The 72,089-nt window shown below is 35.5% G+C and overlaps 4 protein-coding genes across 7 annotated transcripts in view; all 4 read left to right on the top strand.

Annotated features, from left to right (window-relative positions):
• LOC129795249 (uncharacterized) overlaps positions 1 to 897 on the top strand; it is a 5,403-nt gene extending 4,506 nt beyond the window's left edge. Inside the window, exons 2-3 of the mRNA XM_055836334.1 lie at positions 1 to 699; positions 844 to 897. The exon at positions 1 to 699 is cut by the window's left edge and continues 17 nt beyond it. Coding sequence (XP_055692309.1) covers positions 1 to 699; positions 844 to 897 — 753 coding nt within the window. The remainder of the gene's footprint in view (positions 700 to 843) is intronic.
• A 5,512-nt stretch (positions 898 to 6,409) lies between these two features.
• Positions 6,410 to 10,189, top strand: LOC129794970 (sulfotransferase 1 family member D1-like). Its single transcript, XM_055835921.1, has 4 exons — positions 6,410 to 6,767; positions 9,348 to 9,604; positions 9,666 to 9,866; positions 9,928 to 10,189. Exons 1-4 carry the CDS (start codon positions 6,436 to 6,438, stop codon positions 10,140 to 10,142), a joined length of 1,005 nt encoding a protein of 334 aa, XP_055691896.1. The 5' UTR covers positions 6,410 to 6,435; the 3' UTR covers positions 10,143 to 10,189.
• Positions 10,190 to 13,023: 2,834 nt separating this feature from the next.
• On the top strand, positions 13,024 to 18,453 carry LOC129794969 (UDP-glucosyltransferase 2-like). Its single transcript, XM_055835920.1, has 6 exons — positions 13,024 to 13,422; positions 13,498 to 13,585; positions 16,538 to 16,952; positions 17,015 to 17,183; positions 17,284 to 17,506; positions 17,571 to 18,453. Exons 1-6 carry the CDS (start codon positions 13,231 to 13,233, stop codon positions 18,083 to 18,085), a joined length of 1,602 nt encoding a protein of 533 aa, XP_055691895.1. The 5' UTR covers positions 13,024 to 13,230; the 3' UTR covers positions 18,086 to 18,453.
• A 15,120-nt stretch (positions 18,454 to 33,573) lies between these two features.
• Positions 33,574 to 48,907, top strand: LOC129794968 (trichohyalin). Of its 4 annotated transcripts, none has more exons than XM_055835916.1 (7): positions 33,574 to 33,923; positions 38,351 to 39,209; positions 43,536 to 44,392; positions 46,025 to 46,120; positions 47,784 to 48,046; positions 48,140 to 48,341; positions 48,427 to 48,907. In XM_055835916.1, exons 2-7 carry the CDS (start codon positions 38,360 to 38,362, stop codon positions 48,622 to 48,624), a joined length of 2,466 nt encoding a protein of 821 aa, XP_055691891.1. In that variant the 5' UTR covers positions 33,574 to 33,923; positions 38,351 to 38,359; the 3' UTR covers positions 48,625 to 48,907. The 4 variants fall into 4 exon arrangements, with proteins under 4 accessions (XP_055691891.1, XP_055691890.1, XP_055691893.1 ...); XM_055835915.1 differs by having other exon boundaries at positions 38,348 to 39,209; XM_055835918.1 differs by lacking the exon at positions 38,351 to 39,209.
• Positions 48,908 to 72,089: the final 23,182 nt, after the last annotated feature.

The raw sequence follows: 72,089 nt of genomic DNA, 5'->3' as shown, positions 1-72,089 counted from the left end.
GAATTGGTGACGAGTCTTTCTACTGAAGCTTTCATAGCTGCCTTTCGCCGTTTCACAAGTCGAAGATCATCTCCAGCTGAAGTTTATTCTGATAATGGGAAGAATTTCATTGGCGCTGAAAGGGAGTTGAGGAGACTTTTGTTCCAAGAGCAAGGACAACGTGAAATTGTTGATGCCACTTCCGGCGATGGCATAAAATGGCATTTCCAACCAGCAGCATCTCCACACCATGGTGGAATTTATGAAGCAAATATAAAATCCGTAAAATACCACCTGAAACGAGTAATTAAGGATGAACCTTTGAGCTATGAGGAATGGCTTACAGTGATTAATCAGGTGGAGGCAGTCCTTAATAGTCGCCCATTGACTGAACAACCAATTTCACCCGTTGACGACATTCAGCTTACACCTGGACACTTCATTGCTCATAAACCATTGAATGCACTTCCGGATCCATCACTGGAACATCTCCCTACAAATCGATTGTCTAGATGGCAATTGTGTCAACAAATGATGCAAAATTTCGCAAAGAGATGGAAGACCGAATATCTCCGACTTCTCACGAAGAGGAATAAATGGTTGAAGCTCGGAGACAATTTGAATATAGGAGATGTCGTTATCTTTCATGATGAACGATTCCCATCTCAACGTTGGCCACTAGGCCGTATTATAGCAGTTCACCCAGGCAGTGATAATTTGGTGAGAGTTGCTACTATTAGAACCACTCGTGGGGAATACACGAGATCTGTGGAGAAAATCGCTAAGCTGCCGATCCATCTTTAATTTGCTACGTTCCAAGTTCCATGTTTATTAGTCCTATTCAGAGGACGTGTTATTGTTCAGATCATCAAGAAGATCAGCCCGGGGAGTATGGAAGTGAAATTTGTGAAAATTTAAATTTGATCTTAGTGAGTGTGTGAAATAAAAAAAGTAGAACAAAAATTTAGAGTGAAAAGAGTGCAGTGAAAAGATCGAAGAAAAAGAGAATTTTAAGAAAAGGACATAAAAAAATAGATTGGGCGCCCATCTCGCGAGTGTAGTGTATTGTGACGGAAGAGGGCTTCAACAAGAACAGCAACATAAGGTAGGCTCTACCAGGGTGAGAGTGAAAATTTTGAGAAATATCACGGAGATATTAAATAAAATGCGAGTAGATGGTTTGAAATAATCGTAATAATAAATTGGAATATGTTTGCCTCACCTTTGCAGCAGCAGCAGCAGCTCAATGTGGCGCCAAAGGAGCCTTTTTGCTTCTCATACATTTGCTCTATATGCGAACGCGCGCAATGTGGTGGTGTTTTGGCGAGAAGATTTCTTCTGTGCAAGACTCTGAGGCGCTGTGTTTATTGAAATTCTCAGCACGTTCGCACATTCACCATTAAGTGTATTAGTCATTTAGTGTGTTCCTCCCCCGTTGGTTCTTTCCCAACACCCCCGCATTGTGCCAACACCCTGCACAGGGACCCAAAGTTATGAATTTTAGTCGTTAACTATATTCATCACATCCGTAAATAAACACAAAACGGCCGCATTTTGCCTTTTGTTCCACAAGAAATGCTTCACGAATGCATAATTGCCCAATAATTCCAATTTAAAGTTTCTCCTTTGCAAGAATTTCTTCTCCATGCTGCATATTACATGTTTCTCTTATCCATAAAAGGAGCATATTCAAAGTTATTTGTTTCATGAGAAGAGAAGAAAAAAATCTAAAATTCTAGACAAGACACAAATGTTTGCAAAGAAAAACCCATAAGGTTTTAAAAGATTGTTTCATCTATGTTTAAAAGCACAGATGAAACATGTGAGAGAATGTTTTACACTTTTAAATATTAAATGTTTTTGGGGAAATGTTTTCTGAATTTTTCCTCTTATTTAATGTTTCAAAATTACCAATGAAACATTACCGGGAATGTTTCACATTATTTAAATAGACAAAAAATTCTAAAACCGCAAACAAGGACGTCACTGTTGTATTTTTTGTCTATTGAAATATGTGAAACATTTCCGGTGACGTTTCATCTGTAATTTTAAAACATTAAAGAAAAGGAAAAATTCAGAAAACATTTCCGTAAAAGCATTAATTAACATTTAAAAGTGTAAAACATTCAAGCAGATGTTTCATCTATGATGTTAAACATAGACGAAACAATAGGAATATTCAGAAAATATTTGCTCAAAAACGTTAATGTTTTTATTATAATTTCCTTTTTTTATTAAACTGATCAAGTCAACTAATAAATCAAATTACAACACAAAAGCAAACATTTGCACAATATGTGGTATACCAACTCACATAACTGACGTGAAGCATTATGACATGCCTTTTTTATTTAGAATGCAACAAATGTCCCATGTAGAAGTATTTCTGCAATGATTAAATGAAGAATTTTCTCATTCATAGCAGAGAATCACTGTAAGTTGCAGCTGCAAATGAAGTTCTAAGAGAATTGAATAATTTTCCAACTCTTCGGCATTCATTTTAATCAAAGTTTCTGAGATTATTTTCAAACATTGGAATGAATTTGAACTATTTGAATACAAAATAATTATTTCATTTTCCCCTCTGGCTGTTTTATGCAATTTGTTTGTAGAGTCTTCGATGAATTCTTCCGCTTTGTAAATATATAAATTTTAATAATCTTTAATGCTTTGGCGTCCATTGGACCATATGTTGATTCAAACATTTTATTGTATCGAATTTAACCCTTTCGCGTCAGAGGACTTTTCTCTTGACTTTTCTTAGTTAGAACGTCTTCTTTGGCCTCTTTTACTTGAATTTTTTAAAATGAATTTCTAACTTGGAAAAACAATTTAATTCATATAAATTTGGAGAAATAAAATGTTCCATGTTTGGGTCAGCGTATGACCCAAAGAACGCGAAAGGATTAAATTAATTTAATAAATTTTTAGCTTGGAAAAGCATTAAGATTAGTAGGAGAGTCCAAAGAAGACATTTTAACTCCGAAATGTCTTTGAGAGCATTTACAGAGCAAATATCGCGATAAAATTATGGCATTGTTCAATGTTTCTCTCTATGTTTCAAGTGGACGCGAAAGGGTTAACGGAGATTTTTTTCATGTCTTGCATTATTATTTATTAATATTTATTATAAATTTGTTCTAAGACCTTCTTGCAAGCAAGTTTTTGGTTTCAGGAATTGTTTTTGGTGTGGTAGAGTGTGAATGATGTGACACCTTTGTCTATACCTTATGTGTTGCTTTATTTATCAAACTGGAAGGACATGTCTTGAAGTAATTTGGATTTCTATCCTTTTATGTGGAATCGGGTGAAATAAAGCACCACTCCATGCAAAGAAAATGTGTGTGTGTCTCACAATTAGAAATGGTGTTGTAAATGAAATGTGGGAGAACTTGGAGGAATAGGGAAAAGCCACAAATTGTGAGAAAGATGAGAAAGTAATCATCCACTGTGGCACTCTGTCGCATAGCTACGCGGGCATGTTTCATTTGCTGGAGTCTTATTAATTTCGTGCTGAAAGGAGGAAACAATAAATAAATAAGAAGGAAAATTTCTAAGCACACAAACAATATTCCCTTTCTCCTCCAACCCACCCCCCATATTCTGCATAATTGAATGTACTTCTGTGTCTCCATCTGTCCCCCAAGCACCCCATCCACACGCCCCCTTTGCCACCCTCTTGAGGCATTTATTATTCACACTTTAATGACTTGGTGTCTCTTGTCGTAGCCACCTCCTTCTCAAGGGGTGCGTCCCATCCGCACACACGCCACCCATTAATGGATAAAGTCAAAAAACAGCGTGAAGACTTTTCTCGTCTATAGGGATGGATTTTTCCACAACGAAGGGATGAAGAAAAGCTTTCTTTCTGCGAAAAATGTTCCTCAAACACACACGAGTTTACCATTCTCAATTCCATTTGAAGATTACACAGCCTTATATCTTCTTTATCTTTGATACGCTTGATAGCTTCGAAATGCTCCTTCCTTCGTCGTCTATCCACAACAGAGCAGAAAGTAAATAACTGTGAATTATCATTTACCTAGAAAGCAATTTGCATCAACAGAAAATATTTTTCCTCCTGAATTTTCTTTTAAAACTGAGTTTTTCTAGTCTTTGCAAGTTAAAGAAATTTTTTTCTTCTTTTGTAAGGGGTGGATTTTAAATAAAAAAAATTACATAGCTTAGATTACCTATATAACTACGGTTAACCCATTAGTTCTCGCCCTAGATTCCTCCCTAATTTTGCAAATATTTTTAGATACAGAGAGGATTTAGAGGATTTTAGAGCATTCGTTTCCTAGATCTCAGAACTATTTTCGTAGAATTTTCCGGACTTGTCGTTCTCGAGTAATTCAACTCCGACCAAAAACCTACTTTGACCTCTAACGGATGTCCTGGAAAGGATCATGCGGAGCTACAATTCTGCCCAATAAAATTTCATTGGAAACATGTTTAAAAACTTTCACAATTTTCCATAATTTCACCCCCGGAATTTACCACGAAAACTCTTGGGCAAAAAATTCAGCCAAGAAAGTGTAGAGGTTATGAAATTTTGGTAAAAACGTACCTATACTTTTAGCAAGATGTCCTATTTTTCATGATGGAATGTGAATCTAGGATAATCGGCTAGAATTTCCATAGAACTTCAGGAAGATTCAAGAACAACTATCAATTTTTTTGCTTAAAAAACTGCGCCTGTGTTCTTAATGGGTTAAATAGGAGAATAGCTTAGTACCAGGCGTCTCCATCTTGAAATAGTAATAAATTTTATTTGAATGTGAGATAATTCACTTGTTCAATTTGATGCATAAGTTTTGCAGGTTCTGAAGTCCCCTTTTTCAGGTCCAGAAATGTCTGAGACAACTTTTTCTAAATATATATCAAGTACTATGTATCATTGGATAGATAATTTAATACTTTTACTATTTCCTGACTTCCGATATTCGTCAGCATAAATTAACGTCTTCCCTTAGCAATTAAATAAAAAGAATTAAAAAAAATAGCTTCATAGGCACCTAAAGAATAGATTTGCATTACAATTTGGCGGGAAAATTATATGAGAAAAAGAAAATCAAACTAACACAGAAAGGTGTTGGAAATTATGAAATAAATAATAAAAAAAATTAAAATTAAAAAAAAAATAAATTAAAAGAAAAATATATTAAATTATCTTTCCAATGATGTATCCAAAGCATGAATCTACATTTACACGGATTAAACCCCATAAGAGAAAAAAAAAGATTTTATATCCAACTAATTCGAATCTTTAAGGGACAACCCAATGGAGACGCCATGGTACAATGCTCTTAATCCATCTTCTTTTCAAAACAAAATTTTTAATCTATACTAGTAGTATATGTAGTAGTAAAACTGAGTAATCATCCTCTGATCATCATTAATTCCAGCTATGAACTTTCAAAAGCTTCCGAATTAATTAAATTGTGTGTATATGATTTGAGAAGCAAAAGGGATGAGACTTTTGAGGAGGAAAATTAACTGAAATCTTGATTAATTGATCAAAATTAGTTTCAGAGTGTAATTCAAAGACGTAACCCGCTTTTGCTCCTCAATGGAGAGTTCATTGGCTTTAAATTAAATTCCTTATTTATTACGCTACGCGAAGGTTTTGTGTGCTGAAGTAAATGCACCTAAAGGATAAAAGATTTTATAAAAAAAAAATATTTTAAGGACATATTGATGCAATTAATACCAGGCGTCTCCATCACATTTTACAAACTATTTTTTAGTAAAAATCTGTTAAAAATTGATAGTAAAATATACGTAAAAATCATCAGAAAATTGAAGCTATTAATGCAGCTAAAAACGAAATTCTCCATTAGTTTCAAACCCCCTGATTTTAGCTGGATTAAACTGAATGCTATTCGGTGAGACACCTAATAATGTGAAAATGTTTTACAACAAAATTGATAACTATCTAACAAATTATTCCACACAAGTGAACTTTAAATTGTTGGTCAATGTCACTAAACAAGTTTCAGTGGGAAATTTTGAATATTTAGTTGAGCAATTTAGACTAGTTGTCAGTAGAATGGGACAGATTTATCTACTGAAATGCTAGCACTACACTGCGAGATATCCCATCTATAAAATTATATAAAAGCTTTTATAAAAGCTTTGAACAAACTTTAATTTTTAGTTTTTATTTATGAAAGGTTATGCTTAAATTTATGAGAATATTTTTCTATTACAAGTACCTATTTCAACATTGATAAGGTTTTGCCCATATCTCATCACACTAATCGGAAAATTTCACTTTCGTAGAATGTTCTTGACCTCAATTTATATAATTTTTGCATGAGCCATACTATTTTTTGTTTGTGGATGATATTATGGCGCGATAACACATCTCTCTAAGAGTAAACACTGTAATAAATTCGAGTGTAAGTCGGTGAATAAAATCAGTCTGTTGTATTTAACGTCTCATTGCGCATCATGTTCAGCTGTGAGAGAGTTTCTGGGGAAGATCTTCTACGGCAAGCTGAGTACTACGCCACAAAGGATTTTCTCCGTATCCAACGCTTAGATTGTGCAGACATTCCAATATCAAAGCATTGGGATACTCGGCCATTCTTCCTACCGGCCAGGCATCAATTGAGTCTTGAACTAATTGAGAACTTCAAAGTACGGTCCGATGATACGTGGGTGCTCTCGTACCCGAAGACTGGAACAACATGGACGCAAGAAATGGTTTGGCAGATATCAAACAATTTGGATTTTACACGAGGAATGAATTATTCAATCCACGATAGATTCCCTTTTTTTGAGTGAGTTTTCCTTTAAAATAATTTCTGTGTATGTGATAAAATCGATCAAGCCGTTTAGCCAATATTTCCGCTTAAATTATTGAACGAAAATCATCCTAATTTCTTGTTCTATTTGTTTAATTTCAATCAAATAAATCTCTAAAGAAAACCTCTAAAAAAGCTCTGTGACTGTTTCTAAAGTATTGAAAGTTCGACTGATGACCACAAGGGGCGCTTAAGTAAAACAAAAACCTATTTCTTAAATATCTCGAGAATTGTTTCATCGATTTGAATGAAATTTTAATATATAATGAGTGAAATTCACTAATCAGACAGTCCTAAATTTTCTTAAGATTTCTTTAGTTTTCTTGAGAAAAACTTAAGATTTCTTATGAAAAACTAAAGAAAACTTAAGAAAAGTTAAGAAATCTTAAGATTTCTCAAGCTTTTTTTTAAAGAAAACTTAAGATTTCTTAAGTTAGGCTGAATTAGGCTGAATATATGAGTAGTTAAGTAGGCATTCAGACCTCCCCATGACTCATCGCATTAATTACGTCACAGGTCAGTGATTTGTTGTGACGTCATAGTGACGGGGAAATTGAGCGAGGTCAGTGCCGTGACGTTTTTGAGGAAGGTCAGTGATTTGTGGTGACGTCATGTGGTGGACGCCATCTTGAAAATTTTATTTTGTCGGCCATTTTGAATTACGTCATGTTTTTGTCTGCCATTTTGTATGAACGGCAATTGTACTTAAACGTGTAAGTGAAGTGCACTGTGTAAAAAATTATTGGAAAATGGATCATCCCTCTGGCAACCAAACAATGAGAGTCGATCAGGAAGCCTCCGTTCCATCGGACGTCGGTCCGTCAGATTCCGAAAACCTGCGCACACTGTATCAACAGGCATTAGAGACGATATACACCTACGAGGGCCTGGGGGTTTCTGCCCTCTGACATAGAGGGTGCAGGCATTCCAATGGAGCAGATCAACCAGAGTGGTTAAGGGGATCCACGTTTAAAACTAAATTTATTCGTGGAACCCCTTTCATTACAACCGCAAATACATTATTTGGCACGTAGTACATTGACAGAAATCCTCTTTAGTGATTCTGTCGATGTGACCAATGCCAACATTAATGGGTATACAACCATAAAAGTAGAATTAATTTTATAATTTTATATTTTTTAAGGGTTTAGGGGGTACATAACCATATAATTATTATAAGATAAAATAAATAAATATAAGTTTTAAGATGAAATTCATCTTTTTTCTTGGGTGGTTTTTTTTCGTTACAGAAAATTACAAAAATTTCAATATTCAGACATTTAAAACAATTAAAAGGCGCGAAATCAATGATGATGATCAAAACGATCAAATCAAATATTCAAAATTAAAAAAAAAACCGTTAATAAGCAAGCCCAATATGGCGGAAAACAATTTCATAATTCAGACATTCAAAATGATGGACAAAAACTGAACAGAGAAGTTCATAGATTTGAATTCATTGAGAGGATACCAGTACCCAGTAGCGCAAGGCGCCGCAGATGGTTCTGGATGTTGGCAGGGAAACTCGGGCGTTCTTTATGGCCGCCCAATGAATTCCCTACTTGAATAAAAACACAATTCTTTTCTCACCTGCGGATATGTTCGCAGCGATTCCAGAATGTATTTTGAAAAATTTATTGAACCTCCATCGATTTTATACATTTTCATATAATGCTTAATCAGCTAAATGTTTGGGAGAGGCTTGCGCCGGGAATATTGGAGCGGGTGTGGGATTTGGGAACAGTGGGGAATCGGCGGGAAACTTAAATATAATTATTCACCTGTTTAATCATTAAACAAAAACAAAGAGGGAGGGCAAAAACGAAGATGGCGGACTATAACAAAGATGGCGGACTAAAACAAAGATGGCGGTAAAAACAAAGATGGCGGATAAAATTATATTTTCACCTCACGGCACTGACCTTCCACAAACAACACTGTGACGTCACGGGCTCTGCTCCCACTCGACACTGACCTTACACAACAACACAAAATTGTGACGTCACGTGCTCTGTTCCTACATAACTACTTATATGTCTGTTTTTGATGATTTTTAAGAATTTCGATGTCTTAAGACGATCACAATTTTCTTAATTTTGAAAGAAATGCTCTGGATCGTCTTAAAACACCGAAATTCTTAAAAATTATCAAAAAATATACTTCATTTAGCCTAATTCAGCCAGGCTTAAGAAATTTTAGGTTTTCTTTAAAAAAAATTAAGAAATCTTCATTTTTCTTAAGTTTTTTTTTAAAATTTTTCTTAAAAAATAAATTATTTCTTAAGTTTTTCTCAAGAAAATTAAACAAATTTTAAAGATTCTTAAGAAAACTCAAGAGTGACTGACTATGTGAATTTCACGCAATATCTGAAGCCAAGAACTTTGAAATGCTCTTGGAATATTTTTAACATTAAGAATATCTTGATTTTTCCCGCCTCTTTTTATAATTTGAATTTATTTTTACTCCAATTTGCCATACTTATAAATTTTAAATACTTTGAAGGAAATCTATACCCGTGAGGTTGGTCGCATTAGTCAATTATTTTTCTCTCAATAGAGTTGGAAGTGTTGCTGCTATTAACTCCAATGAGGAATCTCTGAAATTTCTCCAAAACATGCCATCACCACGCTTCATTCAGAGCCATTTGCCTGCACCTCTCTTGCCCAAAGAAATCTGGACAATGAAACCCAAAATTGTCTACGTGGCTAGGAATGCCAAGGATACCATTCTATCCTTCTACCACTTCTATCGGAACGTTCAGGATTATCGAGGAACTCTCAAGGATCTCGTGGAGGCTTTTCTTGCAGATTCTAGTAAGGATTAATATTTAACATAAAGGTTCTTTCATGCTCAAAAAAATCCTCTTTTTTGTAGCAAATTACGCGCCATTTGATGCCCATGTGATTGATTTCTGGAATATGAGGAATGAGAGGAATATTCTCTTCCTAACCTACGAGGACATGAAAAGGAATCTTCCATTTGTGATTCAAAAGACTGCAAAATTCCTCGAGAAGTCTCTAACAAATGAACAAATAGACATCTTGGCAGATCATCTGTCCTTCGATAAAATGTCCCGTAAGATTAAGATTATTTTAGAGAATTTCTTTTGATTGATTTTTAATGTTCTTTTGAATAGAAAATAATTCAGTGAACTTCAAGCAACGCATCGAGGATATCCCAAAGTGTGTCAATCCGAGGAAGGATAAAGATTTTGCATTTATGAGAAAGGGAAAAATTGGTTCGTACCGCGAAGAAATGTCTCCTGATATGATTGACACGATCAACGAATGGATTAGACGAAGACTAGTGGAGAATAAAGCTGATCCTGAGCTACTAAATATCCTTTTGTAGAGCTTTCCTTGTCTAAAGAAATGAATAAATGAATAAGTTGAATATTATTTTTAAAATTAATTTATAAAGTAATGGTGGAGCCTGGTTTTTGTTTTGATTCGCTCAAAATTATTTAGAAAACAAAATTAATTATTTAGATGGAGGCGCCCAAGGGGAGTTTATCTGGCAAATATTTGGAATATTTTAGCGAATCGTCCGAATCTTGACGAATAATCAGGCTGTTGACAAATAATCCGAATCTTGACAAAGATTTCGAAAATTCTTGAAGAAAAATCAGAATATTAACGAATTGTCTGAAAATTCATGACGAATAATTCTAATCACGACGAATAATCCGAACTTTAATGAAAAGTATGAATCTTGACGGGTAATCCTAATCTCGACGAAAAATTCTAATTTTGACGAATAGCTACTTAGAATCTTTTTGAAAAATTGTCCGACACTTGACAAATAATCCAAATCTCGACGAATAATTTGAAGATTTTTGTTCAGATAAATACCCCTTGTAGGCGCCGGTGTTACGCATTGGGTTAATTTTAGCTACCTATTTCCTTTTATTTTAGAAAACAAAATTTTCTTTGTTTAACTTACATTTCTATAATTTATTTTAAAATAATTTAAAAGATATATGGAGACGCCTTGTTGATCGTTTTTTTTTTACATTTTTCTAGCACAAAATCGTCTGCAAAACTAAATGGAGGCGCCTAGATTTTTTTTTACTTTACTTCTAATTAAGCTCAATAGGCCTATTGAGGTACGTCTTTTGATTTAATATAGAAGTAAAGCAAAAAACAAGGCGTCTCCATCTTGTTTTGAAGGCCATTTTGTGCTAAAAAAAAAGGGGCAAATCGATCAACCAGGCGTCTCCATCTTTGTTTCTAAATAATTTTGATCTATGCCTCACCCAACTCAAAAAGAAAACTTAAGCCTAGATTGAGAAACTTGACCTAACTCTGAAACCAACCAAGAAATCCTTGAAATCTTTGAAATTTTAGAAGAAATTCTTGATATTTGAAAGATTTCTTGGTCGCATGGTAGGACCCATTACGTAATTTATTCAATTCAATTTATTGCCTGGTCCAGATGAATTAAACTCATATGCTGAAGCATACATCATAGCTCACAGAGACATATATAATTTCAAATGAATATAGCGCGTATGCATACATAGTGTGGATGTAGGAAAGTTTAACAAAGAAAGAAAAGCTTCCAAATGGAAATTGCACGCCTTTGCAATTTGACTTATGTTACATTGTATGCGCGGTGCGTAGTGTATGCATTAAGTATATGGTGGGAACAATGAAAGGAAAGAGCCCCTAAAAGTCAAACATTACATACCAAGTCCTTTGGAATTTCCGTCAAAAGGAGCTGGAAAATAATCCCAATTCAATCGTACCTCCTCCACGAATTCGCAAAGTGAAATGCAATATTATTGGCCTTTTATCCCATCCCGCATGGGTAGATTATTCTCTTATACATATTATTATTTGACGATGGGTTGAGTGAAATGAGAAGCGGAAAGAAAAGCTCTTTTGGTATGTAAACACAAGCAAATTGGGGTGAGTAGGTGAGGTTTGCTTTATGGGAGTTTGTAACCTCCTTTTTTTTTTTATTTTGTTCACTCGTGGAAAGAACAAAAACGACCCAGCTATAAGGCACAAGAGGAGGAAATCTAATTGCGTGGTGAGTGCATTTGAAATCGAGCACAAGTAAAAGGTGAATCACACACAGAGACCGAGGGAAAATATGAAAATTTTCCAGTCTGTGAAATATTATTGCACCACAACTGCAATGAATAATTCACAGAGAGCAAAGGGTGTGGGTGCGAATGCCTGCCGTGAAAGCACAACACAAAGCAAAAAGCTACATTTGGGGCCCATTTTGACAATATGGAAAATTGATTGATCTCCCCACGAAATGTCACTCACTTGCCACACAGCAGAATTTTGCATACAATCCAATCCCTTTTGTCCTAACTCTTACCCAATTTTTTGGTTTATTTCTCATAGAGGTGTAACCGGATAGCGAAATATCCTAAAAGTCCAGGTAGTTTTAGGCCAAGAATTACGAGAAATAAAATTTTAAAAGAAAAATTACAAACGTTTAAAAAAATGTTAAACTTCAAAAATTTAAAAGTATTTAAAAAAAAAACGTCAAAATGTAAACGTAATACGTTAAAAGGAACACTTTAGAGGTTAGGAAATAAACGTCAAAATTTAAGAACAGAACATTAAACGTAAAAAAAATGTCAAACAAAGAAAGGAATCATCAAATGAGAATAAGAAATGAGAATTTATTAAAAAACCTGTCAAAATAGAAAATGTCAATTTGACAAAAGAAACGTCAAATTAAAAACAGAAATGTCTCTGACAAAAAAATTCAAATAAAGAGAAGAAACCAATACAATTATAGAAATTGTCAAAAATTACTAATTAAAACTGTGAAAAGCCAGGTGAGAAGCGTTGAAATAAAAATCAAATGTTAAAATCAACGTCAAACATTGAAGGAAAATGTCAAACGTTAGAATAGAAATGTCAAACGACAGAAATGTACATTCAGGAAATATTTTTAGTTAATTTTTAGTGCATAATAATTTGTAGAAAATTTTTATTGTCCTAAACATTATAGGAAGAGTTTTAGTAGTTCTTGTGCTGAATTTAAAGAATTTTTATTCAAAATTAACTTTTCTAGATATTTTTAAAGTCATTTTTCACGACAATTTTCCCACAAAGAACAAAAAGTTTAAGCGGAACACTACTGTATATTCCACTACTTTCCAAAAGTTCTATTACATTAGTTTTTGTTGCTAACTAATTAACTTTGAAAAAAAAAACTCGAAACATCTCAATAAAGTCTCAACGATAAGACCTATCATTTCTTAGAAGAACGCGCTGCAATGAAGTTAAAAAAAAAACAAAGACTTGCATGTTGAGTAAAACTCACTCAGTCTGTATTTTGTCTTCTGTTTACAACGTTCTTGACCATTTTAGTGGCAGTTGAAATACAACCGGCGTCGAAGCAAAAGTATTGTAAATTCGTGCAGCTTTAGAGGAGAATATTCTGTGTGTTATTTTGTGTGTAGAAGTGAATGTTATTTTCTCATTTTCTTCTGAGAAAATCCAAGAAAATGTCTCGTATTGCATTGCTGAGTGTGCTCGTAATTGTTGGTCTCTCTCCGTGTTTTGGCGCAAGAATTCTCGGTGTCTTCCCAACACCAATTCGATCACATTTCATTTTTGCCTCAGCCCTGTTGAGAGGTTTGGCAGAGAAGGGACATCATGTAATAAGAAAATTCATTTAATGAATTCAAAAGAATTTTTTCTTAATGATTTAGGTGTTTTCTTTAAATGATTAGGTGACTGTTTTGAGTAGTTTTCCACCTGAGGGGGCATTGGAAAATTATCGACACATTCAAATTGCAACAGAATCTTCCTCAGACAGAGGTAAATTCATGATTTAATTTAATCTCTTAATTTAAGAGTAAACAACTAATGCTTTGAAGAAATTAATTCTTATCATTTCCTGTCTAATAGAAGAAATTTATTGAACTCTGTTTGTGATAAAAATAAATTATTTTGTAGGAAGTTCTGGTTGTCACAACACTATGAAAAAGAGTTGAATCAGTTGCACTTGATTAAACAAAATTATGTATTAAGAACATATGTTTATTTGTATAATATATTTTTTGTCTTTATCTCTGTCTGCTTTTCCCCACAGTGTGGCCCATTAAATAAAGCAAAGCCAAATACATATAAATAAAGTAGAATTCACGCAGATTAAGATATTTTCTTTGTGAGTTGTATAAATTTTGCTGAGCCATGAAAAAATGACTCGCAAATTGCATTGGTGTGCAAAAATACCGCGGTTGTCCCTCACAGTGCAGTGGCTCAAACTTTTTTCTCATTTCCATTCCAATTCTTGAAAGGTCAGGCAGCAAACAGACGCAACAGAGGAGCAACTAAAAGTGTTGCATTTTGCCTAAAGAACATAAACTATTTTATGGATTTTTTAATGCCTGAATATTCGTGATTTTATAATGTTGATTTTTTTTCTTTCTTTCGTCTGTTTGATATTTTATCTTAGAATTAATTTGGAAAATGTCTTTTATTCAGCGAAGAAGAAATTATTAAAATCTTTACTTTGAAAAAATCAAGAAAAATCAAGATTTGGTATTTTAGGGATTTGAAATTTTTCCTTGGTTTAGGGGATAATGCGGATAATTGGGATAATTTAAGGCAAGATTAAGCGTAAAGAATATCTTAATTTTATTTTATGTACTTTCCTTATTCGTAAAAGCCATCAAAAAAATCTTTCATAAAAAAAATATTTTACACAGAATACCGTTTCTTTTAGTAATAAAAGTAATAAAAGAAAATACATCTATAAAGGAATTGATGGCGGAATGTATGAAGGATGATCCTCTATCGCAGAACAATTTTAACCCATTCCATCTTGTAGAGGATCAAAAAACATTGAAGAATCGCGAGAGAAACTCCCCAAAATCCACTGGGATCACATCGAAAAGTGCAAATAAAAATTGCAAAAAAATTCAAATATTGCGACGCCATTCGACGTTTTTTTCCCTATAAAAAATGTTTCAAAAGTTTTCTGTAGACTTGTCGCTCATTTTCTGTAGAGTTTTTTTCTAGTCAAAATAAATGTTTATTTTTTCGTTTCTGGAGTGATTTCTACATCTGAATCTGTGAAATCTTCTGCTCCTTGGAAGTCTGTGCATCTAATGATACTCTCAAAGCACTGAGAAAACAAACTAATTGCGAGTTTATTGCTGTGAATAATTTCATGAGACTTCCGGATGTCTTGACATTGCAGCCTCCTCGAGAGTGGATGCAACAAGGAGGAGGACATGGAATTTCTGTTCACTACCCATTGATTCAATTTCAATGTGCCGGAGCAAATCTTTCGCTTCCGGAAGTCCCAATTTCTACAGCAAAACCTCGTGGGCATTCTGCAGAAAAGAACTCTGAGAGGCAAAATGAGAGTTGAGAATCACTTTTGTCAGCTCCAGGAAGTCATTGCTCTTGGGAAAGATGTATGGGAAGACGGTGATGAAGATTTTGTGGACTTCCTCAGTGTTACAATCCGCGGAAGGAGACTTTCCGGAGGAATCCCAGAATAGCTTTGAGGGCAGTTAGTTCTGCGACTCTCAGAAATGTCTTCCGTGCTGGTCATGATTTGCTTGATGACTCCGTCGAATGTTTCCGGATACTGACTACTAAACTGATTTCTACATCTGAATCAGGTATATTGCGCTGGATGGGATTCAACTCGGTAAGATTTGCTTAAATTCTCACTGCCAAAAAGGCCCAAAAAAATGTAAAAATATTTGTTTTGATTTGCAAGGGGCTGGTTCTATCAACCTCCCTCAGCTTCATTTCGCTGTGCATCACCTGATTTAGATGTAGAAATCACTCCAGAAACGAAAAAATAAACATTTATTTTGACTAGAAAAAAACTCTACAGAAAATGAGCGACAAGTCTACAGAAAACTTTTGAAACATTTTTTATAGGGAAAAAAACGTCGAATGGCGTCGCAATATTTGAATTTTTTTGCAATTTTTATTTGCACTTTTCGATGTGATCCCAGTGGATTTTGGGGAGTTTCTCTCGCGATTCTTCAATGTTTTTTGATCCTCTACAAGATGGAATGGGTTAAAATTGTTCTGCGATAGAGGATCATCCTTCATACATTCCGCCATCAATTCCTTTGTCATCGTATCATTCTATCTTTGATTTATTTAATTAAGTATTTTATCTTAAGTAGATATTCTTGCGTGTAACATTTTATCCATGATTCTAATAGATTGATTTTTGTGAATATTCTTCAAAATTTTGACCTTTGAATTTTAAATTTCTAACGAATGGCAATCTATCCATTTTCTAGTTAGTATATTTTTTTTTATTTCAAAATTTATGAATGATATTTTACCCTTTCTTATGTTTATTTTTTTACCTATGACACCAATGTTCGTTATATTATCGAAAAATTTAATTGTTTTTTTTATTCTTTTACAGATTTTTAATGTTTAATATTTTATCCATAAATTTTTAACGCTTGTTTATTCTGTCTAATTTGCTAACTTCTATTATATTTTCTATAAAATTCTACTTTTTTTTACATTTTATCTTATAATTTTTAAGGTTAAAAAATTATCCCATAATTTCTAACGTTTAATATTATTTTATTTCTGATTCTTACGTTTGAAAATTAACTCACTTTAATACGTTTGATTATTAACTCTTCAATTTATAATGCCAAATACATTTTTTTCTAGGGTTTTTTAACGTTTTTATAATTAATCACATTTTTAACGATATCATTTATTCTCAATTCAAAAGTCGCTAAAAAAACTTGTTTTTCTTTTTTTTTTTATAAGGAACTTATGAAAGACTTTCCACAGAAGGATGGTCCTACTTTGGAACGCTACGCCTCCTTATAAACGGTCTCCATCAAACTCTTCACACCGCCCACAGTACACTCCACTCGTTTGAATTCAAACAAATCGCCCAAGAAGAATTTGACTTGATTTTCCTGGAAATGTTCCTCAACACCTTCCTCATTGGTCTAGGTGATCACTTCAAATGTCCCGTAGTTATGATCTTCTCAGCACCTTCATCGGAATTTATAAATCACCTGAGCGGGAATCCCTCAACTGTGGCCACTTTGCCGCATTTTCTACTTGGAAAGTCTCAGGAAATGTCTTTTATTATGAGATTTTTGAATTTTGGATTTACAACAGTTGAGAGGACAGTTTGGTCTGTTATTGATTGGAGAGAAAGAATCTACTATGAGTAAGGAGTTAGACAATGAAGGACGAAATTGATCATTATAAAGCCTTCTTTTCGTTTTTCAGAGAAAACTTTCCCAGTCCTAAATACAGATCGTACGAAGAAATGAAGAAAAACGTGAGTTTGTACTTTGTAAATGATCACTTCAGTATAACTCTTCCAAGAGCGTATCTTCCAAGTGTAGTCCCAGTTGGAGGACTTAACATTGATTCTAATCCTGATGCATTACCTAAGGTAAGTTAGCTTTACTGGTAGACCATTAAACCTTCAATTAAAGGTCCAAGTCAAACTGTTAAGTAAGATCAATGAAGATTCATTACACCATCCTTGACAGGACATTAAACAATTCCTTGATAGTGCAGAACATGGAGCCATCCTTTTAAGCCTCGGCAGTTGCTTTAAGGCATCTTTCCTTCCGCAAAAAACACTCGATATCTTCATTAAAGTTTTCTCAAAACTCCGACAAAGGATCCTTTTTAAATGGGAACAGGATACCCTGCCTAACAAGCCTGAGAACGTAATGATCAGTAAATGGTTGCCTCAAGCAGATGTTCTAGGTAAGTGAACTCTAGCTTTCCAGTCAAGCCTCTTGAGTCCCTCAGTTAACGATCCTTTTGACAGGCCACAGAAACATTAAACTCTTCATTACTCACGGCGGAATTGGTGCAATGAATGAAGCTAAATACAACGGAGTTCCAATCATAGGGACTCCCTTGTTTGCTGATCAGAAGACAAACCTAGCTTCAGCTGAACGAGAAGGCTGGGCCATTGTACTCAATATTAAAGATCTAACAGAAGAACTGCTAACAACTGCAATTGATAGAGTTCTCAATGATTCCAAGTACAGAAATGAAATTCAAAGAATGTCTTCCCTGTTCAGGGATCGACCTATGTCAGCCCTTGACACAGCCATCTACTGGACAGAGTACGTCATCAGGCACAAAGGAGCTAATCACTTGCAATCATCACTAATTCACTTGAATTGGTTCCAGAGAAATTCTCTGGATGTTCTTCTTGCTTACATAGTGCTATTTTACATTCTAATGACCTTTATTGCTTACTTAAGACATCTGAGGAGGATGAAAAGAAGGAGTTTAGGAAGGAAGCTTAAAAATGAAAAATCAAAGGATGAGTAGAGAAGAATAAATTAAAAAACTAACCTAATAAAAACTTTAACAAAAAAAAGTTTTTAATCCTAGAATATCAAACAGTTTTTTTGTATGAAATTTCAGTACAAAATTCAAATATTTCAAGAGTTTCTTGGTCGCTGAATAAGGCCCTTTATCCGACAATTTTAAATAACATTTATTTCAACAACTTTGATGGACATTTAATCTTTAATATTTTTAAAGTTTTACATGTTTTCTAATTAATGAAATAAAATTTATCCCATAATTTTAAAAAGATAATAAATTTTTTTAAAGAAATTCTTACGCTTTACGTATTATCGTACAAATTATAATTTAATATTCTGTCCCTGATTTTCTTAAACGTTAACATTAACCATTTTATTCCGTTTCAGTGTTAAATTTCAATCAAGAATATTTAAATTTTTGATATTTTTAGCATTATGAATAATTAAATGATTAATTGTAGCCCATCGAAAGCGTAGTTTTATTTTTTTTGTCTTTTCTATCTTCTAGCCTAACAATTCTTTCTCTTTTTACAATTACCCGAAAGTTTACAAATAGACTAACTTCCAGTCTAACAAGTAAATATCCACCTAATTAAATTACATTTCCATTAAGTAAAGTTACTTGTCAATAGACAAACTTGAGGTCTCTGCATGTGCTTATAGATATGACCCTATTATATCAATTTGAGCAAGATGTTTGGAATATTCTCATAATACGAATGCATTCTGGTGCCGGGGATGTTTACTTAATTGGCTACCAAAATGCCTTAGAAGGGAAATGGGGGGATGTCGGTGAATTGGGGTGTTGTGTCAAGTGACCAATCTTGTCCACATCATCTTCCCTCTCTAAATCGACCCACCCACTACCCAAGGAAGGCCCATTGTTAGAGAGATGGGAGTCAAACAAGATGGGTCCAACTGAGCGGAGATAACAATGCAACATATAAGGAAGATGAAGGAGAAATAAGTCGGATGGTTGAATGGCAATATCTCGATCAATTTATGACTCGACAATACGTATCAACTGTCCATGGAACTTATGTAAAAGCATCTTCATCCTCTTCTCATCACGTACACGAGGAAGTTCTTCACAGGGTGTGCATTGAATGGCATTTTGTGGGAGTATTTCCTTTACACTCTCAGCTGCTTTTCTCTTTGCACATTTCCAGTGTGTTTGAGGGGGAGGGAATTAGTAGCTATGAAAAGCTCTTTTGAGTATGAAAGTTCATAGGGGAAGAAGGTTAAGATAATCAAAAGCTACACATTGCAACATCATCCAAATATGCTTTCAATGGGAGTTTCATTGTTATGAGAGGTTACAAGAAATGTTATTAACAAGAAATTCATCAAAGATTCCAAGAAGATTTACATCTAAAACAGCAGCAGGAGAAGCACATAAATTAATTAATTGATACGTCCAATGAAGACTTCTTTGACTTCTTCAGACGTTCAACTACTTCTTCAACGGCCCCGGAAATTATTATAACGTCCACTGAGACAATTTCTTTGATGTTGAATAAAAACAAAACAAAAAAAGAGACCCTCTGCAGGTGAGTCTGCGTCGCAAGTCATCATAAGGCGGTTCACCTTTACCGCCATCCATCTCACATTTCATCTCATGTCTTTTTTTCACCCTCTATCAGTACGTTATCACAGCAATGTTCTCCAAACCTTAATTCATCCCAATTAATACGCTCAACAACGAAGAAGAACAAGGAAGAAGAGATCACGAAGAAGCGAGCAGAGTTCTCCTTCTTTTTTTTTTTCTTATTTTACCTTCACCAAAATATTCATTCAATCAAACCTCAACGTGTGTCTTGCAGAGGTGAGTTTTTGGGAGCGGGTGGACAAGAAGCGAGGAAAGACGAAAGTTGGAGAATGAGAAAATACAAACCAGAGGAGAATAACAATTAAATAATGATCTCTATCTGAAGGCGGCTTCCTCCACGTCTTTCAACCCCTTATTGAATTTTTGTTAGCTGCCAGTGGAACAAGTTTTGCATCGCTTTTATTGAGTTTATTAATGAGAAAGCAATATAGCTTCTGTTTGTTTGTTTTTTTATTGAGAAAAATTCAATTACAGAGTGTGGGGCAAAAATACTTTTCTTGCATTTCAGTTGAATTTTAAATTTGTTTGAGAATTCCTGAAATTTTACGAAATCACCTTGAAGACGAATTAGATTCTTTTTTAAAATTTGTATTAAATTGTATTTATCTGTATCGAATTCTTGGATAAAATGTGGATAATTATTCATTTCTTGGATAAATAAATGTCTAACGTTGGAATTTTTAACAGCAAACATTAAACTTTAGATATTGTTAGATAAAAGGATAGTATATTTAACGTTAGACAATCAAGGATAAAAAGTCACTTTATCCAGGTTTTGTTACTATAGATGAAACGTAAGAATTTCATGATTTTAATGTTATTCCTTTGAAACTTAGGTGCAGAAATTTCTGGATAAGTCATCTGTTTAAAATTTTGAAATAAATACTATTCGTTAGAAATTCTTGGATAAAGTATTACCCGTTTGATGTTCAGTGACAAAAGTACACCCCTTACCAATTCTGGGATAAATCTTCAAACGTTAATAATGATTTAAATGATTTTTTTTCAAAATAAATTAGAGAATAAGGAAAAATTGAAATTTTTGGATAAAATGTCAAAGTCTCGGATAAAAAATTAAACGTTTAGAATTTTCAGGATAAAAATTCAATTCTCAAGTGTCAAAATCTCTATAACAGAAATGTAAAAAAATGGCTTGACCAAATTTATATAAAATCATTAGAATTTTTCATAATTATTTTAAAAAATATTTCAAAGTGCTAAAAATCTATGCAAATGTAAAAATATTGTTCATAATGTAATTGCAGACCTGAGGAAGGAGAAAAAAGGTCCGAAACGTAGCAAAATTAATAAACGAAAAATTTCAAAAAAGGTCAGATCCCGCGTTTGACTCCCCTAAAAATTTAATAGTCAATGCTTAAAATTATTCTTTAAAAAAATGCTGAAATAAATAGGAAATCTGCACTCTTCATCTTATCCAAACATGGATGCAAAAGGCAGTGTTGTAAAATACAAAATTGTGGCTTTGGTGCTGTCGATAAAATCAAATTGCAGCTGCATCGTTGCCAAGAATATGGACAGACAAGCAGATCCAAGCACGAGGGAGACTTTTAGTTTGTTTTGGGAAACAATGTTTAATGGAATCATTTTGCTTGTAGTTTTGCCAGTGAAAAGTTTACTGTGTAATGTCTCCATTTGATGGGATAGGGGGCTGTATGTAGGCAAAGTGAATTGTTGCAATTTAATTAAACCTTTCCCCCTACGTAGGACATCGATGCATAGGGCCTGTGTACAAACCACGAGCAGATGAGGAAATGTCTGCAAAATCGCCAAATGCACAAATTGAGCCCCAATTTAATAATCTCAGATTATCCCATCGCTTGCAATCAACCAGGACCTTTCCTCTAAAATTTTCTCTCTCTCTCTGCAGTTGAATGATTTTCCGGATGAGGGAAATGTTGTGTCGAGGACTCTGTGTTGGATGTTTTTTTTTTCTTTCTTCTTGTTGCTGCATCGAGATCACGAACTAAATGTTTGCATGTCAACACTTTGAATGTTCTTTGCAAACCCGAGAGGGAGCTTTAGTTTGAGGAGAAACTGTTGAGTTTGCTTTCTGGGCTCTTTTTGGGGTGGCTTGTGTGCAATTTTCCCGTCACTTGTTTGACTTTCAGCCTCACATTCTGTGTAACATCATACGTCGCCTGGAGCTGCCATCAAACAAAATGATATGGCGAAAGCACCGAGAATTGGGTCTCATGGCGCTTTTTTTGTTTGTTAAAAAACTATTTTAGAGCTTCTACGAAAGTGCACAAGAAGAAAAATAAATGGAAAATGCATGAAAAGTTCAAGCAATTTTGCATGCTTGTCCATTTTGCTTTTATTCACTCTGTTTTCCCTTTGCTTTTCCTTCGTTTTTCCTCTCACATTTTTTTTCGGGGGTAGTACACCCCAAAGCAAATCCCGTGGTTACTCAACAACTCCACCACGGAAGTCAACTCTTGGCAATTGTGCTGTGTTTAAAATGTTAATGGGGTAAATTTTGCAAGTTAATTGGTATTTTCTCCGTCTCCGTAACAATGCAAAGTATTTTGGAGGTTTTGCATGAATGTGTTTTTTCTCTCTCTCTCTGTGTGGGGTGAGAAAATTACCCCCCGGAAGTGATGGGGGTGAACATTGGAAAAGTTTTCTGAAAAGAGTACTTATGCATTAATCAGGGCATTAATAAAACTGTGATAATCTGGATGAAAAGGAACTATATTTTTAAAAAAGCACCAGGAAAGCTCACACGCAGAGCTCTAACTAACTTGACTGGCTTTTGAATAGATTAAAAGTTAGTTTCTTCTCATTAATTTAAGTTCATCAGTTGGCCTTTTTGTGTACTAATTGCGCGATGGTCGCGAAACGGGCACAAAAATATCAGGAAATGGCCTCGAAGTGATCTAAATGATCTTTCTTGATCCAGTTTTTGTCAGGGGAAATTTTTCTAAGAGTGAAAAACTCCCGTGATAAACTCCTGAAGGCTTTAGCGCTTTAAAAATGCAAAAACCAGGAAAATCTTACGGGAGTTTATCACGGATGCATTATTTTTCTTAGAGGATCAAGCTCACGTTAAGTTTTCCTCACTTTCTTCATGCAAAAAGCCTTCGGGAGTTTATCACGAGAGTTTTTCACTCTTAAAGAATACAGCCCCTGATTTAATTTAAGGGACGTGGGGTCGTATCCAACGACCAATAAATGCTTTAAACTGTAAAAATTTCATTGAATGTCAAACGTAAGAATTTCACGTTTTTTAACACTACAAATTCCACCATTGAATTCATTATCAACAACAACTTTTGCAACACAGTTAATTCTTAAAAATTCAAAAAACTTAAAAATCTAATTTTGAAACCTTTTCCCCTTTGAGATTTTTCGCACTCTGCTTAGAAAATTGTGTTTCATCTGAATACAAAATAAGGTAATTTTCTTTTACTTTTTTTATAACATCTTAAAGGGGAAAAAACGGAGTCTTCTAATAACCAATAAAAGTATTATCTAGTAGCAACCGGGGCTGAATTTCTTCTACGTGGGAACGTCTCTGCTGGCAGGGTGGGTTATGTTCTGTGTGTTTGCCCTACGATCCATTTTGTGTTATTAATAAGGACGCCCCTGGTGCGGAAGACGATACTCAGTTACTCAGTGGGTGCTACACTGCAAATTGACTATATGGGAAAATTATTTACCACCATCTTTCGCTTATCTCCTCTTGGCGTGTGAGGGGTGTGTGTTCGTCTATCGCTTGAGAATGTCTTCATTGGAATCTCATCTCCCGGCGCGTCTCAGGGTGGCAGGCGGATGTTGTATTCAGTGGGGGCGGGCGGGGGTTGTGTGAATGTGAATAAAATTCTAAATATGGTTGCTTTCTCTCTGTTGAATCTCGCAAAACATTCTCACTCTGTGTGAGATTTTAGATCACTGCCATGCTGAAAAGAGATCTACAATGAGGGGTGAACGGGGTGGGTGGGTTGAGAGCTCAGCGCGAACAGAGGGAGGTTGTTGAGAAAATACGGATGTGAATTGTATGGCAGAAAATTGTATTTTTAGGCGACATCCGCATTAAATATTCTCCATTCGGTGACACCGTGTGAATGCAAAAGTTCCACGAAGAGGGAACTATGAATTGATATGCGAAGTCAGGATTGTCAAAATTGTCACCCCGGTGATGACTCCAAGGGGGATGATGCCAGGAAAAGGGTTTGGGTGTGTCTGAATATTCTGAAAATTTAACTTTTCCATTAGAGTAATTATTTCTAATCTAAAAATTACATGAAAAAATAAAAAGAAATAAAAATTTAAACGTTAGAAAAGTCACAAACGTTAGAATGAAAGACAAACTTTAGAATAAATGTCAGAATTAACGCCAAATGTTAGAAAAGAAATCTCGAACGTTACAAGACAAACGTCAAGCAATAAAAATGATAAAAAATGAACCATCAAATATTAGATTAAAAAAAAAACGTAAAATCTGCGAAATTTAGCTAAAATCGTTAGAAATAAATCGTCAAATGTCAAAAATAAATTGTCAATCACCATAAATTGAATGACAGACGTCAGAAATAAATTTTCATACGTTAGAAAAAAAACATTTTAATATTTACAAATGCCAAAAAAATGTTTAAACTCTAAAAAAATGATATTTTTCATAATTAAAAAAAAATTTTTATAAAAGTTTAGATATACTAAATAAATATATTTTTTTAATTATGAAAAATATCATTTTTTAGAGTTTAAACATTTTGCATTTTATTTTAAAGACTGATTCAAATTAATTAAACAAGAATAGAGTACAAAGAATATTAGTAAGAGCAGCATGAAAAAATATGTAGGAGAGCATGGCCCAATTCCGACCTATATTCTTAAATTTGGTGCCATTTTCAAGCCCTTTTAATGCTCTTTTTACTCCTATAACTTTCCACAAATAAGGTTTTAAATAATAGCAGATTGAAAAAGGCCTTTAGAGGTCTGAATTGGGCCACGTTCCCCTAGTGAAAAATTAATGTTTAAAAATTTAAAGAATTTTGATTTATCTTTGTAAAAATCAGGTTAATTATCTGAATGTCTTTAAGACCAAAAAATATTCTTTTAAATTCATAGAATAATTTGTAAAAGGTTTGTTACTTTTCTTTATTTGATTGGTCAAGAAGTTAGACTTATAATTTTAGCAGGTAATAACTTTTATTCATATTGAGAACCCTGAACAAGTACATGTTTTACTTATTTTGCTTTTATAATGTTGTTGAAGAATAAAAATATTATTTTTAAGTGCTCAAAATATACCAAACTTTAATATCAAACCTACCCCAATCATCCCTATAAAACCCTCACATATTTTGCAAAAATAATCTACCCTTCCACATCACCACCCGAACCCTTTCCCCCAACACCCAAACCCCGCCCTAATTGACTAAATCTACCTTTTGTGATCACTTCTCTTTACCACTCCGCTCAAATGAAAGATAATCAACAATAAGTTTCTTTTGCTCACACAATTTTCTACTACCTCCAAAACCCGTATGTCCCCAAGACCCCACTTTGTGGATCTCATTACCATAAATTTCCTTCCTCAGTGGGAAGACTTTCACTCTGTGTCTGACCTTGATTAATAGTCAAAGAGCTTCTGTATAAATGCAAGAAATTACCCCTCATCCCCTTCTCAAGGTGAAAGTCTAAAAAGCTCAATTTGCAGGTATAATGTCTTCAACAGAGTGCATCTGTTGGAGTTTTTCCCCCATGGTGGTGAAAACTTTGCGACATTTGCAGTTCCGGGAAATGAATTGCAAAAATTAAAAGTGAAGAATACACTGCAGGGGTGGAGCTTTTCCTCTATTTGTGGGGATGATGGGTGAAGTCTTAAGAAAATGTTGGTGGTGGTAGAGCAAGTGACGTTTCGTGACATCTCCCACACATTTAGAGCCAAAGTACCAGCGTATTTTGCTTCTGGCAGAGATGAAAATTTGCTGAAATGGCTGAAATACAATGAGGTTGATGAGAAAGTTTATTATGAAAAAGCTCCAATGTGGTGAGAAAAGCTTGAACAACTTGAAAGTTTCTTTGAAGGTGGTTCAATAGAGAAATTTTTTCAGTTTTTTTTTTTAATTTTTTAAAGTTATTTTAAATATTTTCTGACATAGATGAATTAAAGATTATTAAGTAGAAACCAAGTCAAGGAACGCTAAATGATCGTAAATTCAATTTATTCTAAACCTTGAAGAAGGATTCAAAATTATCCGTAACGTCAAGGGTCACCTCTGATGCAAATCTTTTCTAAGATTTTTGGCATTCTGGAAAAAATCTTAAAGGATTTTAACTTTTTATTTCATTCTTTAATCGTACTTTTGAAGGAAAATTAATTAAATTTTCCAGGGCTTTTTAAAAATATTTCTAACAATTTTCTGTAACAACAAATTTTTTTTTAAGGAACTACATTAGAACGATTTTAGAACATCAACTGTTAAAGTTCTACAACAACTTTTAAATTGTTCGAAAAGAAAAGAAAAGGTTTTAAATGAAAGTCTTTGAAACTTTTGCACCAAATGTTTCATCGATATTTTTTTTAAACATTTTCTGAAAAATTACTTTAACGGAAATGTACCCACCATTGAACCCCCCCCCCCGCCTGAAATGAATGCAACTTTTCCCCATTGGCCTTGTTGGAAAAGTCAATCAATTGAATCAACAAGAAAAATTCCATATTGATATTATTTATCTATGTACATAGCAAAACAATACCATCATGTGGGGCAGTTTGTTGTTCCAGCGTGAAAGAGTGGTGGGGACTTTTAGGGGAGATGGGGGTGGGTCGAAAAAGTCGTGTAATTGTAATTTAGTCATTCCGTGTTCAGTGAATGAGAAAACTTTGTTGGAGGATGATTGCTTTCCGGAGTGGGTGGACACTTTTCTGTTCCTGATGGGCAACGAGCGAGAAAATTTGTTAACTATCGGTGCGTGTGGAAAGTCATTAGGGGTGGCCAGGCCATACTATATACACATTGTACCCAACTTCCATGTTCCACATCGCTCACTTTCACAGCCTGACGCTGCTTCACCACCCCCTCCAGCCATCACTGTAGGAATGGAAAGGGGGGATTGGGGGGAAAAACGAAAGTTTAGTAATTAATTTAACGAATTGTCAAGTGAGAAAAACAACTCTCAATTCACGCTCCGTATCATTTTCCCACGTTTTGCTTTTCCTTTTTTTTTGGAGAATTTTTTTCCCGGAGGAGGTTTATGAATAAAATCGGGAAGTAGTGTTGTATATGTGAAGGACCTCGTGGATTTTTTTTTGTATGAATGTAACATTGTGGGTGGATAATTAATATTCACCTCGTCCATTGAAATTAATTTCCGGTAAAAAGTTCTCTCGCGGAAATATGAGAAATTGATGGTGGATTCTGTGGAATATTTTGAAAACTTAATGATTTTTCCTTGTGCTACTACATCCCCATCCCATTGGGTTATAGCGGTGTGCAATTTCCCTATATAGGGAGGAGGAGGCACCCCCACTCTAAGAGATTTTCCACATGGTCTGCGTCAACCGCACAGCTGGGAAAGTCAAGAGAGAAGCGAGAGAAGCAGACGTCACCAGCAGCAAACCCATCGAATGATTCTGCTGGGAAATAGTCATGGGTTACGTGCCCTACATTCACCCACACTCCCCTCCCCCCTCCCTAAGAGCCAGGGAGACCGGAAAGCGCAGGGAGGTCGAGGAAAGAAATGAGTTTGAAACTCAACGGAGATTTATTGATACATTTTGCCAAACCCGTCGTGCAATCCCACGCCGCAGGGGAGCAACTTGTCGATACTACCCCCATGCTCCCCTAAAACAGCTCCTCCCCCCTTGTAAGTTCCACCCCCGCTCACTCCCCAAAAGACTTCTAGAGGCGAAAGTGTCAGGAGGAAGCGGACATACATAGCAAAAGGGACCAATGTGAGCTTTGCAATTAAACCAACAGACAGGGTGAGCTTTATCACGTACTCATGCGGAACCTCTCCGTGCCACACCGCCGAAGTTTTCATCTCGTTGAATGTCGGGGTAAAAGCTGTCGACACGTGAATTAACTCCACAAATTCTTTGATGCACAACGAGGAACCAAGAAGTCAATTACGGGGGTGGAGTTCATTTGGTCCATATAGAGGAAAGTTTGTTGTTTTCATCCCTTAACTTTTAAACCTGCATGCGCGTGCATTCAACCGCAAATACACTGATGGGGAATCTCATCAATATACAAGTTGTTATTTTGATAGGTTGGATGCGGATTTTAGGAGCCAGGAACCTGAACAGGAGTATGTTGGAAAATTAAGAGGATTTTCAGGTATTTTCAAAAATTAGCGTAACGGTCTTTATTAGCTTCGCTTTAGTTTTAATAACCCACTAAACAAATGACTGAGTCAACAAATGGTCAATCATAATTGAGTCAATCAGATTGATCAATAATTGATAAATTAACTGAGGTAGTTTAACGATTGATTCGTCAATTTTTTTTACCAAAATATGATCAATTACAGGTTAATTAAAATTGCTCAATAATTGATTTTCTATGCGATCCTTCCCACTAAACAAATGATTGAACCAACAAATGTTTCACCAATAATTCAGTCAAATTGAACATTAATTAATCAATAATTGATTAAATCAATTGACTCAGTTAACTGATTGATCAATTAATGATCAAAAACTTATAAATCTCAGCTCAATTCTGATTGCCCAATAATTGATCCTCAATGCGGAACTACATTGACTCAATATTGACACTCTAAATATTAAGTCAATTTTAACTCAATCAATTATTGATTATGGATTGGTCAGCTATGCAAATTAACGTTCAGTTTATCTACATCAATAAAAGTAAAATAAAATTTGCAGCTTTGATTGATTATTTATTGAGGCATAATTGTCTATCAACCTGATTGATCAACTATTGATCAATTATTGTCAATCAATCAAATTGATTACCAATTGACCAAACTGAGCAATAATTGTCTATTAATCTAATTTATCAATATAGTTGACCAACTATGCGGATCTACATTGACACAATATTGAGCTCAATTATTGCTCAAATTCGATTATTATGAAAGGAAATTCCCTAAAATTCCTTTTCAAATGTCTCATAACCAGTCGAAAATGCAGATAAGAATGAAAAGACGATGGGAGGAAAGGTGCAAAAAATGAAATTGAGTCAATTTAATGGATGGCACAAGACAGGTGTTTTAGGTACCAAATGTGTTGGAAAAAAAGATGAGAAGTAGTGAAAGAGGTAAAACCATGAGGGGGTTGTGGGAGACTACACAGAAGCTACAAACATCAATTTTTCATGAAAAAAGGGTGTGTGTGTTGTCTCCAGGACATTCCACACAACACCTTCCTCGAAAGTCTAAATGAAAATTCCTTTTTAACAACTTTAGCACTTTACAAAATTGTCTTTTCTCCTCCTCCCGCCTCCCCAGGAAAATCCACCCACACCCAGAAGAAGTGTTAATTTTTCATTTTTATTTATTCTTTCACAACATCAAAAGTTTCGAAAGCTTTGGCCAAAAAGCTCACAGCAAATATAAGCCAATATCTGTCAATTGATACGAAAGAAATTCAATGTGTGGGATTTGAAAAGTTCCTCTCCATGGCTTTGGGATTGCTGTGAAAGAGCTTTGGAAGAGGTGAAAATATTGAGTAAGGAGGTGAGTTTGTAAGTCCTGTGTGCAAAGTTCTATTTTCAGTTTTGTGTATCAAAACTAGAGGGGATGGTGGAAGTCTGTCTCGTGGTGATATAAGTCACAAGAGATATTCAGACTCCTCTGGTGGTGGAGGTGTTATGAGAAAAATCGATTTGATGCTACACCTTTTCCATCTTTGTCGTATTTGTGGCAAACAAATAAATAACTTTTCTATCGCAAGGTGGCTGCCAAACATCAAAAGTTAATATACTTTTCCTTCGCACAAAATGCTCCGTGTAAATACACGGGGGTGGGTTGGAAAGTTTCTGCCATTGCAGACGGGGGTAATAGTAGCCAATGGAGGGTTGGAAATTCATCATCAACACGTAATAAATCACAGGTTATGCTCTCATCACTCCGATCTGGCATCACAGTCAACGTAATTCCTCATCAATCCGTGTTCTTGAGGTTAATTATGAGGAATTGCTACGTATTGGATATTTATTTGACATATTAGATCCTTCTGCTTCCGCTCCATCAATATCTTTGGAAAATTTAACCCATTTTGTTTCAGGAAAACTGTTTTGGTGACAGTATGTTGACGGAAAGAACTTTGTTTAGCTACGTAAAAAGCTCTTAATTATTCTTGTTTCTTTGCAATGATACGACTTCAAGCTTTGCTTATTAATCACATTGGTGTTTTCGCCCGTTTCGAGAATAATCAGGGGGTAACTGACCCTATCCAGAATGTACCGGGTGGCAGAGCTGGACAATTTCATGTAAAATTATTTGTTTACATAATTTTTACATTTTACATGTAAAATACAATGTAAAGTATCCAAAAATGTAAAAGAAGATGTATAGAATTTGGAGGGAGAAATGAGCGAAAAATACCTAAAGTTGATTTTTCTTTTCTAAAATTATTTTAAGTAATTATCTAAAAGTCTTTAAATCAAAAAGTTGTTTTACATTAACGGAAAAATTAATTTGAAAAAGTTTGTTAATTTTATTAAAAGGTTTTAAATTTCTTAATATGCAAAATTACTGATTGGTCAGAAACTTAGATGCAAAATCCTCTTTTATATGAAACCCGTTAAATTATTTTTAAAAAAAAATTCTAAAATAAGAAACTTAGGTCAATATTAATATGTAGAAATTTCCTTTTTGTAAAGAAAACGATGAAATATCCTGGATTTCATTCCATTGATGTTCTTAAAGCCCACTAAATGACTTAAAAAAAAAGAACATTCTTTTTTTAAAGAAAGAATAGGTTGAAGAAAGGAAATGAGTTTAATTTCAACAAATTTTCTCATTAATAATGGAGCTGAAACCAATTTTTACAAAACTAGAAATGAACTTTCCCATAAAAGTATGAGAATTTACGAATCTTTAACAAATTAATTTTATCTGAATTTTTAAAACTTTTGAATAATGTTAATAAAATCATAAATGCATAAAAATTTACTTTACAATTTTGTCTCTGATCAAGATTTTTTTGTCTGATGAGTGAATAAAATAATTTTTTACATAATTTTACAAAATAATTAAATTTTTTTTTTCAATTAAAGAAATATTCTGCTACCAATTTTTTTTTACAATATTTATATAAAATAAAAATGCAAAGAAAAGTATGTAAAGAAAAAAGCATGTAAAGAAAAAAAGCATGTAAAGAAAGGAATTGTTTACATGTAAAAAAGCATGTAAAATGAAAAAATGTAAACAAACCGCCCAATCCTGGTCATTCAGTTTTCTTCACTATTCTGTAGAGGACCTTTTAGGGGATTTTATTGTCTGTTTTATTATTTTACATCCCTCCAAATCCAATGGATAACGATTTTTATGTGCTCCACTGACTTTTCATTCAAATGGCAACTCAAATAAACTCTTCCTCATCATTCTAAAACTGACAATGTGTGGTTATTTTGTCAAAAGCTAAACTACATTAGCCCCTAATTCGGCATTCATCATTTAGGCAGATATGAAAACAATGTGAGGATCATAATATGCTCTAAACAATAATGCTCCACACACACACACATAATTGATTCAAAATGGGATGCAATTTCCATGTTGCCCCATTATTGGGAGCCAACAAATATTTGACATTTGGAAACATAATCAAATGACCCGCCTTGAGGCAGAGATATATATGTAGGTATCAAGCGGTGGAACAATTAATTTTTTGCAGACCTCCTGCCCCCCTCTTGGGGAAGATGCTGCATATGTACAAAATAAATTTGGTATGTATGCATTGAAAAATTGATGCTTCAATAGGAGGTGAATGCAAAATCGATTTGATGGATGGTATGCAAGTCTTGATGAATATTTGAGGAGCACCCCCCACAGCAGTATTCTGCATGTTTGGTTGCCATTCTCGAGAGTCTTGGGGGTTAATTGATCATTTTGTGTGTATGTTGTGTCTCCTCCCCCTCTGCCCCCCAAAAGATGACCTCCCCCCACCCCAAGGGTTAGGACGTGCTGATGGATACAAGAGAGTCTATCAAATTATTGGGAGTAGATTTCCGTGTGGGACAGAGCGGAAGTGGAATGCAATGTGCATCATTCAATGCCAGTTCACGTTCCTCGTGGCATATTTCGAGAGTTCATCCCACCCACACCACCCCTGCCAGAGCTACTGCCAGGGTTATGCTAGAAAGTATGTATGGGGGAGCTATGTACACACACACATACCGTTGATGGGAGCATAGACATAAATTCTGCCACTGTAACGGCCACCTGAACTTGATTTCCACATTGTTACTGCACCACCCGCCAATTCCGAGTCAATTTTCCCATGCCAACCTTGCACCCCCAATAAGCTCCCCATCCCCATGTCAATGCACGGTCTCATCGATAAATCCTACAATAGCCAAACGAAGAGATACATAGCCGTCATGGCAGTGGCCTGATTCAATTTATTCCGCTGATTCACGGACTTTTGTGCACATTTTCACCGCGTCACAAATTCGCTGCACTCCCCCCACCCCTTCCTAGAATAAAACTTGCACAATGGCGAAGAAAATTTCTTGAAGGAGTAAAAAGGTCAGGCTCAAATATGACCCCGTAAAAGACATTATAAATAATCTTGGGAAGGAAAGGCCGTTTTAAAATCAGTTTGCTTTCTGGTGTAATGGCCATTGGTTTACTTTTAACAAAAAAAAACTTGTAGGGGGCTTTCAGGTACTTCTACAACGTGAGTGCGTTTTTACGAGTAAAAGGGCATTATTCCCCTTATTCAATTGATTCTAGGCAATGCAGTTTTTTCGACGTTTTTATCAATAATTTTAAATCCTGATTTTTCGTCGGCAGTTGAAACTTCTAACTCAAAGAAACTCAGAATCTTCCCAGGGCTTTCGGCTCCGCATGGAACCTTCTTCAGTGACTAGCATCGAGGGGCGCTTTTATTAAAGAAAATTTTACAATGAAAAAAATAATTTTCATTGAGTTTTGTCACCATAAGGTTTTTTTTTTTTTATTTTAAAGCTTTACGACCCCAGCCTTTTCAAGCCACAAGGCCACACCATAAGGTTAAGGCTGAGTCTAAATAAGGGAAAATTTGAGTCACGATAAGGGAATTGAGTCAACATTAGTCTTTTTCTGAGTCACGATTAGATGGAGTCAATGTCTTATTTGAGCTCAAAGGAACCCATAAAAATTATTTTCAGTTCAATCAGCTCGTTAGATTGATCGCGAACCTGAAAGGGTTAAATAAAAGCATTTAAATTTTTTTTTAATTACAATTTATTTGCTTTTTTTTGGTAATTTTTGTTAATTCCTATGCTGATTTCAAGTCTAAAAAAAAAAGAAAATAAAGAATTTCGCTGTAATTCTGTGCTACTTGGGTTCAATCATACCATACTTATTTGCAGCGTATCGTACTTAAGCATTTATTAACCCTTTCAAGCCCCAATTTTCTCTCTCTTTCCTTTTTCCTCTGTAAAATACTCCCCAAATTGCCTAATTGATTTTCCCAACAAAAAAGCAAATTAATATTTCCATCATGACGTCGTGACACTTTCCACAAAATAATCGTTTCTTTTAATCTCCTCCTTGCTCAATTTATTCCATCTTCTCTCTGGCTCTTCGTGCGTCTCTTGGTGGAGTGTTTTTGTATGAAAATCGGACACGAAAAAAAATGAGGTGAATACCAAAAATAGCTGGCGCATGATCACTGGCAGCGCGATCGTCTGCGCCTCCGTGGAAAAGTGGCCACGATCGTGCCCAGAGGTCGTCACAGTCGCCAAAACGCCCACCTCGCGACACTTTTCCTCCCGAAAATCGTGTCTTGGGAAAAATTTTCCCACCCAGTTTGCCGATTAATGTGGCTCCGTGTTGGAGTCCGGCGGTGTGAAGAAAAAAGTGATTTCAGGATTCACATTCAAGTGGTGATATTGAGGTTGTGACTTAAGAACGAACGAAACGTCTGGAAGTGCCTGGAATCCTTTCTAGCACGACCTTCACAGAGTGTGAAAAAAAAAGAAGAAAACTTTCTCCACGCGAGGGGAAAGTGCGCGGAAAAGTATTGAGAAAAGTCAAAAAAAACTTCAAGTGAAAGTGGAGGATAATATCCAAGAAATTTTAGGTAAATGAGAAATAGATGATGCTATAATCACTACGGGTGGGTGGTTAGGTCTTATCACACCAAAACAACCCCTTATTTCAAAGATAAATTTGGAGGAAATTGTTTCATTATTGATATTGAGAAATGACTTTGAGATTTGGATTTGCTTTCTAAGAAAAAAAAAAATGTTTTTTTTATATAATCATCATCATCTATTTATTGCCTTTGGTATACAGAAAGTGTCGAATTTATTGAGACAGTTGCGTAGTGAATTAAGATATTTGTGGAGAGAGAGTTTGCTCAGAAAGCATAAAATGATCATTGAAGGTCTTTGCAGAATATTACAGCAATATTAAACAATGAGGGGTGATTATCTGAATCGAATATTTGAATTTTAATGGGAATTATTCGGAATAATCCGAAATAATTCCCATTATTTGTGATAGTTTTTAACTTTCAAAGTCAGAAAGAAACTATAATAAGACACAAATGATTTTTTTACGATTTTCCTATTTATTTTAATTGGAATAAATAAACATAAACAATCGATTGTGCTTCACCTGGCGCCTCCACTTGCTTTTAAATTTTCTTGATGGAAAATGAGAGATTTTTCATTCTACCAGGCGTCTAAAGTCGAATATAATTTAAGCTTAACACACCTAAAGCAGCGGTGCCGATAATTCAATTAAAAATTTTGAAAAATTAAAATTAGGGAAACGTTTTAGACACTTTTATGGATTTTGAAGTTCTATAATATAATTCTAGTTAAGATTTTGTTAAATATTGCTAAATTATGACCTAAAGAATAAAGAATAAGAAGAATTATGACCTCTATTTTGGCAGTTAATTTTTTCCTTCATTTCTGTTTTAAAAGAAAGGATAGGGGAACGTGGCCCAAATCGGACCGCCGCCCAATTGCGACCGCCCCTTTTTCTCGTAAATGACGAAATATTATAAAATTAGTTTCACTACATTATGAAGATATTATAGTAAGGTAATGTTAGCGCCTAAAATAATTTAGTTTGGTACACAACAGGACGAATTAAAAATCAAAATTCATTTGCAGCACTTGGCCGACATTTTCTGATTTTAGAAACTAAGTTGATATGAGTTTTTTTCCCACTATTATGTCTCATATTATGCCGCGTTTCTGTAGCAGGGTCTAGTTTATTACTTGATTTACAATTTTTTGAAAGATTTTAGGCGTTTTAAGTAATTAAGTGAAAATGTAATACATGAAGAATGGTCTAATTGCGACCCCCAAAATGTTTCAATTCGGACCGTCTATTTCCACCATTCACCACGGTAAAGCAGTCGCGCATGCGTGTAGTGGTGTGGAAGTGTCTCTCTCACACAGACCGCGCTGTGTTTTGATTTCGGGAAAATCAATATTTTTTCACGTTTATTGAAAGTTTTTTCGCAGTGAAAATGTTCCTACAACCAAAAGGGAAAGCAGAAAGTGTAATTTACGCATTCCTCAGAAGAATTTTCGTGGATTTTCTGCGAATTACGTCAGTGAGTGCGCAATTGTCTGTGTGTGTGAAATTCCGTGTAGTCACCTCAAGGGCGAAATGTCAAAACAAATGTGGGGAAAATTAAAAATAAATTCTTGATTTTCCGGCTTTTCCGTGTAATTCATGGCAGTTTCCCTATTTATAGTAGTGATAAATGTGATCTACTAGTGAAAAACCCACAAATTACGGCAAAAAAAGGGGGTCGCAATTAGAACACTCGGGGGGTCGCAATTAGAACACCGTGGTGAAAAAGTGCAATTTTAGCACCTTTTTTTCATTCGACTATTACTCAGAACAGGTAAGAGATAGAATGTTTGCATCTATAGAACAAAGTTAGCCTATTAAATGACCTTTCCAATGGTACCAAACTTGGGAAGATTTAATTCATTTTAATATAACTTTTTTCAGTCCTTCTGAAACAGAATTTAGGGGGTCGCAATTGGGCCACGTTCCCCTATAAAGAATACAATTCCAGAAATGTTTAAAAATTTTCTAATATTCCTTTAAGAGGGATATCTGGAATAGTTAATTTTTTATTTTATTCTAATAGAACGACAATACACTAAATTTTGGTTGAGTTAATGTCCAAAATTATGTCTGATGCAAATAAATTTAAAACTTAATTAAATTAAATTTATAATTTAATTTTAGTTGTTAAAATCTAGCAAAAAACTTAAATTTTATTTGAAGAGAAAAGAATTTTCTTACAGAATTGCACTATTAATCAGGTTTTGTGGTTTTAGATTTAAGCATAACGCTTTTTCTTTATTAGGTTTTAATCTAGACCCTTAAAATAGACTCAAATCAGGTGAAAACCTGATTGAAGCTAATTGAAAGTTCTTCACAATAACTGAAAAATTCTAAGACAGTATACTTAAACTTCAAGAAGGACCCCTAGTACATGGCGCCTCCACCTACGCTATAAATTATCTACAAAACAGTTACATAAAAAAATATCAAGGAAAACTTAAAAACCAAAATTGAAGCTAAAAGAAGTTAATTAAAAAGAATCAAAAACTATTTGCAGAAGAATCAATTTAGATGTCCCGATAAATTTCTTAGTGACTTTATATACAAATCTCAACTACGCAGCAGCGGCAGTCTGAGAATTTTCATTTGGTGTTATTTTCTTTTCAATATATGTGGTTGTTTCGTTCCAAAAGTGTCCGAGAGTGAGAAATCTTGGCGATTTTTCGCTTGCGACAGCACACACAGCTATATATTTAGAAATTACATTTTCCACCAATAAAAACATTTTCCGTTGATCACTCTATTAGAGAGTTTTCCCTTCTCTCGGGAAACTTTCTTCGCACATAGCGCCTGGACATGAAACTCTCTATCAGCTCTATTTGTGATTTTTTCTTAAAAGTTTATTTAAGAATCTTTTTTTCTTTTGAGAAAAGTTTTGCATTTATTTCATTGAGATGATTATTTGGATAAATAAATCTTTGTGTGATGAGAGAAGAGAGAAATTTTTTGGGACTGGGCGGGGATTCTGCGGGAAAATTTCTCTCGCAATCTTTCGTGATGATCTCAATGATTTTCTCGTGACGCGATAAACGTCTGCTGTTGTGTGGCGATTGTGAGCATCAGTTGAACATAAAAATTTTGTAAATATAACATAACATTTTCGTTGTGGACTCTTCTCAAAATAAATCCTCCACACTCTATGTAGTCACGACCGCGAAAGTTCCGTTGGACGCACACAATTCGCGACGATGGGGTGGCTTTTCTCGTGATGAAAAATTATGAGTTCCACTTTCAGCATATTGGAGTGAAAATAAAATAAAAGAGCGAATGATCTATGCTTGCGTGAGAGATCGATGATCTTCGGAGGAATGAGAGGATTTTTTTTCTCCGCACAGAGACGCTCACGCAGGCTTTTCATTACCAATTGCTTGGGGTATTCGCATTTTCAATCAATCGAGCTGACAAGATTTGCCTTCGCGACACAGAAATAGATTAAACAACACACATTAATGTCATTGTCAAATTCGTGTGTTCTATTTAAATTAGAATTAGAATAGATTGAAGAATTTAATTTAATTATTTTTGTCTTCTTTATTTACTACAAAAATATTTTTTTTATTTTTAAATTAATTTTAATCTTTTAACTTAAGTCAGTACACAAAAGCTATTTCAGATAACGGATAATACTAAGTCAGGCTTAAAATTTTTAAATTTGACTTAAAAAAGTTTTAGTCTGACCTCAAAAATTTAAGGCTAACTAAAAACAATTAATTTGGTTTAAAACTTAGGCTTGATATAAAAAACTTAGGTCTTAATCTGACCTAATTAAAAATTAAACCCGAACTTTACAAAAATAGCTTATAAACTGTAAATCTGGTTTAAAAAACTTAGGTATGACTTAAAACTCAAGAAACTTAATTTTAAAAGCTTCAAAAGTAAAGCCTAACTGAAAGAACTTAAGCCTGACTCAACAGTAAACTTTACCCAACATCAAATATAAGATAAGAGAATGTCAAACGTTTTAAAAAGAACGTTAAATATTAGACCTGACGTTAGATAAAAAATGTCAGTCGTTAGAAATAAATAAATTGTCAAGACCTGCAAATTAAACTGCAATAAACAAACAGAAACATCCCCTTGGATAGATTTCAGACTACTCTCATGTTTCTTACAGATAACCAGCCCTTATAACTCGCACCTTCTTTAGTCCTTGAAGTCTGAACGCAAGCATGACCTTAAAAAACCTTCTCAATCTCTTCCAACTCTTGAATGTTTCTTAATTTATTTATAAAAAATCTAAAGAAGGCTCTTTTTTACTCCTTGAAGTCTGAAAATCATTTTTATACATACATTTAGGAACGATCTTTTACCCTTAAACCCGTTAAAGTTAATTAAAAAGAATTCCTTCTCCTAATGTTTTAACAACCCTCTGTTTCTTCTTCATTTCATTTCCATGCCCAGCAGTGGAAAGTAATGCCCATCAATGGTGCAACGAGCAAAGGCTCAGGTGGACCATCGAGGACGACATTTAGACCGCCATGGGTGAAGGACAATGACACTGATAAGGCTCCATCGCCGTCGAAACTAAAGTCCGTCACGAAAAGCGATGGGGTGAAGAAAGCCAGTCCTGAGGCTAAAGAAAATGGACAACCCACAAAACCCGTTGCTAAGCCCAAGGAACCAGCTGTCAAGCCCAAAGAACCCGCTGTCAAGCCTAAAGAACCTGTCAAGGGAAAAGAAGTAACACCGCAACCTGTTGACTACAGCAAGCCGAAGGAGATGAACGTGAAGCTGCAGTCGCGAGAAGTGAAAGTGCCCATAATGACGGAAACTAGACGTCCTTCGGCACAGCTGCTGAAGCCACGAAAGAAGGAGCCATCGCCTGAATCGGAGGAGTCTGAGAGTATGGAATCGGGTACGGAGACTTCGGAAGAATCCTCCGAGGAGGATACTCCACCACCACGATCAACGCTGAAGAAAACTGATTCAAAGTTCGGAAGTCGACGGGATAGCGATAAGCTCCCAAGGAAGGACTCAACGACAGATGCAACGGATAAACCCAGGAATAAATTTATGCAGGAGGTTAAATTGAAGCCTGTCCTGAAGAAAACACCAAATGTCGATGAATTGCCCGAGAGGCCAAAGTCAATGCTTCTGGAGACGCCAGTTCTGAAGAAGGTTGTCAAGCCCGATCCCGAAACGTTGCCTGAGAAACCACGAAATGTACTTCCGGAGCAACCTGTCTTGAAGAAGGTTGTCAAGAAGGAGGCACCAATTGTACCAAAAACCAGCGATACTGAATGGAATAACTTCCAGCTCAAAGGTGAGTTGTCATGCATTTCTGTTGTTCTGTCAAAACCCCCCTCCTTTTACTCACGTCATCTGTCAAAACTCTGTCAATTACTCTGTGTCATCACTTCCACATTTAGCTTGCCAAAAAAAATTCACGAAAAAGAAATAAATTGAGAAAGAATGACTCAGATGTAGAGAAAATAGAAAATGATGATTGACAATTTTTAGTATGAGTTGCTATTTTAATTAACATTCATGAAATATGACGAATTTCTGGGGGATTTGTTTGTAAACTCAATTTATGCCAAAAATGCAGGAAGCATGGCTACAGTCACGGTTACAATGATTTTTAAATACATAATGTTAGCAAATAACATGCAATTAAACGAATTAAATAATCAATAAAATCAGCATACAATTTATATAAATTGGCCGTAAATATTTTTTAAATGTAATTTGTAGATTTCTGATGATAAACGCCACCAAAATGGCATAGTATTCAATTTAATAATTGCCCATTAATTTGTTGTGTTATAATTGAATTGTTGCGGTGTGTTTGTGGTTATAAAATTAGGAAGATATATTCGTTAATAAATTAGTATAATTTTATATTGAAATTTAATTTAAAAAAAACTATTTTAAAAGTATTTCCTAACACCCTAAGATTCCTCTATTACTCATTCCTAATCAGATTCTAATCCAAAATTGATTTCAATTCAAAATTTACTGGTTTTCACGTTTTCTAACATCCCGAAAGCCCTCTGTTACTTCTCCTTGACAGAGTGATACTGATCCTTCATTCAAAATCAATTCTTTTTTATAAACTTATTGGCTCTGAACAGACGGAGGTGAATTTTTGGTTGACGTCTTCGCGAGGAGCATCTTTTTTTTGACACTTTGGGGAGATTTTTTCGCGCCAACATAACCTCAACTAATTTTTTGTGCAAAAAAGTGAGATATCATGGAAAAACATGCAATGCAATGTCCCCAAAAGGTCTTCCCTTATGCTCCCCATTCATTTTCCATCGGAAGATCCGCACAATTATGATTTTCTGTCACAAAATGTGCTTTGAGGTTATGTTAGGTGTAGGATTTTCCTCGGGCGTAAAATATGCCCCACTCAACTGAAGTTTTAACCTCATTCAACTGAGTTACTACTCCTCCGTAACGAAGGAAATGACAGTTAGATCAGATTTTAAATCAAAATCAATATTAGTTTGAAATTGACTGATCCTTACGTTTTTTAACACTCCGAGAGCCCTCTGATACTGCTTTTCAACCAATAATGATGAAATTAATATAAGTAAAATTCTCATAAAAAAATCAATGTTCATTCGTAGACATTAAGTAGTCCTCGTGTTTTCTAACACCACGAGAGCCCTCTAATTCTATTTTTAAGAGAATGGCAAAGTCAGTTACGTCTGAGGGTAGGCAGATTGATTCCATAGGAAACTCCAACTAAATAAACAAGAAAAGAACATCTTCATCCTCTTCATCAGAATAAGATGAAGTTGAATCAATTTCTTGTCATTTATCGTTGACAATGATTGAAATGGCGGAGAAAATGAGAGAGAGAAAAAAATTAAATGATGCTGAATAATAAGGAGAAAAGGAAATGGCGGAGAGATTATGAAAATAACATTTGTAAAATCTTTTGGGGAAACCTTGTACTGAAAAAGCTGGAATGAATGTCAGTTGATGTAAATATTTATAACCCAATTTATGACGCCCACACATTGATGTGCCCCATTCAGTTTTTCCTTCTTGCGCTATGTACATAATTTAATGTATATAATACATAAGAAAAATCTCTCTTAGAGAGGTAGAGATAGAGAGAAAAGAGAGGAGAATTCTAAGTATAATGCCACTCTTGTGCCAAAAATTTTACTTTGTTGCATTCTAAGACATCGATAACGAACCCAACACAAATCTACCCCCTCGCTTGTTAACAATAAATATTTTCTCTCTTTCTCATTATTTTCCTCCTGTATCCTCCAGAAAGATTTTTATTCTTTTCAATCATTTTTCTTTTGAAGTGTTCAGGTACATTAACGTACGAAATTTCAAAAACTTTGTACAATACTTTGTACTATTGAAGCATTCCAGTGATATTATATCAACTTTTTCACAGGGAAAATGCATTCCTTTTTGGGGAAAAGCGCGAGAATATTTTCATGGAAATATTTAACAATTCAGAAACTCTGTGCAAAATCATCTCAAGAGTCAAACTGCAACGGGATTGGAGTGAGAGAAGAAAATGTTGACGACATACACGAAAATATTTGATACTCAAGTATCATTCACTTGATATTTCTGACATTTAGCACTTCTCTACCTACACCTCCACTACATATCATTTATATGTAGCGATAGATTTACATTTTCTTGCAACATTTCCTCAACAAAAGTTCCTTTAAATGGAAATTGCAAAGGAAATTTCCTTTTCCTTCGCGCTGCTGGTGGGAATTCAAACAATTACATTCATAATTAATTAATAAAGCGTAAAATGTTTCAAAAGGCAAGATGTGTTGGGAAAATGAATGGTGGTGGTCGTTAAAAATGCACAAAATACACACAATTGCTTTCTTGAGAGACATATACCCAAAACGTTGTTGAAGAGAATTTCAAATAGAATTTTAGTTGTTTGAAGGAGATACAAAATTCCGAAGACAGAATAAAATTGTTTTCAATTTGAATGTTTGAAAAGAAAATGACATTGAAATGTCAATCGAATGTCAAACTGTAGAAAACTAAAGTCAAATGTTAAAATAAATATAAAGTTTTTTTTAATGTCAAAGACTTGAAATGTCAAACATTAAAAAGAGTAAAACAAAATAAGCGTCAAATGTTAGAAAAATACTTGAAATGTCAAATATTAGAAAAGAAAAAAAAACGTTAAACATTCTAAAGTCATGACTATCGTTAAAAAAAAGTAATGTCAATCGTAAGAAAATTCAGATTTCAGTCGTTAGAAGTGTCAAAAGGTAAAAGAAAAAGACTCGAAGCTTCTAATAAACCTCAAATTGTTTAAAATGTGTTTAGAATAAATGTCTAACGTTAGAAAAAATTTGAAAGAATTGCCAGCAGCTGCTAATTTGAATGAAACGAACGTTATATGTTTTTGTAATGTCAATCTTCGTAATCTTTTACCTCTTCATCAATTTTCTTATTCCATTTAAGCATCTTTTAATTTAAGAAAATACATTCATTGCAGCTTTCTTCGAGCTTATGAAAGTGGCTGATAAATCACTAAAACGAATTATTTCCTGGAAAGTTCCTGAGTGTTTAGTTTAAACAAAAAAGCTTAAATATTGAAATTTTGTCACAAAATTTGGAAAATAAATTAGCTAAATATAAATTTGAATTATTTAATGCAGCTGCATGGAGAGCTTTTGTTAAATCTACTCAAATGTAAAATGTGCTTGAATTTTCTACACATAATAAATTGATGTTAGCTCTTCCATATTTACGGTACAAAAGCTTCTCATATGATATGAAAATGCAAAAAGTGAATCATAATGTGTCAAAATAATCCATTTTTCAGTGTAACAAGAAAAATTCCCCGCGGGGGTGCTTTTGCATTGACGTCGCTGAACAATGTATGAAAATATGTTAGAGCTAATTTGAGGAAAATGTTTGTAAATAATATATTTTCCGAGAGCACAGTTACACCGTGCGAGGGGTTTGTAAATGAGGTACCTACACACATAATATATAGAGAATTATATTGAAAATAACGTTGATAAAGAGATAGAATTACCATAGTTTTCATGTACTCAACTAATTAGATATTAAATATGCAGAATGAACATAACCACGCAACTTAATTCAATTTCACTTCACATGTGGGAGGTAAAATGTAAATGGTTGCGCGAAATGCTACGAAGGGCTCTCCTCTATCCTTTACAAACACAAACAAAGAGAAAAGATTAATTTCCTCCTTGGTGTAGACACAACATTAGCCCTAGATTTTCTAACACATTACTTTCAATGGGCCATGGATTTGTTTTGCCGCAATACCTCCGCCATTTTCAGCCATTACAACACGGTTAGAAACTACATTATTAAAATGTTTGAGTTGAGGTTATGTTAACACAATGACGCTAACCTCAAAATATTCTTTTTGTAGCCATTTTCCTTCTAATTAATTCAAAGAAAATTAATTTAAAAGCTTTAAAACTTTCAAAACTTAAATAAATAGAATCTAGAATAGTTTTTTTTCTGAAGAAGTTTTTACAAGATAATTTGCTTACAAATTTTCGAAACTTAACCTCAATTAATCTATGAAAGAAATGAATTGAAAGAAAAACAAAACAGCAAATAAATATCTTTTCTTTGCTTTAATGTTTCGTAACAGCCCCTCCTCCACCCCCTCCCCCGGGCAACATGCCACCACCACCACCCCCACCACCAACTGCACCGCCCCCACCAGAGTTCCAGAAGAAACCCCTTTCGCAGAATGCTCAAAAGACGCTGGATAAGCTACGAACACGTGCTCGACGCCGTCCCGATTGGTCCGAAATGATGGCTGAAGTGGAGCAAGGAAAAAAGCTGCGCCATGTTGAATGCAACGACCGTTCACGTCCGATTCTAACGTGCAAATCCATGACGAAAGTCAAGGGGCAATTTATATTTGAAACTGAAAAGGCAAATGCCCACAATGTACTGCTGCAGCAAATTCAGCAGGGTATCAGGCTGAAACCGACAAAATGCAATGACCGCAGTAGACCCGTTCTCGAGGGTCTCCGTAAATTCCGACGACAGATGACGATTGAGGAGCAAATTCAGAAGTCAGAGTCACGCGCCAACTTTGCAGAACCACCACCAGAGGAGGAGGAAGATGAAATGGATGACATTGATAAGTTGCGCGATGATCTGCAGAGTACGAAACAAATGCTGGCGCTGGAGCTACGAAACAAGGAAGCGCATGAGCGTGAAAATAAGCGGCTGCTAGCTCGAATAGCAAATCTCGAGGCAGAACTGGAGCGAGAACGATGGTCTATTACGGGAGAGCCAGTTACGCGTACCAGTACGGTGTCAGCAATTGATGAGTCCTTGGTGCAGTCACTAAAATCCGAAGCAGAATCAGCACAGAAGCAGGCTTCGTTGCTGGAGAAGAAGTACCAGGATACGGCTGAGCAGCTGGACAAGGCAAAGACGGAGATTGAAGAGCAAAAGAGGAAAATAGCCTTGCTTGAGAAGCAAATATCACAGGTAGGTTTTTACAAGTGGGACGTTAAGAAGGACAATCCTAACTATTTTGAACCGCAATGTAAACTCAACGATCTTGTTTTAGCTTTTAACGACATAATAATTAGAATTCAGTATGGAAGCTTTTTTAGGCGATGAAACTTCGAAAAGATCATTGAATTATCACTAGATATGAGTTGTTAGCTTTCTGGTTTTACTGAAATTTGTTTTTTGGAGAAGCCTAGTTTTTGACTAATTTGTTTATTGGAGACGCCTGTTTATTACAAAAACTTGCTTGTTAAAGAAGTTTGTTTGTTCGAGAAGTCCATTTGTTAGACAAGCCTGTTTGTTGGAGAAAGCCGCTTGTTAAGCAAGCCTGTTTGATGGATAAGTCTGATTTTTCAAAAGCCTGTTTGTTGTAGAAGCCTGACTGATCATTTAAGAGGAATGTTTCTGTTCTGTCTATTCGAGAAGTCTGTTTTTTTGAAGAAGCCTATTTATTGGACTAAAGGTGTTTACTGAATAAACCTGATTGTTAAACAAGCCTGTTTATAAAGAAGCCCGCTTGTTAGACTAGCCTGTCTGTCGGAGATGCCTTCTTGTTAGACAAGCCTATTTGTTGGAGAAGTCCGCTTGTTAGACAAACCTGATTGCTAAAGAAGGCGGCTTGTTAAGCAAGCCTATTTGTTGGAGAAGTCTGATTTTTGTAGAAGCCTGTTTATTAGAGAAACATCAATAATTTTATTACTCTGCTTTCCAAGCTTAAGCATTTAGAATTTTCAGAAATAATAAATTTTCAACGAAACAGGACAACAATTTAAAAATTCTAGTTAAATCTGCGACCCTAAAACTCTGCTCTGTGGGCTCTGTGTTACTTTGAACCCTCTTAACTGCCCTAAAGGTCATGTAGTGGGTATTTTTTAAATTCCAATGGCTTTTTAAGGCAATTTGTTGCCTACGTTTGAAATTTCATTTTAAAATTGAATAAAAACAGGAAGAAAAATAAAAGTCGGAAAAACGTGCTCGCGTTTGAAGGTAAAAGGAATTTTAAATTTTATTGAATAATGCAAAAATTTTTCAACTCAACCCCTGACATATGTTATGAAAATATTCACCATGAAAATATTGTTTTTTCCATCATCGTTTCGCCAATGCGTTGAGTTTTTTTTTATCATAAAATTATCTACACAGTGGCAAATACATTGAATAAAAAAAAGAATTCATGGAAAAATCACATGACTAAATATTTTATTCACACGAAATGAGTGTTGGTTGAGCTAAAAGGGAATTCGTTCTGCCATACCGCACGTTATGCCGGAAAAAAAGCTTCCATATGTGGGAAATAAAACAACAAAAAAATGAAAGAAAAAAACAAATATTCACAAATGGGAAATTTTGTAAAATGTTTGAGGGGGGAAAATTGAAATATTTGACGTGAGCTTTTCCCAAAATAATAAAATCACGAATGATAGATTCGTTGGGCGTTACATTGCGGATGCGGAGAGAATGTTACGTATACGCTGAAGGGCTTAATTAACCTGCCAATTTAGCTAAACAATAATTAATTTTGGAAAATATCTCTGCTGCTTTATTTACGCTTCGATTAACCACCATGTGATTCCCGTGCGCGCGTGTGCTTCACAAAACACGAATAAGGGTTCAAGACCACAAATTCAGTGGCAACACTTCTCATACGAGGACGATGACGAAGAGGATGATTACGCCATCCAGCAAAGATCATTCAGGCGTCAGGTATTCGCCAAAACCACCCACAACCCCCTCCCCAATGTCTGTGTGCAACATCCCGCGCGCAAAGCCTCCCCCCAAGCAACCCATTCGAATTTTCCGTTGAAAGCATTCCTGTGAAAAAGCCCATTTAGTGCGGGGGTGGAAAAAACATTCTTTCGCACTTCCTTCATTCACCTACGCCTCCCCCATCGTCAGCCTCTTCACGAGAAATGCGTCGTGATATTTAAAATGTTCCCACTGTGCGGGGGTTTTAATTCCGAAAGTAATCAGCCCCCCAGTTTGATAAATTAAAAGACCACAAGACTCCCAGAGAGGGAATTTTAATTGAAAGTCTTTTAAATTTTAAATGGAAAATTAGCAAAATAACATCTTTCTTTGGAATTTAACTCTGCTCCGAAGATTTTTACTAACCTACATTGAATGAGTTAAGCTCGTTAAGTAGTTTTGACACAATTTTGTAATTTTTTGGTTTAATTTAGAATTATTTTCTAACCAGAATATGCTAAAGATTCCTTTGAAATATTCTCCAAGGCTGATTTAAAGTCTAGAAGAGTTAATTCTCGACTAAAATTCATGATTTTTTTTGTAAAAAGTTCATAAACTTTTCCTTTCTTTTAATTCGTTAAGTATTCGTTAATTCGTAATTAATCCAGGATTAAAAAAAATAAATTTAGACACAAATTAAGTAGAAAAGCCTAAAAAGTATTAAATTTAAGCCTAAACGTACAAAATTAAAGCCGAAAAAGTACATTTTTCGAGTCTAAATATTACTTAATTACTAATTACTTAATTACTTAATTATTCCAAAAAAAATAGCTTTACCAAACCTTTCAGTTTAAATTTAAGCTTAAAAAGTATTAATTTTAATTCTAAAAATAGGTACTAACTTCAACCTAATAAGAGCTATCCGGATTTTAGTACTTTAAAAGGCCGAAGAAAAGCTTTAAAAAGTATTTAATTCAAGCCTAAAAAATATTAAATTCAAGCCTAAATGTTACTTTTAAGTAGAAAGAAGTTCCCCTGTTCCTATGTCTTCGAATTCTAGCCAGAAATATATTTTATTTATTTATTAATTTTACTTTTGAAAAAAAAAGTTTTTTTTTTAATTGATTAAATAAATAATTAAGAATATTAAATTAAAAAAAGAATAAGGAATTACGAGTGAAAGTTTATAAAATTTGATAGTCTTACTAAACCGTATTATCGGGCTGTTTCATGCAAATTAGAAGTTTTTAACATTTTTTTTTGTGCTATTCTAACGTTTTACATTTATTTTTTAATGACTTTGGTATTTTTTTTAGGGTTTTAACGTTTTTATTCTAACGCATTTCCTGACGTCTGGTATTTATTTTCTAACATTTTCTTTTGTTTTTTCAACCTTAAAGTTTTTTTTTTTATATTTTTTTTACATTCTTTTTCTAACGTTTGACGTTTTATTAACTACAATTTTAAAAATTCTTTTGGAAAATATATTCAAAAGTAGATAACAAGAAATGATTCATTAGAATAATTCTCGTAGAAAAAGAGTACGATTCATTTAAAAAATCCTTTGATATTTAAATAAATCCTTATGTTTCGTCAATGGAATCCTCGTGCTTAATTTGTCTGTTAAACATAATTTCTTCAGCAAAAACTAAAATAATTCTTTCCTTTGCAAATGCTGAAGGGAACTGGCCCAGGAGGAGGTGGTTCGAGGCGGGATAGTGAAGCACCGGCAAAGGATAGCTCCCCCGAGCCCGAACCCGAAGTGAGTGAGAGTGATAGTGAGGAGGATGAGGCAACAAAGGAGGAGCGCCGGAAACGACGACTGAATCGTGAAGTTAAGATGTTGCAGACGAAATTGTCGAGAATCAAGGAGAAGGAGAAGGTGGCGAGGAAAGAAAGAATGGGCCTCAAAGATGCCATGAAGAAGACTCAAGTGACCCTCAAGTAATTAACAAGATAACTTCCGATTGATTGCCAAAAAGCTCCTCAATGGTGCTCTTTTCTTCATGTTTTTGCTTTTCTTTCTCCTCTCAACAGGGAAGAGTTGAAGAAGTATCGCAGCCTGCAGAAGGAGGTTGATAAGATGGCGAAACTCATGAAGGACGTGGATGTTGATGAGGACGAGGAGAAGGATGAGGAGGATGCTGAGGAAGAGGAGGAGAGTGAGGAGGAGGACGAATCTGAGGAGTCTGAGGAATCTGAAACAGAGGAGGAGTCTGAGAGTGAATCCGAAAATGAGGTTTGTTCCTTCAATTAAATGGCGATTTGTGGGGAATTAATTCTTTTATTCTTTCTTTCTTTTGTGCGACAAATCCTTCCTGCAGGATGCTGAGGATGAGAAGAAGAAGACAAATCTGGAGCCACGAGTTAAGCGTCACGAGGGCATCCTCGCGGCACTCAAGAAGGGTAACTACCTGCATCAAGCAAATGTAGATCGTCTCAAGGATGAGGTCATAAAGCAGCGTGAAGCTTCAGAACTACTCCAGCGTGATCTGGACTCTGTCCTTTCGGAGCTCGGCTGAAGACTGATGCACCACCCCCTTGAAAGCTGCACCTGTGGGCTTGCACCTGAAGAGAGAGAGAACGCCGAAGAAATTGAATTTGCTTTTGGAATTTCCTTTATACCGCTTTCATCGAGCTACTATATACTTTTTGCATAAACGTCTCTTTTTTTTTATTTAATTCTCTTCCGCATAAAACACTAAAATATACTTATAACACCTTAAAACAATTTCAATATTATATATAATAGTTTAATATCGGGAGAAGTGAAAACATACTTTATATATACAATTTTACTCTGAACATGATTTTCTTTTCTTTTTTTCCTCTGTTGCACATCACAGAATCACGTGGAATGTCCTTCACTGGAGCACAAAAGGGGCTGATCAATCGTTATTTTGAGAGGTTTTTTTTTTTTAAGTTGACGAGTCTTTTGTTGATTTATTTGCTTTCAGATGGTTCATTTGAGTCAAATTTGAAAAAAAAGGTTAAACCGTTTTAGTGTTTTAGTAAAGAAAAAAAAACAATTTTTGTTTAAGCGGCCATATTGGCAAAACGGCTTGACCGATTTTCAACTATGGGATATGAATGAAAGAGTCTCACTGCTGGGTGAAATTCACTAATCAGACAGTCTTAAGATTCCTTAAGAAAAACTTAAGAAAACTTAAGATTTTTTGTTTTGTTTTGTTTTGTTTTTTTTTTTTTAAGAAAACTTAAGATTAAGATATGGCAGATTTATTTATTTATTTATTTATTTATTTAATAAAGGGGGTGCCATCATAGCTGATGATTCCCCTTATGGCAGATTTCCGATGAAACATTGGCTAAACGGCTTGATCAATTTTCGGAAACGATGTATCGATGAAAAACCCTTAAAGACCCTTAACATATCAAAATATTAGACTTGTAAATATAATAGGGGCTAAAATTTAACAAAAACAAAGTCGAAAATAAATCAAAACGAGGGGGGAGGATGAATTTGACATCATAGTTGGATTATGTTTAAGTTATTTGAATTACTTCTATGTTTATATTAAGTAGGTAAATTCAATTCAAATTTGTTAAAAGAAAATTTGGAAAAATATTTTCTTTTTGCGAGAAAATTCAGTTCTAAGTTTGAAGTTAAAAATACCGGATCCTCCAAGGGTTAATGAAAATTATTTCAAGTCTCCTAACCATTGAAATCTATAAAATAACATAGGTGTATTCAATTGAATTCAACCCCTATCTTCAAGCCACCCACGCACCCACCCACACGTCTTTTGAAGACAACTTTAGGAGAAATTCATCACACCGTCTTCATTTTCACCGAAATAAATCCCCATGAATGTCAAGCTGTGTGTCTCTCGCGGAAGGCACGCGAGATTGATGAATTAATATGCTAAGAGTGGCTTTAGAGGGAGTGAAGTACCAGCACATGTCCCTGTCAAAATTGTCGAGGAAAAACATTTGCTATGAGACTTTTTAGAATAATTACAGTCACATCCCTAATGAGGCGCCATTTTGAGCTCATCCCCTATGCAGAAGCTGCTGTGTAAGAAGGGGGTGGCTCATCCCAATTCGACAGCATTTGGCGGGGAAATTTCACAATTTTCACAATTTTCACATGGAAAGCATATGCGATGTGGTTATTTGAGTCTTTGTGGTGTTACGTGTCAATGTTTATGCTGGATGTTTATTGTTGAATTTTCTTGAAAAGCTCACCCTTCGTTGGGAACTTTTGAATTTTGTACAAGTTTTTGTTGTTTTTTTTTTAGTGGCATAATACGGGGAGCTCAGTGCAATTGATATTCAAGTCACGTTTTAGCCCTTGAAGGTGCAACAAATATATAACCCCTTTTGCAATGTAGCAGAGCTCGTCGAGTCCTCTACAAGGGTGTGCAATGTCAAGCATTTCAACCACCAACCTCGTGTACTTTTTTTTTTATTTCAATTCTTCCTTTCATTTTAAAACTGAAAATGTGTTTACAGCCATAGGATAGTTTTTTTTTCTTTATTATTGCTTCATTACATATTTTTTTATTTATCTTTTTCATGAGATATTTTCAAATCTTTTCTGAATAATTTGTTATTTAATAGCTTTGCTAAAGGACACTATTCACTTAACATGGAGCAAGTTCCTGATTCGAGAAAACAATTTTTACCCACACAGTCTTGTTGGGGTAAAAAGAGGATAAGATATCGCCAAAAAAAACTTACTTAATGCAAAAAATTGGCGGTTTTTGCTACATTTTCCTTTTAAATGTTGCGAAATATTTAAAATAGGCAATCAATGGTCTTGTATATTCTTGCAGTTTGTTTAAAATGTAAGCGGACATTGTCCCATTTTGAATGTTTTGCAACATTTAAAGAAAAAAAATTAGAAATGGTCGCCTATTGCTCTAAATTTTGTATGAAAACAAAAAAAAATCAGTAAAAATTGTTTTTTCGATCAGGAATTTGCTCCATATTAAGTGAATAGTGTCCTTTCGTTAACCCTTTCAGGTCAATCTAGCGATGTGATTGAATTAAAAATATTTTTTATGGGTTCCTTTGAGCTCCATCTAATTGTGACTGAGAAAAAGACTAATGTTGACTGAATTCCCTTATTGCGACTCAAATTTTCCCTTATTTAGACTCATCTTTTGCCTTGTAGACTCAATTTTTAACTAATGTAGACTCAGCCTTTACCTTATGGTGACTCAATTTTTAACTTAAGGCGATTGTACGCGCGATTGCGTAATCTTTCGTACTGACCTTGAAAGACAAGTAGATTTAGTTAGAATAATCGCCAATCCCGGTCGAAGGGACAAAATTTTTGTCCCTCCCTCGTGGAATCTCTGCGCCGGATGCAACGATGAATGAATAGATGTGCACGTGGTGCACTAAAGTTCCCTTTCCAACACCTTTTTTATTACTAAATTTCACCTTACAGATTTTTCTAAGTTCTTAATTCACTTATGCACTTTCTCCTCACTATTTGAGCAACCTTCAAGTCCCTTTTTCCTGCAATTAATCACGAAATAAATGCTTCACCTCGAGAGTCAGAATTTTCACGCGTCTTTTTGCTCTTACATCAAAAACGGAAGTGACTCTGACACCCGAGGTGAAGTTTCACCTCAATTGACAGCGTCAATTTTAGGCTGCGTATCAAAATATGCTCCAGCATCGCCAACAGCGATGTTAAAAAAAAGTAAGACAACTTTAACTATAAAAAAAAACTAACAAATTTACCCAAACTTTAACCACTTTAGCAGAAACCTTTTTAAAAAAAACTCCTCCTCGTTATCCTTTTTTCCTATCTTTTTTATTCATTTTTTTTTCAAGTCAATGAGGTTTTTCCTGTGAGCTTTTTTTTTGCATTTAAAATAACTCAACACGCTACGCGATATGCTAATTGATTTGTTGCATACAATGCAATGTCAAAAGAAATTGTATAATGTTGAATTTTCAGGCGGAACTCTCATTTCACGAAACGTGTGTGTGCACAAACACCCGGAGTCCTTTTCACCCAATTGCCGAGGGAAGTTTAATATGAAATTCGCGTGAGTTTAGCTACTGTATGAGTTCTGTCAGGCAGCGTGGGGTGGGGGGATGGGGGGGCATGCATTAGCCGGGGAAATGCAGTTACATGAAAATTGGTAGTTTTGCAATATGAGACGTGATTGAATTTAGTTGCGAGGGAGTGTGGAAAATGATTCAGATTTCCTTGATCTACACTATCAAATTATATATCATAGTTGGTATTACCTGTACTACATCGCACACGATTGGGAGTGGGTGGGGTTGTTTTCATTGCGGTGCAATAAACATTCGTTTTTTTTTTCATCAAAATTACCTTAATTTGATGTAAAATTCAAAATTGTTTTTAACGTTCATTCAGCAACAATAACGGACAAATATTTTGACGACGAATTCACACCCATTGATTTGCATTGTGAGTGAAATTTCCATAAATTTTAACACACTTCAGGGGTTGTAGTCTGTAAAATAAAAACACAAAAGTCCACTGATGGGGGTGATTTTTTTTATTACAGCTTCACATGCAAAATGCGTATTTGTATTTTAAGTGTTATGGCGCACAGGAAGGACGTAAAAAAGGTGAATAAAATGAAATTGTCATGTTCGGGGGGGTGTTGAGGGGGTTGTTAAAACAATGAAGTACCAATATTTGTATTTGAACAAATTGGCCCACAGGTGAGTGACCATTAAATGCAATTTGTGGCTTTAATGTGCTGATTTGACCCCATTCGCTGTCTCATTCCCCCCCCCTCCACCCATTGAAGCAACATCCTGTGGAAAAGCAATTCCCATTCAAAGGAAAATCCCACACAAACAGCTGAAGTTCCGAACCATTGAAAGCTCCATCGACCAGCACCTTTTGCACCCATCAAAAGACCCCCAAAACATCCCGATGCACACACACAACTTCTTCCTTCAGCAGGTGAATGCCTGGCACCTGGAATTGGATTCTATGTGCCAATCAGTTGTGCAGCTTTCCATCGGAAAGTAATTTCCAAGAAAAACTTTTCCCCATTGGGTCATGTCTTAAATCGTCCTTATTGAAGAGAAACTGGGAAAAAAATCCATTCACAGAGAGGTAATCATTGCAAAAGACACCGCGAAGCAACAAAATGTATTTAACTCAATTTCCCACCATTCCCAACTGAGCTTTTACACAGAGAGCTTCCTCCTCATTAAAGGAATTTCACACCAAAAATCTCTCTGGAAGGTACATTTCGTAACATGAAAAAAAAAGAAGTGAAGAGAAAACTGGAAATGCACATTAAAATTCTCAAAAACTTTTCCACATAAAATTTCCATTAAAATCATAAAAAAAATGGAATTTAATGATGCCAGAGGATTGTGTTGAGAAACGCCATGAAATACATACCTACTCATACATACATATGTATTTATTTTCAGGAAGTAGAAAAAGTCATTTTGATGCTGTTTCTCTGCATTATCGTAATAACAAAGAGGAAATACTTCCCAGATAATTATAATTGTAGATTAAAATCTTTTTTTTTTATTAACTCTTTTATGACCAAACAAGAACATAAGTTTAGTTGGTTTAGTAAAAAGACTAATTCAAATAAGTTCTACTCATTTTTTTTAAAATATTGGGTGAAATTCACTAGTCAGACAGACTTAAGATTCCTTAAGAAAGACTTAAGTTTTCTTAAGAATTTCTTAAGTTTCCATTAGATTTCTTGAGATTCTTTAAGAAAAAAATTAAGATTTCACAAGAAACTTTTAAGAATTTAAAGTATTCTTAAAGGAAACTAAGATTACTTAAGTCAGGCTGAATCGAAAATTGAATTGATTGCTTTCGGACATAAATCATAAAAAATGCACTTTAGTCGATTTTCTTAAGAAATCTTAAGTTTCCCTTAAGAAAATTTAAGAATCTTAAATATTTCTTAAGTTTTAAGCTTATTATTAATGAAACTTAAGAAAACTTATGAAAACTTAAGGCATTCTTAAGAAAGCTTAAAGAATTTTCAGAAAACTTTAAGAATCTTAGGAAAACTTAAGTACGTCTGACTAGTGAATTTCACCCATTGTGACGATAGACCTTATAGGCCTTATTTAGTGACCAAGAAACCTTTGAAATTTGCTTGAAATCTTGAAATTTCAGTACAAAATTCAAAGATTTCAAGGGTTTCTTGGTCGCTGAATAAGGCTCATTATCGCATTTAGAATTATTTACAGACTTTGATGACTTTTCTCGCTCTCTTCACGCGATCATAAGACGTATGTAAGTTTTTCTCACGATTTCTTATCCTTTTTTGATTCTAAAATTTTTAAAAAATATTTTTTTTTGTTTTAAATTAATTCATAACTCTGTTCTTGCCATCATGTAATGCTTTCCCTGTAAATCATCAAAGAACTCACTACTTAATGAAGAAATCTTGCAAGAAAAAGAACCTTTTTTTTATTTTTAAAATTAAATAAGGAATGAAAGATAATTAAGATGAAAGACTGCCCATAAAATGATTCACTGAAGAATGTCGTCTAATTTCAATTCACTTTTTCTCAGCACTTAATTTAAATGTGATTAAAAAGACTATGCGGGGGTGTAATGCAGACTTGCAAAGGCGCAGAAAGCATTTTGGAATTGCACTCAATCTTCTTTTCCGCTTCTTATAGTTGCATTGCAACATGGAATGCACACACAACGCTACTTCTGGAGGAAATTATATTTCTCACAACTCGTCTATCGGATTCATGGTATGTTCAAACGGGAGGTGGGTGGGTTCAGTTTGATATTCATCCCTCCACGACGACGACACATTCCGATGAACAAACAAATTCCCTCAGCACAGGGACTTTCTCAAAAGACAGACGGAGTGTGGAGCTTCATCGTGTGTTTCCTGCAGCAAAAGCCCCAAGTTTAACAAAGTATAACGATGATGGGGGTGTGGCGATGGAAGGGGGTGGTTTTTGCAAAGTGCAACAACGACAGTGGTGGTACAAGAAACCACCAAATGTGAAGGATTCTTGCAGAACACGACACTGGGTGCTCTTTGATCATGCACCACAGAGCGGTTCGTTGCAGCCACATCAATTTACTCACATCTCACCCCCACCGAATTGTGTATGCAACTTCAGCACCCATTTCTTCAAATTGAAATCCCCAAAATATGCTCGCCACTGCACTTTTGGGGCGAAATGTGGAAGTGTTGGGGGAAAAACATACAAATATATGTATATGTACTATGCTATATATCATTTAAGGAGTCTTCGCATTTTATAGTTTCACCGGCACGTTCATAGGGTAAAGGAGAAGCTTTCAAAAAGTATTCACAGAATAGTTTATCTTCGTAGTACCTTTTCTCTTGAATTTTATTCATTCTTCATCTATTTATAGGGGAGAATGGGGTTAGAAGTAAGAAGTGTTATTTTACCGATCAACAATTCATTTCCCTGTAGAAGAAAACAATTAAAATTTAAAAAAAAAAAACAAAAAATAGAGCAAATAAATAAATAAACAAAACAATTCTAAAAAAATTAAAAATATATAAATAATCTAAAGAGCAAAAGGAAAGAGCGAGAGAAGAAATTGCAGTTATAAATCAAAATTCCCACCAAGACATTCCCATGAAAGCTCACTTTCAATTTTAATTGATTAACCCTGGAGGATTTTGCTGGTCAAAGTGGCCAATTCGACTTTTTTTTCAATTGCCCCAGAATAAAAATTTATTTAACATTTCGTGCATTTTTCCCCACGGAATTAAGACACATAAGCGGTGATCATAGAGAGAGAGAGAGAGGAAAAAGACGAAAGTTCCACATACAATTAATGTAACACTCTGTGGCGAAATCGCGGAATTCCCCCTTAATCTAAATTACATTTAATTGGAACACAATAACTATGTCGAATAAGCTAAAATATTGTATAAATATGGCAAGAATATTATAATAAAATCAGTTTGGAGTTGTTAGCGAAGAAATGGTGTTTAATTTCTCTACAACTCTAAGCCAATATTTTTATACATTGTCTTTTTCCCCCTCAAATAAATTCCCTTTTAGGATGAATCCTGAGCAACTAAAATATTTTAAACGTAAGAGCATGATAGATGTAAGTCCCGAAAAGAATTGTTTACCTATCGCCCTTATATTTGGCATGTACATGAGGATGAAGCTTTAATGCCTCCCTGTCCCAAAAGAACACAATTAAAATTAAAAGCTCCACCCCCTTTTGTATTCTGAAAATTTCCTACTTTCATCCACAACTTGAGAAAGAAATTACCCGCTAAAGGAATCTGGTTTCAATTTTTTAAATTTTCGTTTTAAAAAATTTGCTTTTTGGAATTTTTATTTCAAGCTTTTGTGTTTTTAAAATTAACAGTTCAAAAGTTTTCACTTTTTATCTACATTAATAATTCTCAACACTTGTTTTGAGGTGTAAACATGAGAGTCGTGCTCCTGTGTCTATAAGAAATTTAAGTGGAATATTAGGGGAACACGCGGATGAATATATATCTATTATGGGACAATGATCCCTTTTCCGCGACATGTAATGATGAACTAATTCTATTTCTTTCGGGTCGACAGCAGATCTTAATCCATCGACCCTCCAGAGTTTTCCGAATGAGAAGTTGAAGCGAAATCAATAAGATCTTCCGTTTGAAATGCAGAATTTCCGCCGGGAAAGAATGTGGAGTTTCCTTGTGATCGCAAACTGGAATTACCTTGTGAACGGAAGGTGGTGTTACCCTGCCGTCTGAAAGTAGGCTGTCCTTGCATTTGCGAATTATCCATGGAGTTCAAAGTAGAATTTAAGGCAGAATTATTGAGATTATTTGTGTAATTCGGTTGAAATTGATTTTGCTGAAACCCTGGCCCTGAGTTAAACCTGGGATTTCTTGTAAATTGCATGTTATTTTGAGAGCCTTGATTGTACCGATTTACTACTTTTCCGCCATTTTTTTATATTGTTGTTTTATTGTTTATTTATTGTGTAGTGTAGTGGTGAAGGAAAACCGATGCGTCAGCCATGCTGGCAGTATGTGGGCGCATCGGTAATTATTGTAACTGGAAATATATGGCAGAATAAAATCAAACGTGAAACATAACGCATGGCGATCCTGCCAGGAGGAAAAAATAAAATCAAACGTGAAACATAACGCAATTGTTATTTTACTTATTTATGTACCTATATTCTGTATTTATATTACGCGGCGAAAACACCACATGTAGTGTAGCGACACAATGCTTCAAGGGGACTTACTTGGTGGAACCGCGGGCGACTCAGCAGAGTCATCACCCAACGATTCCACCAAAACATTTATTTTATTAAATTGGGAAGCACTACAACGATGTATAGACGAAATTTGATGCCGAGGTCAATGATCAGTTTATCATGTGTTCGGAAATTTTTCTGATCACTAATGGAATTGATATAGACATGGTTTTAGAAAGATGGCGTTTTCACTGTAATAGTGGTACAAATGAATTGATAAATTATGATGTGCAAGATATTTTATATCAATAAATAGCTGACATAGCCTCTGCATAGAAATTTAAGAAAATATTTGTCCTCATTTTCTCGCACGTGTCTATAAATTTTACGAGTATCCGAATTTTTAGGGATCGGTGAAAACGATGAATAATCAATTTGATTTGTATAAATACTGGAGCTGAGATAACAGAACGGCAATTGTACTTAAACGTCTAAGTGAAGTGCAGTGTGTAAAAAATTATTGGAAATGGAGCATCCCTCTGCCAACCAGACAATGAACATCAATCAGGAAGCCTCCGTTCCATCGGACGTCGGTCGGGGAGATCCCGAAAACCTGCAACAGGCATTAGAGGCGATATACACCTACGAAGGCTTGGGGGCTTCTGCCCTATCAACGGAGGGCAATGCAGATGAAGATGAAGAAACGGAGGCTGAGGAGGAGGATCGTGATGAGGGCTCACTAAATGAGATGGTAGACTCTGCGGAGTCTTGAGCGGACGACACCATCGCCAAAACTCTAGCAGCCTTTGCTACCGCAACGATTGCTCGTCGATTTGCTACAACCACCAACCCTGGAGGGGCAGCCATCGCAGCAGCAGTCAACGCAACAGATTCCACAACAAAGAATGAAGAACATTATGATAACAATTTAAATCCCCCAAGTCTTTAATATAGGACTTGTATAGGACACAAGGTCCTACTGATCAATAAAACTCCTCCAAAGAAATGTGAGTCGGCAAAATGCAACAATTCGCATCAGGAATAGAGAGAAAACATTTCATAATAATTTATTGATAAAATTTAACGATTTAACTTCATACGCACTTAATCATAAGTTAAGATTTTAATAAAGAAAAAATAACATTACATACAGGGATCTAGATGTGTCTCTTTATTGCATATAGGAATTGCACTGAGGACATTCTGTAGTGCCCCCTTTTGATGGCCTTGAACTTGATTGAAAGAGTAAATTTTGTAGACTGAAATTAATTTTATTTTACTATTCAATTTTATAATGTATTTTTTGTCCTATAAGTTAAAATATGGTATGGGAGGGACTACATTGTTTTGGAGTGGGAGTTGGGAAATGGGAACAGTGGGCTCGGGAAAATTGGTTGGCGGGAAATTTAAATGTAAATGTAAATGTCTTATTCTTTCTTCTTGTTACTTCTTTATTTATTTATTTATTTGTTTGTTCTTGTTTGCTTATTTATTTTTTCTGTGCAATCTTTACAAAATTTAAATTTGAAATATTCTAAAGTTTTCAGGGCAGCTGCAATTCTGCGATTCTTTACTTTCTTCCCTGCCCTCTTGTTAATCAACCCCACCAGAGCCATCCAAAAATATATATAAAAAGAACAAAGATTTGAATAAATGATTCAGTTCGACTATATTCTTATTCTGACTACTTTATTATACGCTACATTGGTGTTTTCGCCCGGGAGGACAGCGAGGATAACCCTCGTTGATCCTCCAAGTTTTGTAAGTGAAGTAAAAATAATTTAATAATGCAATAAATAAAAACATATCATAAATAACACAAAAAATGATATAAAAAGGTGATGCTGAAATTGATGAAGCAATTAGAGAATCACATGATGATCCCCTATCGGGGCATAGAGCAGCTAAAGGGACATATTTGAGAATAAAAGAGAAATATTTCTTTAAAAATATGAGAAGGATAGTAGCTCGCTATGTTTATCGATGTGAAGATTGTCAGAAGAATAAAATTCGTAGGAACACAAAAATGGCAATGGCAATTACATCAACGAGTCCCTATCCTTTCTACAAAATTAGCATGGATATAGTGGGTCCCCTTACAGAAGCGGAATTAGGCCACAAATACATTCTTACCATTTTTGATGATCTGACAAAATATCTAGTGGGAATCCCTATAAAGGAACAAAGTTCAGAATGCGTCGCAGAAAACTTTGTAGACCGTTTCTTATGCATTTTTGGGGTTCCAATTCAGATTTGCAGCGATCAAGGGGGCACTACAATTCCCCTGTTGCGGAATCCCCCTTACCCCAAATAATAATAGCTATTAAGTATCGAAAATAATAATTAAAAAAAATTAATAATAAAAAAAAATGACTAAACTCACCCTCTTCGATAGTCGATTTATATTGGGTTGTCCAATATTTATTCGAATTTCTAACCTAACATTTTTAGCATTACATTCAATGCATCTATGCTTTGATGATGATATGCTGTGGATGTAATATTTTTTTAATGCCCAACAATTTACAAACTTCGTTAAAAACTTCCGCAATAAATTCCTTTCCTCTATCCGTGGCAACTATTTTCGGTGTTCCATATCTTAATATGAAATTATTCACCCATGTTTGAGCTACTGTTTCCGCTTTTTTATTCTTTATCGGATATGCTTCTACAAATTTTGACAAGTCACATTGAATAGTTAAAATGTATGAATTTCCAGAGGCATCGGTAGGCAATGGACCAACTAAATCTAAATAAATTTTTTCCCACGCATATCTTGCTGTATCAGACACAATTTACATCTCTTTACAAAATTTTCCACATCTTTATATAAATTGTTCCAAAAATAGTATTTTTTTTAAAAATGTTTTTACACATTCTGTTTACACCTGCGTGTCCACTGGTAGACAATAAATGGAAATCGTTCATTACTATATCTTGTAAATTTTTGTCTACTATTTTCTTCACCCCTTGAAGAGAAAATTGGAAGCAATCTTTGAGTAGGCTCCATTGTATCCCCAATGGCTTTATCGTATCGTCTTCACTTTGGAAATGTCGATCCTGTGGGTTTAGCACTATCTGTCTGAACATTTTTTCCACATCTGCCGTAAAGACGATTTTATATATTTTCCAACTCATAAGAATATCAATTTAATCCTGCTGCAGTTTTGGGCCTGTATGCATTTTTGAATTTAGTGAAACGTCTGAGGACGTTTTTGCTGATCCGTCATAAACAATCCGAACCTTTGTTGTGGAGCTTGATTCCCTGAAAACCGCGTGGTGTAGCAGATAGTAGACGTTCTTGGGAGGACCTCTATAGTTCGGTACTTGTTCCATGTTTCCCAGCTCCTCATATTCAGCCATGAATTTGTTATATTCTTTGCGGAGCTGTTCATCCCCATTCATCTTCCTGCTGCAGATCTTTGCGTTGCTTCTGTAGCCTACTGCTGCTGCTGCAGGATTCCGTGATGCCGCTGGAGCCTTTTGTTGACGCTGCAGGTTGTGGTGGTACTGTTGGAGCCTTCTGCTGCTGTTTGGCGGCTGTGGTAATGCAGTTGGAGCCTTTTGCTGCTGGAGCCTTTTGCTGCACTTTAATTTAATTTTGATCACTTCATCTTCTATTTTCACGGAGGTCAGTGTAAGTGGAGCCTTGTCAGCACAATAAATGGGGTGACGAGTGCAATGCATTCTAAAACGACAACGAAGGGACGAAACAACAGTTGCTCAAAGGAACAATATGTTGCTGAATGCCAAGATTGATCAGGCAGTCGAAGGCATTGAGGTAAGATTTATAAGGTATAACAAAAAGATCAAAGAAATCGCAAGATTAACGAATGAGATGCAACAATGACATCATATCACCGATCGTAACCGAGTGAGAATAGAAATACGAAACATGATAGTTACTGCTGAGGGATACCTAGAAGAGGTAATCAGGATGTATGAGAATTTAGCAACGGCAAAATTAGGATATGGAATATTGAAATATTTTGTAACTCAAGACAGGATTAGAATTACAATAGATAGTACTTTAAGGATAATAGGATATAGATTTCAGGACACAACAATGAAGTCATTCTGAATTTTACTGAAGCGGACATCAGCGCAGGTGAGCAAAATCTTGACTTTTATTTAATGTAAATTAATTTTGGGCTGCCAGAAAGCGCTCGAATTAGTTTACCAACACCAAGACCATTTGCGACGCCACGTGGTACTGGGACTAGGATTTCCTCTCTATGCTACGTTGAAACCAAACAAATCTGTGTTCAATGGTATTGTTTTAGCTCCTCTTACACTAGGATTGGAAACCCTAAGTAGAAGAAAAAACGAAAACCTTAAAGAGTTCGGGTTTAGGATGAAGGACGCTCTCGACATCCTCAACCCCTTGATAGGCTTTCCCCGGCCATACCAGCTGTTTCCTAGCAAACAGAAAGTAATTAAATAAAATAAATAAACAATAAATAAACAAATAAATAAATAAATAAAGAAGTAACAAGAAGAAAGAAAGACATTTACATTTACATTTAAATCTCCCGCGAACCAATTTTCCCGAGCCCACTGTTCCCATTTCCCAACTCCCACTCCAAAACATTGTAGTCTCTCCCATAACATATTTTAGCTTATAAGACAAAAAAAAACATTATAAAATTGAGTAGTAAAATAAAATTAATTTCAGTCTACAAAATTTACTCTTTCAATCAAGAACACCAGCACTTTTACCAATGCGATCAGAAATATTTATGTGCAGATTATGATGAAATCAGGAAATTACGACAAGTAGGAACGGATGATTTTATAAATTTTACGAGAATGCGGATTTTTTAGGATCATAGAAAACGATGAATTAACAATTTAGGTGTATAAATGTTAAGGAATGGTTCTAGAAAATAACGGTTGTACACAAATCATGGCGTCCCCCAAGAACGTATCAGCAGCTAAGGCTTGACATCAGATGAGGTGGGAGACTCTGCGGAGTCTACCATCTCATACTTTAGCGAGGAGGAGGAGGATGCTATAACCCGATACCACCTCGTCTCCTGGAAGGTCGTGGAGGAGACCCCAAATCCCCTAGACATGAAATTAGTCAAAATGGGGATTGACTTCTCCACGCCTACAGTGAACGGGGTGGTACCCCTTCTAGGTCTGCTATCGAATGAAGTGAGTACATTAATTTTACTAATTAATTTATAGAATAATAATTTATTAATTTAATTTTTTTAATTTTTTCAGATTCTAAGAATGATCCATCAGGAGGCTGGCGATGGGGCGTATATGGTGGCCTCATACATTTTTATGGGGGAAACATCCCCACAATATGAGGTTACCAAGCTAACAAGGGTGTCCTCGATGACAACGGTGGAGCTTGCACGCCAGCTGCACAGGGGATACGGAAGATCCATCCATATACTCGGAGGGTACCCTCTATGTACAGGTGTTTTTAATTCCTGATCTTGAAGGCGCTCAAATCCCTACGTCAACATACATTCAGCACGGCTTAGTAGATCATCGCTTACACCTTAATATGATCGTAGAGCCTCTCACTCTCACGCTCCAACCACATAACCATTACATAGCACGTAGGACATTAACACGAATTCTATATAATGATTCTGTTGATGTGCTAAATGCGAATATCACGAAGGTATATTACCCACAAAACTAGATTTAATTTTATATTATTACATTTTCTGGTGGGTTGGGGGGTACTTAATGCATAAAATAGTAATTACTAATATGAACTCCGGAATTACCTTTAGAGGAATTCCTGGAACAGAATCTCAACGCAGGTCCTCATCCGTTGACAATTGAGGAGTACAAGGCGCGGCAGGAAAGGAAGATTCCTCTCAACGTCCATTTTATTTCTGCCCACTGTTTGTGCTACACGTGCTACATAATGCCTAATAATATTGTTTGGGAGGTCAGCATAAAGTTTGGGTTAAAATTCATTGAATTGACTTCTACTTAAGTCTGAAGTCAATCAAGACTTACTTAAGAAATCTTATCTGTCGCTTAAGAAAACTTAATAAATTTTAATAATTTTTTTTAAAAAAATCTTTAGAAAATCAAAAATCTTAAGAATTTTTAACTTTCGGTTAAGAAAACTTAAGAAATTTTAAGTTCTGCTTAAAAAAAATCAAGACGCTCTAACTAACGAATTTCACTCAAAGTTAAGATAATTATGAAGGAAAAATGCAGAAGCAAATTTTTTATCCTTATTTTTCGCTTTATCCGATATTCGTAAGATGAGATCTTCGTTATATTATGGACCAGTTCGATGATACTGAGGAAAATTTTATGCGGAGATTTCGATTGCCCCCTACTGCAGCACGCATCTGATAAACATAGAGGAATCGCATGATGATGGATCCCTGCCCAGACTTCCCTTCACGTTGCAGGTACTTTTAGCCTCACATCTGTTTACAACCGGAAGTTACGAGCTGATACAGTCATAACCCGCTTAATCTAGTCTTGGTTAAACTCTTCTTACGCATTAAAATTAATGGGTGAGAAGAGTTTAACCAATACTTGATTAAGTGGAGTATGACTGTAATAGGACGAAAAGAAGACCGGATCAACAAGGAAGTATAGGAGATAACAGGAGATTTCTACCTAAGCCTGCCATCTATTTCGCGGCGCATCTACAAGGTCTCATGTCTTAGTGTTATCCATCTCTAATTTTTGTTGATCCGGTCTTCGTCGAAGACCGGACGAAGACGTGACGAAGACCGGATCAACAAAAATTATAAACAACCACGTCAGAACTTTAAATAGTTATCCACCTCAACAACTATGTTCAATTCCCAGTGACTCAAGAAAATCTCAACAAAAAAAAATGTTGTGTCCATCTCTTTTTAAAACTTCAAATGGTCCTTTATATAAATGTTCTAATTTGCTTCCGGTTTGCACCTTCAGCCAAATCTTTTCTCCAATTTTAAAATCTGTTTTATCATAATGATATTTCGACTTTTGCTTATTCTTGCTCAACTTTTCTTTGACAAATCTTAATGTTCTTTCAATTTTGTATTGCAGTTCTACTGCATATTGGTCATAGTTTGTCGTGAAGAAGTAGAGAAGTAATGAAACGCACGACGGTCTTGAGCCAACTGACTTTATTTTTCCTGGTCACGTGTAGAGAATTTAAACACCACTTCTTCAGTTCCAACTCCAAACTGATTTATATTTCATATTTTCGATATATTTATACAATATTTTAGCTTATTCTATATAATTATTGTGTTCCAATTAAAAGTAATTTAGATTAAGGGGGGATTCCGCGATTTCGCCACAAGTTATATACTGGTTGTACGTACATTCCTATCCTGCCAATTTTCTAACAATTTTGCCTTTTTCATTAATTGAAATGGTGTGTAACCGTGAGAACAAGTAGGCGTAGTATTGTAACAAAAGTCAAAATAAGGAAGACATGCATCCCAATCTGTTGTGTGTTCGTTTACATAGGAGCGCAAGAACTTGTTCAAGGTTTTGTGGCATCTTTCTATGCTTCCTAAGCTCTGGTGATGATACGTTGGTCTGCTTAATGTATTAGCTTCTTTGTCTAGGATTGGCACAGTCTTTCCCCATTCCTTTCCAACGATAAACCTCTTTTAATTTCTTTAGTAATCTATTTTGTCCTATATGTCCTCCTGTGGGACTTAAATTATGTGTCCTGTCGCTATCGCCATGTAGTGGCCCTGCATTAAAACACTGTTCTTTCGTTTCTGACTGATGTCACTTTTATTGTTGAAATGATATTGATACCAAATGAATTTACATTAGGCTATGCATTATGCTATTCATTATGCATATGCTACAGTTGAGATTCAGCGTTAAATATTCAATGCCGAATATAATAGGGATAGTAGACTGTACTCAAATTCCTATTTTAAAGCTCCTATATTTCCTCTAGGAAAAATTTTCTTTTCTAGGCCTACATTACGCGCAACATCCGCAATGTTTTTTTTTTTAATTCAGCACACAGAGTGAAGGCCTGTCCCTCTGCATGTCAGCTTGTCTTTTTTGGACATCTCATCAGTAACAATACTTCAACCCCATTGTCATGTGCACAAAAGTGAAGCAATGCAAATCAAATCAATTGCTACGTGGGAGAGCAATTTCGGTGGGATTGCAATTAGTGAAATTTCCACTTGGTCACAGCAATATTCCATGCGCAATCACCCAACCCCTTTCCACCCTATTTATGGGTTTGCACCATCAATTTGGTGACAAATTCGGGATGGCTTTTCAATCTCCTCCACTCGCACATCATCCCCCTAGAAGAGTTTTCGAAGAACATCCCCCCGCGAGCAAATGAGTTGATTGAAGGCGAAATTTGCTCCAGATGTGATTGAATGGTTTAGACCCCAAAAGCGCCAAATTTGAGGGTTGGGGATGAGGGTTAAAATACGAAACGATATTTCACTGATTACAGTGTAAATAATTTATGAATGTTTTAGGGGTGTTGCGTGGAAAGTTCAGTGCTCAGCAAAAGAGGCCCTTTCGAAGGGATGCTCACTCCCCCACATGATGATGGAGGGGTTGGGTTATTAAAATTATATAGCCCCACCTCGTGTTATGTGACTTTATATGACCCCATGCGTGTGAAAGTGTGTGTGTGGCTCAACTCGCAGGAGTGCGCCTTTTAATGCCCCAATGAATATTCAAAGGGAATGTTTACTTTTCACATCGTATTTCACATTGTTTTTATTGTTCCACTGTTCCATTATGGGCCTTTGCACCACACACTACCAACCCACCCCCATCCCTTACTCTAAACTAGCCGCATGGCACACGAGTGAAAGTTCGAGAGGCTTTCAGAGAGGTTGTAATTTCCACATGTAACACACCAAAAGCAAAAAGGTTTGATGGGTTAGTTTCATGAAGTTCTAACCCCGTAGTCCGTTTATACTTCTCATTCTCCAAGTATTTTTAGCGCATTTTGTCAGAGGTTGTTACTTGAAAATACATCGAAGGGATATAATAACAAATTATAATTTATTTCCCCTTGAAAACTGGGGCTTTAGCGTTGTCGTCATGTGATATACAGAAGCTACAGAAGTATCAGGGAGCTTTTGGGGACTACTACCACGGAAGGGCCTTTTTTAGTTCAGATAGGAGTGTATTAATCTATACCAAATCGACCCAAAGCAGAACTCGCAAGCCTTTAAAACTGTTTTTGTCTATTTGTTTGGGGCCGGGGTCATGAGCTGCCAATCCGTTGTCGCAGTGTCCACTTACAATGGCTCGAGCAACATCTAGCATATACTTCTGATCCGTGCTGAGCTCGACGTCCTTCAGCTCAGGAATGTCTTCCTCGAATATGGGGCAAAATTTAACGACCGGCATTTCAGTGCAAGTAGGCAACAATTTGCTTAATTGTCCTTCTCTCTGTCTGGGCCCCAGTGTTTTTCCCTCGTATGATTCGATCACATGCCTGAGGGGCAATTCGTTAGCATGCAACAGATAGATGATCCACTACAATGGATTGAGACATTTTTCTTCCAATTTGCGGATAACTTTGCCCCGCTATCCCGTGTTAACATTTGTACTGTCACATCCGACTGCCAATAGTTTCTCAATTGGAGACAGGGGCGATATTTCACTTATGATTTTTTCTGCAATCGGTCCAGCAGAACTAATCTCCGGTGTAAAATGTTTGATAAAAATCCTTCCGGGTTCCTGTAGGAGAGTGCAGTGTTCCTCCATTTTCCGTCGAATATGATGTGTCTCGTCTTCTATCTTATCAGAGACTGTTTGTCTTTTTTAGCTGTGTTTCTTTTTACATTTGCAAACAGTAATGTTGAAGATTTTATTTGAGTCTTCGCGAAATTTCATAATTTCCGGATGATCGGGGTCACGGTTCGACTTTTTCTTCAACTTCTGGCACTTGAGGTGCTTTCGCATCAGGGTTTCGATTATATGTGTCCTAGAAATTATGGGCATACTCGAAGTTATTTTCCAAATCTCTGTCAATTTGTCAGTAACTTCGTGAATAATGACGGATCCCTTCCATTTGCATATCCTGAATATGTTACAAAGAGAAATATGTTTCATGTTTCCATAAAACTTGAAACATGGTTTTCATGGTGTTTCAAACAGTGTCATCTTAGAACTTTTCCTATTCTGTCAGCTGTGTTTCTTTCAGTTTAATTTCGTAATCCAGGGAAAGGAGTCATGGAAACGATTTAAGTCTTAAGTTCTTGAGTATCATAACCTCTACGTGAGTACGAGAGAGACAAACAGTGCAGTTTTTTCTCGTTTAGGTGTGATAGCTCCCTTAGACAATGGGTGTTTATCTGTCGAATATTTCGATTATTTTTCCGAATCACGACGATTCATCCGGATCTTGGCGAATAGTCTGAATTTCCTTGATGAATAATCTGAATTCGAATAATCTAAAGCTCGACGAATGATTGGATTCTTCTTTACGAACAATCGAAATATTCTTAAAGAAAAATCTAAATCTCAACGAAAAATCGAAATTTTGTCGGAAAATCTGAATCTCAACGAATGATAATAATAATAATAATAATAATAATTTATTTATTTCAAACACAAAATAGGGTCATGCCCTCTCACATGTGTGTGGCAGGTGAAAAAAGAAAAAAAAAAAAAGAGAAAAAGGAAAAAAAAATTTACAAAGCAATTTATAAAAAGAGAAAAAAAATAGAGAAAAAAAAAAAGAAAAAGAAAACAAAGCATCAGTGCCCAGACTGAAAATGCCTTTTCAAAGCGTTCATGGAACGGCGGCAGTTACGCGGCAACGCATTGTAAAGGGAGACGCCCTTTACAAAAAGCGTCCGATAGAAGCAATCAAACTCAGCCCTCGGCACCAAGTATCCCTGCACCCTGGCAGAACCCCCCCTTGTCAAAAGAGAGGAAAGGTATTCTGGGGTTTCGGTCTCAATTAGGCGTTGTATGAAAATCAGGGCACGCATCTGGAGGTACGATTCAAGATCGCAGCCTGCAAACGCGTCCCTGAAAGGCGAAATGTGATCGCGAGGTCCAAGTCCGTGAATGTACCTGACACAATTATTAAAAGCTACTGTTAAACGACGGATTGTGTCACGATCCGCGTTAAAGAAGAGCTCTGCTCCATAGTGAAAGAATGGCAGAAGTAGCGCTCGTGCAAGAAGCAGGCGAGTGTCAGTAGGAGTGATGTTCCGGTAGCGTCTTAGGGTATATAAGGAATAGTTGACCTTTCGGCAAAGGGCAGTTGCATGATCAGACCAGGTCAAAGTCGAATTAAAGACGATTCCCAGGTTTTTAACCTGATCAGCAACAGGAATAATTTCTCCGTGAAGGAGTAGAGGTAATGAAGTGAAATTTGCAGATTTCTTAGAGAAAATTATTGCCTGCGACTTCTTGGGATTGAGAATCAACCCATTTGAAGAAGACCAGTGCTCAACTCTTTGGAGGTTTTCATTCATTATTTGGAAGGCAGAGTGGGAGTCGAGTGTAGAACCCTCAGTATAGATTTGCAGATCGTCTGCATAAAGATGGTAGGAACAGTTGCGCAGGACAGAAGGAAGATCATTAATGAATAATGAAAATAATAAGGGACCGAGAATGGAACCCTGACCTATGCCTTTAGTCAGTGAACCAGGAGGAGATAATTCATCTCCAAATCTTACAATTTGAGAGCGCCCGCTGAAGTAGGAGCGGATTAGTGAGATGGCATTTGAGGAAAATTTGAAGAGTTTAAATAGTTTAAAGCAAATAAGATCATGCGGCAGACTATCAAAAGCTTTCGTGAAGTCCAACAGGACTAGAACCACAAAGCGGCTGCGATCGATAGCTGACGCAATGTCATGATTTACCTTAAGTAGTGCAGAAGTGGTTCCATGACCAGCACGAAAACCAGACTGAAAGTCACAGAGCAGCCTGTTGCTGTTTAGATAAAGGGTCATCTGCTCATGGAGCAGAAATTCGAAAGCTTTAGAAAGAACAGGGAGAAGGCTGATAGGCCGAAAATCAGATGGTGCAACAGGATTAGAAATTTTTGGTATAGGTACAACCAAGGCAGACTTCCAAATTTCAGGGAAAGTCGACGTAGTAATAATATGGTTAAATACATCAGTGAGCACTGGTAATATTACCGGAAGAAGAATTTTAATGAAAGTAAGGGAGACGCCATCACTCCCCACTGCATCAGACCTGACACGGGAAATAGCGTATGCTGCATTTACTTGAGAAACACAGCGGAAGCTAAAACCCTCCCAGGGAATGGATGGAAGATTGGGGCATTCAACCACACCTCCTTGTAAATTGGAACAGAAGAAGGTGTTAAGAACACTTGCGGAGATAGTGGGAGTAGTAGAGGCACTAATAGAAGGGCGCAGGCCCAGTTTCTTTATGTTGCCCCAAAGTTTCTTTGGTGGAAGCTCAGCATCAAGATTTTTATGGAAATGTTTTTTCTTGGCTTTGTTCTTTAAAGCACACACTCGATTTCTCAATCGACAATAATGTTGACGATGTGACGGAAGACCAGATCGCTTCCACTTTTTCCAAGCAGCGTCGCGGCGCTTAGCCATCGAAACAATGGATGAATTAATCCATGGAGTAGAGAGAGGTGGAATAAGAACCCGTTTTTTGGGGACCACACTCTCAAAGATTGAATTTAATATTTCAGTTAGAATGGAGGTTTTTTTGGAAGCACAATGTTCTAGATAAAGAGGACTCCAGTCCATTGAGAGAGCAAAAGACAGTGCTTCATTATTGTCACAATTTTTAATGTCTGCAATGATTCGGTATTTAGCTTTAGGCCGCGGGAGCCGAAAGTTATACGAAGCGAAGATTAGATCATGGTCAGAAATGCTAGGTAGAGGAATCTGACCAAAATGCAGGAGTTTTTGCTCATCACTGCAAGGAATGATCATAAGATCCAAAAGAGAATCCACGCGAGTTGGATTAAATTTTACGTGGAGCAATGAAAGGGAGGACAAAAGTCCAAGAAAACGAGCGCTGATGCTAGAGTTACTTACAAGATTTATGTTGAAGTCACCCATGATTATAAGATTATCATAGGAAAGGGCACAGTCAAGCAGTCGTTCAATGCTTTCTAGATTTCTTACAGGAGGAGGTAGATATGAGCAAAAGACAGTGCTGCTGACACCATTGGCCGTAAAAGAAATGCCAATGTACTCTAAAGCATCAAATTTGCCGGAGCAAAGCAATGAACATTTTAGGGAATCACGAACATAGATCCCCACGCCACCACCTCTGCGACCCTCACGGTCGCACCTAAATAATTGGAATCCCCGAACACCCACGGCCTCCGCCGAGTCGGAAGAGTCCAGCCAATGATTGCATTATTCTTTACAAATAATCGAAATCTTCTTAACAAACAATTTGAATTTCAACGAAAAATCCGAATTATGACAAATAATTCAAATTTCGACGAATAATCTAAATCTTAACGAAGAATTCGATTCTTTTTAACGAATAATCCGAAGATTTTTATTCAGATAAACACCCCTCGAGTCTTAGAGGGTTCAAGCCTATAATCGATGCTTGAATCTCCCTTTTGAATAGACGATATCAGTTTGTTAATAGTGTTTTATGATAGTTAGGAGATTCTAAAAACATCAAGTAAAGATCTAGTCTATGAATTGATTATGAAAGACATTATAAAATTGCAGCGACGCCATTCTAAAAATTTAAAATTTACTAAAACTTGTTAAAGAATAAATTAAATCCAATCAATAATTTTTTTCACACAACAAAAAAGAATCAATTAAAAGAGATTTTGGTATATAAAAAGTATAAAAATTAACTTTCACTGGGTGTCTTTATGAATACAATCAATTTGATTGAATCAAATATATAGCTGGGTGGCACGCACTAAGCCAGGAGCGGGAAACCGAAAGCCGATATGTGTGCGGTTAAATGTTATTAATTGCCCCATGTTAAATTCATATACAAAAGCTCTTATCATTTATTCACGACTCAATTAATCATCGGGAATTAATGTTGTGTGTCTCGCTTTTTTCTCTCCACTCACTCAACTTCCCCCTCACAGCTCCTTACTTTAGCTCACTCAAAATGCGGAAAAGACTTTCATCTTACAATATTCAAACTCGCGGGATTTCTTTCAGCGCCAAATTTGGAGTTTATTGCTCCATCTCTGTGTGGCTAAGGCATGATCTGGGTCAGTGTGGAGTCCATTTTGGGATGATGCGATTGAGTTGGACAATCGGATAATCATTTCATCAATCAAATTCATCATCTGGGGCTTCCTCAATGTCCGCCATGGGGTGATTTCTGGCCTCCCAAGGGGGTTTGTGATATGAGCATAGAGTGAGGCATGAGCTGACACACGGTCTGTGACTTTGAGAGTGAATTGACAACCCCTAAAGATATTTGAGATAAGCCTGGCTCAAGGATTCAAGGAGACCACTTCAGTAACTCTCAACATTCATTGTCTCCTTTCAACACTTTCTCCGGAAATAAAAAAGAAAACTCGCGTTCTACCAAATTCAACCACTTGTGGAGCTTTATTTTATTTATTTTTTTATTTTTCTTCAGCGCTGTGCCAAGGAGTACAAAAAGCACGAAATAAATTTGTGAAGAACGTGATAAAGTTTAATAGGTTTAATAAGAGTTGTTACTGGAAAATTAAAAAAAAAATCCCTACAAGATAATAAATGTTAAAAGAAAAAAGTAAATTATTCGAAATATAAAATTAAAAAAAAGAACGTTTAATTTGAAAATAAACGTCAAAAATGTTAAACGTTAGAAACGAACGTCAAATCTTAGAAATGTCAACCTTTAAAAAAAATGTCAAATTCTAGAAATATTAAATATTATAAAGAGTAACGT

This window comes from Lutzomyia longipalpis, chromosome 4 (assembly GCF_024334085.1).
Source record: "Lutzomyia longipalpis isolate SR_M1_2022 chromosome 4, ASM2433408v1".
In the NCBI taxonomy this organism is placed as follows: Eukaryota; Metazoa; Arthropoda; class Insecta; order Diptera; family Psychodidae; genus Lutzomyia; species Lutzomyia longipalpis.
Note: the sequence above shows the minus strand (reverse complement) of the source record. Positions and strands in the feature narration are given on the sequence as shown.

What these genes read in the sequence shown, in the direction of transcription:
- LOC129794968 (XM_055835916.1), top strand. Translation starts at nt 38,360, where the DNA reads ATGCCCATCAATGGTGCAACGAGCAAAGGCTCAGGTGGACCATCGAGG. An exon ending in GAATAACTTCCAGCTCAAAG is followed by an intron (nt 39,210 to 43,535) that starts GTGAGTTGTCAT and finishes GTTTCGTAACAG; the next exon opens with CCCCTCCTCCACCCCCTCCC. An exon ending in TTGAGAAGCAAATATCACAG is followed by an intron (nt 44,393 to 46,024) that starts GTAGGTTTTTAC and finishes AACACGAATAAG; the next exon opens with GGTTCAAGACCACAAATTCA.
- LOC129794969 (XM_055835920.1), top strand. Translation starts at nt 13,231, where the DNA reads ATGTTATTTTCTCATTTTCTTCTGAGAAAATCCAAGAAAATGTCTCGT. An exon ending in AGAGAAAGAATCTACTATGA is followed by an intron (nt 16,953 to 17,014) that starts GTAAGGAGTTAG and finishes TTCGTTTTTCAG; the next exon opens with AGAAAACTTTCCCAGTCCTA. An exon ending in GCCTCAAGCAGATGTTCTAG is followed by an intron (nt 17,507 to 17,570) that starts GTAAGTGAACTC and finishes TCCTTTTGACAG; the next exon opens with GCCACAGAAACATTAAACTC.
- LOC129794970 (XM_055835921.1), top strand. Translation starts at nt 6,436, where the DNA reads ATGTTCAGCTGTGAGAGAGTTTCTGGGGAAGATCTTCTACGGCAAGCT. An exon ending in GATAGATTCCCTTTTTTTGA is followed by an intron (nt 6,768 to 9,347) that starts GTGAGTTTTCCT and finishes TTCTCTCAATAG; the next exon opens with AGTTGGAAGTGTTGCTGCTA. An exon ending in GGCTTTTCTTGCAGATTCTA is followed by an intron (nt 9,605 to 9,665) that starts GTAAGGATTAAT and finishes TCTTTTTTGTAG; the next exon opens with CAAATTACGCGCCATTTGAT.